The sequence below is a fragment of the Centrocercus urophasianus genome, unplaced genomic scaffold (assembly GCF_019232065.1).
Source record: "Centrocercus urophasianus isolate 14NV4802_14NV808 unplaced genomic scaffold, USGS_Curo_1.0 seq_9, whole genome shotgun sequence".
NCBI lineage: Eukaryota > Metazoa > Chordata > Aves > Galliformes > Phasianidae > Centrocercus > Centrocercus urophasianus.
In genome coordinates, this window is record NW_024885532.1 from 15,566,903 (window position 1) to 15,638,991 (window position 72,089).

Sequence of the window (72,089 nt, forward strand, 5' to 3'; positions counted from 1 at the left end):
ACAACTAGTGTGCAAAAGGATAAGATAGAATTTCAGTTAGTAGTTTCACATTGGGTGATAATCATTAAAATTTTCAATTTTTTTTTTTAAAAAGAAAGGACTCCGACTCTTCAGTTCTTAAAAAGGCTTGATCTTCAATGATATATTTCTGTAAAATTGGTATTTGATAGGTAAATCTCCAGTTTGCAGTTAAAATACGTATCAAAAAAGATAATACACCTTTCTGAAATGAATATAGTCATAGAATGGCTTGGAGTGTAAGGGACCCTGCCAACCACTAGATCAGATTGCCTCATCCAACCTGCCATTAAATTCACCAGGGATGGGGTATCCACAACTTCTCTGAGCAAGGTATTCCAGTCCCTTGTCACCCTCTGAGTGAAGAATTTTCTCCTAACAACTAATCTCCCCTCTGAGTTTAAAAACATTCCCCCTTGTCCTATCATCTGCTCATATAAAAAATCAGTCTCCCTCCTGTTTATAAGATCTCTTCAAGCACTGGAAGGTCACAATAAGGTCTCCCTAGACCTTTCTCTTGTCCAAGCTGAACAAGTCCAGCTCTCTCAACCGTTCTTCACAGTAATGGTATTCCAGCCTTTTGATCATCCTTGTGGCCCTCTTTTGGACCCGCACCAAGTGCTCTACACACTTTGTGTGTATTTCTTGTGCTGGAGGTCTGGATGCAGTATTCCAAATGGACAAGGACAGAGTATAGGGGGACAATCACCTCTCTCACCCTGCCAAACACCCCTTTTTTTGATGCAGCCCAGGATACTCTTTGCCTTCTGGGTTGTAAGTCCACATGGCTAGCTTGTGTTAAGCTTTTCATATACCAGGACCCCCAAGTCTTTCTCCATTGGGCTGATCTCACTGAGTTTTTCTTCCAACAAGCACACATCAGGGACTGCCTCAAGTCAAGTGCAACACCTTGCAATTGCCTTTGTTGTACCTCATTACGTTCTTGTGGGCCTAATTCTTAAGCCTGTTAAGGTCCTTTTAGATGTCATCCCTTCCTTCTACTGTGTCACCTGCAACACTCAGATTAGTGTAAACTGCAGACTTGCAGAGGGTGCACTAAATTCCACTATCCATGTCATTCATAAAGATGTTGAAAAGCACTGTTTCCAAGACAGAATGTGGGAGATACTACTCATCACTGGCCATGTGGACATTGAGCCACTGACCACAACTCTCTGGCTGCAAATACAACCAATTCATTATCCACTGAAGAATTCACTATTCAAATCCATATCTCTATAAAACAGAGATAAAAGTATGTTGTGGGACCATATTAAAGGCCTTGCAAAGTTGAGGTAGATGACATTGATTTCTTTTCCTTTGCCTGCTAATTCTTTCACTCAGTCATTGACGGCCACCAGATTGCTGAGACATGACCTGCCATTGGTGAAACTGTGTTTACTGTCTCAGATTACCTCTTCATCTTACACTTCCCTTAACTTCCAGAAGGATATGCTCCATGGTCTTCCCAAGCAGATGTGAAGCTCACTGGCCTGTAGTTTCCCAGAGTTATTTTTTCCCTTTCTTGAAAATTTGAGTGATGTTTTCCTTGCCACCAGGGTATTAGCCTGATAGTAATGATTTGGAGAATGGCTCAGAAGTGCATGTCACCCTGCTCCATAAACATTCAGACTCATTTGGTGGCCTTGAACTTTCTCTTTGCTTGGAGATTTTTCTTCCCCAACTCCTGCCAAGAGGTTTAGTGACACATGAGATGTGGAAAGCCTGAAGAAAATAACTCAACTACCTCAGCCTTCTCCATATCTGTTGTATCCCTTTCTCCCTTCTCATTTATCAGAGAGATATGTTGGAATATTACAGTATACAACTAACTGAAGATGCAATATAATGTAATTCCGTTAAGGCACCGGTAGCAATGAAATAATGCCAAAAGGTAAGAGACCAGTTATAGCTGGATGCTTTTTTGTTATTGCAGGTTAAATTCAGTAAGTTGGTGTATAGTAAAAAGTTAATTCAAAGTTTGTCGTTTGCTTTGTTTGCTTTGAATAATCATTAAAAGAAGTCAGGTAGTATAATAAATACTTAAACAATAATAGTTTTCCTTTACAAGTCCTTCTAATGAAAGATCAGACAGTACTAGATCCTACAAAATATTTTGTAGTGATGTCATTACTCTGAGTTCCTTTTTTCATTTGAATAATTCCACATTCTCTACTCCTCAGAATTACACACTGACTTCTCAACTTATTTTAAGATAGCCATGCTTTTTTGTTTCAATTGAAACTTGAGTACAAGTTCAATTGGAAATCTTAATTTTGTAAAACAAAATTTAAACAGATAGAAAAAGAATATAACACAGATCTAAATTACTGGTAAAAGTATTTGTCGGATCTATGAAAATATAAAATCACATCTGTGTTGTCCAGAATATGTGAGAAATTTGTGCTAGACTGTTATAGGGTTTGAAAGAAAACTAAATACATGTTGCTCAATAGCTCATATTTGAAATATGAAACATTATGTCAAAAAAGATAATTGCACCCCCACCCAAACCCCGATCCCACCCCAAAATTTCCTGTTGGTTAAACTCCCTTGATTTCCTGTGGTGGTTGTTCTGAGCTCCATTTTAGATGTCTAACACATCTCTTCAAAAGAAATTTACTTTATTGACTTGATATTGTGAAAGCATTTACTAAAGATTGCACCTCTTCCTTAGTGATGATGGAAATGAACTTTATTAAAAAAGAATCAATTTAATATGCTCTGTGTTCTTCTTGATTTATGGAAATATAAAGGTATGTTGAACACAATTCTTTCCAATACTCTGTTTCTTACTAATTATGCTAATAGATGATATTAATAAGATATTTCTGCTAATGAACTGCAATTAGTATTTCAAAGACCCAGAACCATCAGGAAACTGATTTGCATTTTCTATTAAAATATACGATATATAGAGGCTAAAATCTTAAGAGTCCCGGTAATGAGATATTGAAGAAAATAAAGTAGCTGTCTTTGTACATAAATACTTTCCATAAGAGGAAAAAAGAAAAAAAGAAAAAAAAAAAAGAAAAAGAAAGAAAAAGAAAGAAAAAAGGCAAACATGAGTGGAAGGGAGTATTTGAGTCCCACATTAATGACTACGTTAGCGAGCAGTTGTTTAGCATTCTGTTGTGATGGCAATCCTTTGAATAGGACACAAAACACGGAAAATAAATGCCATTTAAACTTAAATTTTTCTATGTGAGGTTGGTCAAACACTGGAAGAAGAAGTTGCCCAGGGAAGTTGTAGCATTTCCATCCTTGGAGATATTTGAAAGCTATTTGTAGATAACTGTATGCAACCTGTTGTCGCTGACCTTGCTTTGGGCCATTGGGGATTGAACTAGATTCCAATTCAGGCACAGAACCCTGCACTTGGCATTATTATACTTCATGTTTTGAATGTTTTGGCCTACATCTTAATTCCATCACAGTCTCTATGGGGGGTATATCTTCCTTCCAACATGTCGACTACACCACAGTTTAATGTCATGTGTAAACTTGTGAAGAGTACACTCAATCCTACTGTTCATATAATTAACTACTTAACTAGTGCTGATGTCAATATCAACCACAAAAGGAATGCCACTTGTCACTGATTTACATTTTTACTGTAGAATCATAGAATTGTTTGAGTTAAGGAACTTTCAAAGGGTATCTAGCCCAATTCCTCTTCATTGAACAGAGACATCTATAGCTATATGAGGTTGCTGAGAGTCCCATAAAGCCTGAATGTCCTTGAATGTCTCTGGGAGAGAGGGCATCCACAGCCTCTCTGGGCAGCTATTTCTAGAGTCTCACCACTCTTATTATAAAAAATTTGTTCCTTATATCCAATCTAAATTTCCTTTTCTTTAGTTAGAAACCACTGTCCTGTCACAACATGTCCTGCTAAGGAATCTGTCCCCTTCTTCCTGAAGGGCCTGAAGGGCCACAGTTAAGCCTCTCCAGAGCCTTCCCTTCTCCCTCAGCCTGCTCTCACAGGGGAGCTGTTTCAACCCTCGGAAGCATTTCTGTGACACACTCCAACAGGTCCTTGGCCCTCTTGCAGTGAGAACTCTCTCCCACCTGGACAAAGTACACCAGGTGAGGCCTCACCAGAGCAGAATAGTGGGGAAGGATCACTTCTTTCAACCTGCTGGCCATGCTTCTTTTGGGGCAGCCCTAGATATAGTTGCCTTTCTGGCCTATGAGCTGGCTCATGTCCAGCTTACCATCTATCAGTACCCTGAAAGTGCTTTTCAGCAGGGCTGTGTTCGTGTGCCCTAAGGAGAGCAGAATGTGATCTGCCAGCTCTTGTTCATACCCTTGACCTTAAGGACAGTTTCTCAGAGTGTTTGTTTACTGAGTCCCTGAATAAATGGAAGTTGTATTTTCTCAAATTCAGCATTTTGATTTTATACTTTGTCTGTCCCATATCCCTCAGGAATTTGAACTCCACCACTGCATGGCCACTACATCCCAGGCATCCTCCAATTAGTTTGCATGTGTTAGTGAGCAAATGATCTGGTATTTTATCTACCCTGGTGATGCTATGTATTACTTGGCTTGATAAGTTATTCTCAGTAACTGGATTGACTACAGCTCACTGTGATACTTCTCTAGCAGATGTAATGGTGGTTAAAGCCCCCAAGCAGGATGAGAACCTGTGAATACTCCTCCTGTAGCTGGAGGCTCTGCTTGGTCGAATGGCCTGTAGTAGGCACTAATCACAAGGATCCCTTTGTTTCCGTAGATTCCAACTCTCATTCATAAGCTTTTAACTTCTTTGTGGTCATTCTTCAGGGACAGCTCTTCACACTGTATTCCTTTTCTTGGTGGAGGGCAATCCTTCTTCTCTTCCTTCCTTATCTTTTATTTCTGAACAACTTGTTGCTGTTGATAGTCACACGCTGCTCATGGGAATCATCCCACAAGGTTTTGGTGATGGTGTCTTCAACTGTATCCACCCGGTCAAGTCCTTTTTATGGGATAATTTTAAAACTATCATGCTGTGTTTCAGGGTTTTGAATTCGCCAGATGTTAAAATAACTGATTCCCTTATATGTAAATACATAAATATGGTAATAATGATAATGTTGATCAGGAAAAAAATCATCTAAAATTGCAAATTGGCACAAAGAGATACTAGAAAATTGAATATACCACAGAATATCACAGATATTGATATCACAGAAAAAAGACCTTAAGGAGTTTGTGTAGTAATGTCACGGAGTTGAATAGATCAGTGTACGTCCGAGACAGGGGCAACAGGCCTCTGCCCTTCTCCCCCACCCCAGTCCCACAAAAATGGGAAGGAAGGAAGGAAGGGAGGAAAAGAACAGTGGCAACAATCTATGGAGGAAAACTTATTTTACTATAATATCGGAATACAAGATAACACAATATATGCAATTTAATTATAAATGAGATCAATAAATCAGATGAGATGAGAGAGTTCCCGGGACCGATTCAAACCTGAAAAGCTTGGAACGGCTAGGAAAGCACCTCCAGCACCCACTGCAAGGCAGCAAGAGAGCGCCCAACCCCACCCGGAAGGGCCAGATCCCGTGACTGCTGTAATGTACAGGGATAGGTACCTGGGATTGGGGCATTAACACTTTAATGCCCCGTACACTACATGATGTTTTGATGTGGAATACTGAAACCCAAAAAACAAAAAAACATAGAACCATGACAAGTAATAATATGTGTATTGATTTGTTTATGTCCTTGCATTCAGATTAATAATAATACTGGATTTTTGCATTTTTATTAGCTCACTAAAACAATAACTTCCCTATTCCATGTATTTGTTTCTTAAAAATATTTCAAGGATAGAATGAAGTACAGGCAAGCTACATATTACGTACTTCTAAAGGAAAAATAATACCAGATATTGTGGAAGGGCACAAATTCCATATTAAATCTAGTCTTATTAGTACCAATGGGGAACTTTTATCTGAACTAGCTGTTTAATCTAAGTTTGCTGTGTCAGATGGTGTGCCACGTTCTTTCTTTGCCTTTCTGTGGAAGAATTACTTGCATCTGTGAACGAATTACTTCCAGAGAATCTTTTGTCCTTCTGTGAAGTGGGTTGGAGTTTTATCCACAGTCTGAAAACTCCAAAAAGAGCAGGAAATGCCGTATTTTTTTGTTTGTTTTGTTTTATTTTATTTTGTTTCAGTGAATGCAATCTGTCAAACAGCTACTTCAGGAATTTTGTGTAAAATCTATTTTATGTTGCGTGTGACTGACAGCTGTGGAGAAATTCTTAGAGTGCGTAGCAAGCCAGCATGAGACACTTCAGAAGGAAGCACTATTGTTCTTTTCTCTCTCTTTCACCTGAAGTTTAGTTGGGTTTTTACAAGTAGGACCAATGCTGGGAGAGAACAGTGATCATTTCACATCCCAGGCAATGAGTAAATCCTCAGGGTAGCTGAGGAACATATGTGAAAACAATTGCTTTGACTCCTTTTGAAAAGTTACAGAATGCATTCCTCTAAAATCTTGTCATTCTCTCTTTTCTGCTGACTAACACAGACACTAGCATGGGACTCGGCTGCTGCCTTTCATACCTACCCCTCATTCTATGTCTTATGCATTCCACCATTTCTGAGGACAGCAAAGCTTTGGAATTTGTGACAGCATTTGTTTGAGACAGTTGCTGCTAGCATGCTCTCCTGCGTTCTCAGTTCAGTAGAACTATATTTGTAATGTATTTAATCGGCACAGAAAATATTTTATAGATATGATCTGATAAAAGAAAGGCTTAGATTGAGACCAAGTGAATATATGGAAAAATATTAGTCATATTGAGAAAAATATCAGTTTAAAAACTCAGAAGGCATTTTTCCAGTTTGAGTAGAAATGTTGAACAACACCAAGGAGAAATTTTTGGGCTCTCAGAGATAGCATAGTTGGCCTGTTACTGACTTGAAAGTTTCAATACTGCTCTTCCAAAAAAAAAGGTATATATTTATATATATATTAAAAATACATAAATTATATATATATATATTTATATATATATCTCCAAATTCCTAAACATATGTATATGTATATGTGTGTGTGTGTGTTTGTTTAGCAATTTGGAATACAAACCAACAAGCAAACAAAAAAAGACTATTCAAAGAGTAAAATTTATGAATATCATAATTACAATAATGCAGCATGTTAAAATTAGAAATTTTAAACACTTTCAGTATTCCCAGTTTTCAAAGCAGTTATTTGCTACCCAGTCAATGAATATTACTCCTTGAATCTGGCTGTCTTTCCGGCATCTTAGCTCAGACCACCAAAAGCCGTCAAATCAGTACTCACGGTTTAAAAGGTCAGGTAAATAGATAAATTAGACAGCTATAAAGAAAAGTCTTGCATTGTCATTTGTTTTGAACAAGACTTATCTAGGATCAGCTTACTCTTTTCTTATTTACATTAGTTAACCTTCTATCTTTTCTTTCATATTTATAAAATGTGTGATTTCAAGCACATCATTGTGGTGTGATGTTCTTTTCACAAATGTCATGGCATTTGTCCTCCAGGCTGATATTCACTCTGTGTTCTCATTAGCATTACTGCTTGGCGACTGTCCATGCTCTTCTGTTTCCTGTGCCAATTCTTGAAACCTGTCCACAATAAACTTTCAAATTATTTAAGACATGGTTTTCCATAGGCTAAGGATGATCTCTGTGTGCCATTAAATTTATGTATGTTTGGAGTGATATCAGATATTTCATGAGATTCCATTCTTATTTACAATTTTAAAAATATGAATTTATTTAAAAAAATATTCATTCAGATTTGATTATTCTAGAGACATATGCACAATTATGCAGGAGGAGATACACAGGCATGTATACCAGAGGAAAGAGATTGAAATAAACAAAAAAAGCAGGAGAAAAAGCAACCAGCTCAAGGAGGGACAGAGAAGAAGCTGAGGAAGGGGTATGACTGCAAAGGAACAGTAGCTGGTGGAGGAACTCCTACCAGTGCAAGTCAGTTGAAATCATATTATACAGTACTTTTACCTCCTGAATTACCCATACATTGCCAGAAGGATAAAGAATAACATAGGGAAAAGATGTAAAAATCAGAATTTTTTTTTTTTTGTCAGTATTTTTTTTTTATTTATTTATTCCTTTATTTTTCAGTCTGAGAATCAGTGATCAAAAGTTGTTAATTGGCAATTAATTAAATTGATTGAAATTAACTGACTTGAAAATGCCTTTTATTTTCTTTTATTTTATTTTTATGACAGTCCTTGCAATAAAGTGTATAAACTTCAGAATACGTTGCAATGCTTTCTTTTTGGTAAAAAGTTTTTGAGGAATTATGATATTATCTTTTGTACTAAACAATATCTTATTGTTGAATTCTGTGGAAATGTTTAAAATACATGAAAGTAGGATCACTACATACAAAATTATTTTTTTATCATTTATGTAATTGATATAAATAGAGCCAATGGCCATAATCCATAATTAAAAATGATTTTCATTTTTCAGCAAATTACATTTTTAATATAAAACACTCTCAATGTTTTTGTCTCATCTCCTTGGTAACATTTATTTCTGTGAATTATAAAACTGCACTTTTGATGTGAAATAATTTTTGAGCATTTAAAATTAAATCAATTACCAAATTAACAGTTCTTATTCTAAACAAAACAAAAACAACAGCAACAAAAGAACTGCTTCTAAAGATATTCAAGTATTCTGTTCACTGGAGTGTACTTTCACACAAACATTCCTTGTAGTAATTGAGTAGACTCCTCAAACATTTCTGATTTCAGAATCAGGATTCTCTTAACTCTTTTATTTTGCCCTGCATTTACACTAAAAGTCACCTCTATTTATCTCTTATTATTTGTTTCCTTTTAACTAACATATTTGGATTGATTAGTTAGTTAGTTTTGAAATGAGATGCTTTTTAAAGTATTGACTAAAATAAAAAATTGACTTATTTTTTTCCTCTATCTTTTTTACTTTTATTTTAAACATAGCCATTTTATTTGCTGACAAATCCAGAGACCTAGGTGTAAGAAGCATATTGGCATCTGTTTCCTGAAACAAAAGCAAAACTACTAACAGATTATTAAAATAACATCTATTCTGAAAGATATTGATAGATACCATGTACATCATGGGAATAAGACTTTCATAATTTTTTTCAGAGAAAGAGTGAGGAATTTCTTTATTAAAATCAATAAAGCTGATGAATGCCAAGGAAATGGCATTTAGATCAGTGGAAATAAAGCATAGATATCCAAAAGCACATTTTAACCCCAAATTTACCATGTTCTTCTATAGTAGTTCTTTCTTAGATTCTGGAGCTGATGTTGCAGACATTTCTAACAATATTTGTACTTTCATTTGTGTTCTTCTTAAGAGTGATTAGGGATGAACATCTGTGCCCTACACCAATTATAACATGTAAGTAACTTTCCAGAATGTGTAAAGAGATAGCTGCAACAGCTTGCTTATCTGTTTCAGTATGGTGATTCAGATCTCTGATGAGCTAGATTTGTTTACTTTTCTTCTTGTAATATATGTTAAATAAAATGTAAGACAGTGCATACAAAACTATGCTAAAATATTGATAGTAGACACAGTAAAACTCACATTTCCACATATGTTAAGGTTTATAAGATGGAAGAAGTACCTATTATATTACATTACATATAACATTATAACATATAACATTAACCCTAACCCTAACCTTAAACCCAACCATTTGCATAGGTCTACATGCATAAGACAAAGTATTTCATACTCTGGCCATTTTTATAATCCAAAACTTAAATTTATCGGGTGGATTAAGGCTAATGTATGTTTGGATCATTGTGCTTTTAAGGTTAACAAAATGAAATTTTGATAGTCATTTATTAACAGATTCCTATTATAATAGAACAGCTGCACTTATGAAGTATAAAACTTCCTCATGTAATAACCATCTGTATTATCTTGCATTAGGCTGATTATACAATGTTCAGTTTTTGGAGTGCTGAATTAAGAGCTATCTGAATTACTGTTGTATTAGTGTAAAAAGAGAAGACTGTCTCAAAAGTGCAGTTTTCTTGAGAGGAATAAAACTAACTGGGGAAAATAATGTTCAGGCTACCTGTAGTAACTAAACACCAAGAATTCCATCTAACTAGCAGTTGCCCTCCCTACTTGCCTAAATACACAAATCAACAATAAAATAAACAAATTTCTGATGAAGGTACTTACGTGTAAGTGACACCAGTCACTTAGTCTAGTTATTTTTAGACTTCCTAGGCTGGAAATAACCACTGAAATTATATTGTGTGCTTCTTGGACAACTGTTCTACAGTTACACGGAGGGGAAAATTCTCAGCATTTCCTCTTCTAATCACTTCACCAGAATAGAAAACTCACTTATGGTAAGAATAACTCAAGATAGTCATCTAAAAAAGCAATTTAACCAATGTTATGTTCTTGATCACATTATTCAGGAAAATCTGATGAAAGAGACTGAAGAATGTCTCATCTAGAGAACTTAAACACTATTTTTATAAAAATAAAAATTGTTTAAGAATTAATAATAATTTAAACTTTTTAGAATATAAATATCTGTTTAATAGTTATCCTGTATCTTTCACCGTCCCATCCCCACAGAAAGCAGTTTATTAGAAGCACAGATAGGAAACAGGCTCATCCTTCTCAGGGAAAATAACTTGTGGGGAAATAACCACAGCAAACGTGATTATTCTTAATGTTGTGTTATAATTCAGCAGAACTTTTAGCAGCATTTGCTAATGGAATTTTTATTAATCGAGTATAATGAAAAACTGGTCAGAGATATATGTTAGAATATTTTCATCTTTGAGACCTAACAATGGAAGCGAGAAGGAATGAAAATTGATGATAAATGTTACCATATAGCTGCAGGGGGAAAAAATATTTAAAATAAATAAATAAATAAATAAATAAATAAATTGAAAGGAAATGTGACAAACTCTGAACCAAAACACATCTTCAGATAGTGATGCAGATGTTCAGGTTCAGAGGAAAATCAAAACTTCATGATTTATTCATAAAATGTCTTCTAAAAGCTGTCAACTGAGTCATTCAAGATATGGAGGAAAAAAAAAACCAACAAATTGTGTGTGTACATTTTTTTTGCTGTTTTATATACTCAGTTAAATCCAAACACCATGCTAGGAAAATTTTCATTATGTTCTGTGTCTTAAAACTAAATTCTCTTCAATTCTCTTTAAATTTGTTGTTCCTTCTCCTTCAACTTTTCATCTTTTTATTGTTGTTGCTCTTGCTTTATTGTTATTGTTCATTTGTTTTGATCTGAATTGGCGAATAATTTTTACCTGTCACAGAACAATGTTTCGTGGTAGAAAGCCTTCCCCTGCCCCCCCCCCCCCCCCCGTTTGGAAAAATCAAAGACAAAATTGAACCATTCTTTATTATAATGCAGAATAAAACAGCATTATAAAGTAAGTCAGATCATGAATAACAAATACTATTTTTAACATCTTGATTATTTGTATGTAGTTTTTTTTTATTATTATTATTATTTTATGCAACATTCAATTTGAACATCCTTCTATAAAGAAAAGAGAAGTTATTTTTTGCTTTTCTAAACTTTTAGTTATCTGGTGCCTCCAAGTTTACTTACATAGTCTGTTTCACAAAAACAAATTGAAACAGTAACAGATTTCCTTTCCAGTCCCACATTCATCTGAGGTACAAGTGTGGATTTGCCATTTTTTACCAAGCCCGACAATTATTTTTTCCTGATTACTTGTGAGAGAGCAGTTTAAATGTGAAATATTTAGCAGCTATTTTAATCATTTGCACTTACAAAATGCGTACAGAAGTCTGCTTTCATAAAACAGTATTTTATTGTATTGTTTGGAGGATAAGATAGCCCAACATTGCAGTCTGAAAAACTCTTGAAATATTGTTAATAAAGTTTAAAGCTTCTTTAACTGTTGCTCCACTGAGTATTCATAAAGACAGAAAGATACAGCTTCTGATACAGCAACACCACTGTAACTTGAGAGTTATTGGAAATCTTCCAAAGCAATCAGTAACACAGAGTAATATGATTTCAACTGATGGCAAAAGAAGATATTTCACTGAAACCTCTCAGTGGATTATCTCACTATCTGTAGGTGCTGCCTTCTCACATTTACTGTATTAAAGTATGTTGCTTTGCCATACTTTATTGTTCTCTGCTTACAATCAAAAAATCACAGAGTTTTTTGAATTGGAAGTGACTGTTAAAAGTCATCTTGTCCAACTACCCTGCAATGAACAAGGACATCTACAGCTAGGTCAGGTTGCTCAGAGCTTGGTCCAGCCTGACTTTGACTGTCTCCAAGGACAGAGCACCCACCACATGTCTGGGCAAAATGTTCCAGTGTTTCACTGCCTTTATCACACACACACACAGAATAAATAAATATAAACATAAACATAAACATAAACATAAACATAAACATAAATACACATCTCTATATATATGTATGTATGTATATTTTCCTCTTCTACTTTGCAGCCATTTCTCTTTGTCCCATCAAAACAGACCCTGCTAAATGGCTTGTCCCCTTCTTTCTTATAGCCCCTGTTTACATACTGAAAAGCTGTTACCAGGTTTCCCCAGAATCTTTTCCATATTCAACAGCCCCAGTTCTCAGCTATTCCATTCCTTGAACGACCTTTTTGGCCCTCTTGTGGACACGCTCCAATAGATTCCATGTCTCTTGTACTGAGACTCCATAATTGGAAACATACTCCAGGTGAGGTTCACCAGTGTAGAATAGAGGGGCAGAATCACCTCTCATGACTGGCATGTAAAACTTCTTTTGATGCAGTCCAAAATATGGTTGTCACATTTGTTGTGGTTTTATGACTTTTTTTGATTGGTACTCCACATCATAACATCATGTAGCTTAACTGGAAGTTAATGCTGCAGTTCTGTGGATTGTCAATAGTTCTTGTTGCCTGCTCTCAGAGGAGAAGAGTGAACTACAGCTCCCAGAAGACTTCAATATTCTGTTTCTGTTTCTGTTTCCCAGTCAGAGAGAAAGATAAAACTGACTGGGAGTCATGAGACAGTCTTTTTTTGCACACTTTGCTCTGTGTGCTCCCTGACCATTTCATCTACAGCATTATAGACTTCAATTTTGGACACTCTCATTTTATTTGATTTGTTATCTTCAATTCCAATCATATGGTGTTATATTGTATTATCTCACATTCCTCTATTATACTTAGTAAATTCAGTTTTTCCCTTAGCTTGTTGCCCCATTTTCCTCATCTAGGCTCATCTCCCTACCTTTTCTATTTTCGCAGGGTGTGGGTTCATGGGTCTCTTCATCCCCAGTCATGGAACTAGGCTGAACTGAGCCAAACCTTAACAAATATTGCTGGCTCATACCCAGCTTACTATCCACCACAACCTGAAGAGTCCTTTACAGCAGGGCTGTGCTCTATCCTTTCTTCCTCCTGCTTGTATTAATAGATTTGTTGAATTTCACAAGGTTCACCTGGGCTCATGGTGCAAGCCTGTCTGTAGATCTTGTCCTGCCCACAAATTTCAACATCACATCACAGAGCTTGATGTCATACACAAAACTGCTGAGGTTGTACTCAATCCCACTTTTGATGTAATTGTTTATGATATTAAACTGCACCAGTCCCAGTACTTCCCCTGTGGGACATCTCCATCTGCACACTGAGCAATTGACAACCACTCTCCAGATATGATCTTGAACTTGGTCCTTGTCGATCAAACAGTTCATCAACAAATCCAGGAAGAATTGTACTCTGCCAGTCCCCACCTTACAATCCCTCCACTCGAGTGCTGTGTGAAGAGATGTTGCCAGTGAAGACCAGGGCAAAAAATGTTGCTGACTACCTGTGAGAATCCTTCTTCGTTTTTTGGCTCAAAGCTTGCTTCCTGAGGTATTTCTTGTGATAAGACTCTGAGTGACTTGTCAAGGAGGCAACTGATGGGAGCTAACTGTGTGACAATCGATATCGCTTTGGGAACATTTGAAAGCCCCTTCCCCCAGAGCTGCTTGCTCTGTAGAAGAGCAGAAGAGAGTGCTCAGGAGTGTTCACCGGCAGAAGATCTGGCCTGTGACTAAACAGCTCCAGGTTAGTATGGGAGGCTGGGGGATGATACCATTGTATCCTGTGAAGGCAAGATACAAGTTGGTGCCTCCCTGCTTCCTCTTATCTGCTGGCAAGGCCAGAAAGATAAGAACAAAAGAGGTTCCTGCTGAGATCCCAGAGCCAGAAGCTGCCACCGCAAAGAGAACTGACTCAACCACCTTGGGTTTGATCTGTCACTCAAAGGAGAGCTGATTCGACCACTTTGGATTTGAGCTGTCACTCCACAGACAGTTGACTCAACCACTTTGAAGCATTGAAAAGGGGCCATCATCGCCATGGTCGTCCTTCATCGTCGTCACCCTTCTTGTTCGTGGTCGTCAATAGAACAACAATGTCCGACGACCCACCACTACTGAAGATCAAAGACGGAACTACGAACCTTGCTGGATCCATGGTGGTGACTACGTCCCTCTCGCTGCCTATAAAGACCCCTTGCTTCTTCTCTTCTATCTTTTCTATCGCCCTCCTTCCCTTCCCCATCACCTTAATTCATAATAGTGTCCGTCCTCCCCTTCCCCATTTCCCTGATTAAGATTTGTAATAAACTGGTCAGACCAACATTTGAATCGTTGCTTCTTAATCTCATGCTGGGTATACAGATATTAAAAGAACCTTCTCTCCCTCCTATAAATTGGAGCGAGACATTTATTTAATGGCAGGATAATATTTAATGGCTATTTAATTAATAGTCGGCAGGATACCCACCATGAGAGTGTTGTCCTTCCTGATGTAGTCTGAAACTTTCTTTGTGTGTACCTCCTGGAGTTGCATGGAGCGATATTTTTCAAAACTTAAACATGAGTCCTTCTCCAGGAAGACCGCTCCGCATTCTGAAACTTTACAGTCTATGTGTGTACCTCTCGGGGACGTATGAATTAATTTTGATTACCTGTGTGCCTCCTCGGGAAGACCTCTCTGAATTTTGTCGTTTAAGTATCTTGTAACTTAAGTGTGAAATTTGGACCTTTTTGTGTGCTCCCCTCAGAGAAAGGGAAGAGTGCTTTGAGCATTTGCATTTGAAAAGTGTCTGTTTTCCTGGGGAGATAAGGAGTCACTTGAGCTTTTGAATACGTGCACCTCCACCTCCCTTAGTGTAGGTCTTTCATTGTATTGAAAAAATGAGCGACAGCATTGCCACCATGAAAAGTGAAGATGTATTATTCGATCTTTTAGAAAAACATGGTGCTCGACCCTCTTTATCAGGTATGGATTGGGCACGACAGAACTGGTATAACTTGCAGAGTGTTTCGGACCGCATTAGTATCCTGCAAAAGAATGCTCATACCTGAGCTGGAAAAGGAAAGGCGTTTATTTGTGCCGTACTCGGGGCTACTTTAAAAGCAGCCATGGAGTTCCGAAATGAAAAGCATTTGGCAGAAAACCGAACTATACAAGCACTGCAGGAATCGGTTAAAGTAACACAAGAATTGGTGAAAACGCTGCAGAATCAAATAGTGAACCTCGAGGAACAATTAGAAAGAGAGAAACGTAATTCGGCTTTGTTGCAAATGGCTTTTAAGGAGCTGCTAGCGTGTAAGCATGCCAGCCATACCGTCATCCATAGTTTGCCTCGAGAAAAAACTTTTCCTCAGGTGGAACTACCAGGAATGAAGGAAAGTCTAGATAAATTAGAAACTCTAATAGCCCCATTGCGTCTTTTCATAAAAACTGAATACACATTCAATAACAGTGAGGATCTAGATCCTCAAATGAATGTTAAAGAAATCCCTTCTCAGCCACTGAACTGGCGAAATTGAAGAAAGATTTCAGTCGCTCTCCAAAGGAATCAGAGACAGAATATGTATGGAGGGTTAGTCTCACTGGTGGCGACCAGATTCGGTTAACAGAAAAGGAAGCAGAAGATTATTGGGGACCAGGAGTATTTTTAACTACTGGTAACAATCGTGCTCCCTAGTCATTAACACAAAGGGCTGCCTATTGGGCGGGTGGTCTCAACCCTTTAGAAAGGGGAGACCCTCTTGCCATTTCTGGAACAACTGATCAGTTAGTAGAGAGTGTTCAAAAGGCTGCTTGTCTCCAAATGATGTATGATAGAAAGCTGCAGCCACACCATGAATCACCTATGATGATGCCTGTTGATCCTGAGAGAATGACTGCTTTAATTAGGGGGCTTCCAGAGTCGTTAAAACCTATAGGTATACAACTGCAAGGAAGTGGTGACTATGTCCCTCTCGCTGCCTATAAAGACCCCTTGCTTCTTCTTTTCTATCTTTTCTATCGCCCTCCTTCCCTTCCCCATCACCCTAATTCATAATAGTGTCCGTCCTCCCCTTCCCCATTTCCCTGATTAAGATTTGTAATAAACTGGTTGGACCAACATTTGAACCGTTGCTTCTTAATCTCATGCCAGGTATATGGATAATAAAAGAACCTCCTCTCCCTCCTATAAATTGGAGCGAGACAGTACCTCACCCTTCTCCTTGTCCAAATGAAGCAAAAAAAGAAGAGTTATTCTGTGGATCTGTGCTATAAGCAGCTAGCAGCTACAAATCCTTTCTTGTTGCTACAGATAAAGGAATAACTACTGTAGCTTGCAAATGATTAAACAAATAAGGCAATTTCTCTGAAAGCTCTTAAAGTATTGTTACATAAGTAGTAAAGAAAATCAAACAGGAATTTGCTTAGAAATTATTGTAACATTATCAGTAGTTAGAGTACAGCTCTTTTCATAGCACAGCATGATCCAACAGCATATTGTTCTTCCTAGCCATGTGTTATAAAATTCTCTTCAAAGCAGACAAGTTTCTGCCAGCTGTCATAAATTCCCATTTTGCAAACTGTATAAGCTTTCAGAACAGAGGTGAACAGCTTGGTCTCAAAGCTAAGAGGAAATTATTTGAATGGTTTTGAGTACTAGGGTCTATCTGCTGCAAAGAAAAGATAAGACTAACATATGATGGAAGTTCAAGATGAGCAATGAAGAAAAAGAAGTTCAGGAAGTAATGTGGAAGCTGAAAAACAATAAAACATTGCTAAACTTTATCAAGTTCCATTTTTTTTAATATCAAACTTCTCTTGATAGTTGCTTAAGACTGTAAATGTGGATAAATGATAAGCAAGCAGATTTTCTTTTTCATTTATTTTAATGTTACATTTTCATTTTATTTTTATTTTCCTCAATCTTCATTTTCATGTGCATTTTCATAAAATATCTAAAACTTTGATTAAATCTTCGTCTTCCTCATAGTATTAACACCAGATAACAGATGGAGTATAATTTAAATAATAAAGCTGTTTTCCTAAGTATTTAGATAAACTCTAGTAACATTTGAGGTGTACTTTTGCTGGGCATTTTAAGACCACATACTAAAAACATGCTTCAGTTATGGCATGCCTAGGACTATTTGAAAGCAGAAGTCACTGTCAGACTTCTGGGCAAAAAAAGTGGATTAATCAAACTGTACATTAAATAGACATTTGATGAGCTAATTAAGTAGCTGTAGAATACATATCTTAACAGATCACCATAAGATCCAAAGCAATTGTCCAAATTATTTCTAAAACCAACTGCCTGTATGCTTCTCATTAACTGTAGAAAGAAAAAGAAATATGTTTCTTAAGAAACAAGTTTGTTTGATAATGTGTCAAAATTTCTTGAAAATTCATTGTTTTATAATACAAAAAAAGTAATTCTGAAATGCCAGTTTCTATTCAACCTTCTAATATAAGACTTTGAGGACTTACACTTGAAATTTTTCTGCATTTAAGCACTTTTGGTATTTCTGAGATTAAATGAATATTTGTTCTCTGTTTGTTTATTGTCTAAGCTTAGAAGTTGCACACTGTCTTCAACTCCAGCAACAAAAAATAGAAAAATAACTGTATTTAGGTGTTTCTACACTTCCTTATATTTTGAGACTTAAATACAATGTGCTTTATTTTAGATAATATTAATCTAAATAATATTATCTAGTATGTCAATCATTAATATTAGAAAGGTTATTAATAAGTACTGGGAGCTGTTTTCACAAATAATCACTTGGTGACAGACCTGAGAAAACAATTAGTAGAATGATCTGAAAATTGTGACAAAATAATATTCATTTTTACTTCAATGCAGAATCCTTCAACAAGAAAAGACAAAGCAACAGAATTCTGGAAAAATATTCTTGAATGAATATTTTGTTTCAGATTTTTTTTTCCTTTCCTGCAACTGCTTTTATTGGTTATTGAAGCAAAGAAACTGATAGCTAACTCACATAAAACAAGTTGATGTCTTTGCACTAAACTTAAACATTTTTACCCAAAATAACAAACTTTTTTTTTTTTTTTTCGTTTTTTTTTTTTTTTTTTTTTTAACCAGTCACTAGGGGCAACAAATAAAAACAAAGAAGCAAACAACAATAAATGCAAAAACAAATACAGTAAATTAAAAAAAAAAAAAAAACCTCTTTTTTTTTTTTTTTTTTTTTTTTTCTATTTATAGAATTAATACAGATGAAATATTCTTTGTTTCCGGTCTACTTGTTGCACAGTGTAGTCAGAACAAAAAGAACAGTGTCTAAATTTGTTTTAAAGCTGCTCAAACTCAGGAATAGTTTTAATCTATTTAATAAAGAAAAAACCAAATATCTTCTTTATAATGTTGTGTGATCTGTCAAAACTTTCATTAATTTTCAATAATTTTACACAGAAAATTTTTAACATATATTTTTTATATCTATAAATATCAGTGCCTCCACACTTCATATTCATGCAAATATGTACGTGCTTCTATGTACACAAATATTTAATTTCTAGAGCAGAAGTAAAATTCATAGCAATCTAATAAAGCTGTTCATATTTACAAATACTATGAATTATACATTTGATAGATTGTGTTGTTTTTATGCAAGACAGATTATTTTTGCTGTCCATCTCCCTGCAGGTAGAATTAGGTTCACCCATTCTTTTTTTTTTTTTTTCAGTGTCCCACAAAGTTAAATCTTAATTTTAGCTTCTGTCAGAAAATGTAGTCTTCCTGTAGATATCTTGATATCCATTGTCAGTAGTAGTTTTAAATCTATGAACTTTGAATAGCTTTAGCAGTGCCACACAGAAATTCTGTATATATAATTTCTTAGGTATGTCATCAGAGAGGGCACTTTGCATCCTAAAGTAAATCAAACCTGTTAACTTCTCATAAGCAACACACTACAAAGCTTTTACATTAGAGAATATAATTTCACTTTTGTGGAATTATTTTTTAAGTAGTTTCTGTTTGCATATGTTAAAACCTTCTCCAAACTACTATAATTATCAAATAAGATGAGATGATCCACAATAATGAATAACCATAATTAAGCAGCAAAGAAGCATGACTCACTTAACTTCCTTTATACCATTATCGATGCCACTATCAGCTCTCTGCACATGGAGACTATTATTGCAGCTGTCATAGAATTAAATGAAATCTATCCAGCAACATCTGCCTCCTCAGAAGAAAATATGAATAATTTCACCAGCGTTCCCTTTTTCTGCCTGCTGTATTCTAATTATGATGTGATGGAGGACATCAGCACGCCATGGACTTGGTTATTAACCCAGGGCAGCTGAGAAATAGACCTAGTGAGATGAGCAGTGCACATGAATCAGTTCAATCAATTATCTCTTTTTTCTCAAGGCTCTTATATACAGATGTGACCTTGTGATGGGAAACAGTAGGTTACACTTGAACTCATTTAGGAGGCCAGGCTTTTCACAATACATTATAAGTACTTGATCCTTGTGTTTCAGTTCAATTATGTGAAAAATAAGTATTTATACATATATACATATACATACACATACACTTTGCAAACCTATATTTTGTTAATACAGATTTAAGACTGCACTTTTATTAGCTTCTCTTTTTATTGATTAGCATATGAAGCTTTCCTCTTTTGTTTGGGCAGTGCTCTGATTAAACATCCATTTGCAGCTCTTGAAGTAAGCCAATATAATGACAACAGAAATTAAAACAAGCTGAAAACTACCTAATATTGTTTCCAGTCTTCAGTATATGGCTTTACAAGTGTGAACATATTAACTAAATACATACACTTCAACCATACATGCATAGTTCATACACTTCTATTTGCTTTTGTTCTGAAGACCATGAAGCTTATTCAGATTGCAGAAGCATCTGATTCCTTACCTGAAATGTTCAATCAAGCAGTTATCAATACAGAGTAATTGGACTAATGATCCTGGAATTAACCTAATAGCAGTGCATGGAGACTGCATTAAACTAAGCAGTTCAATGCAGCCAGATGTGCAACCACATTGTCCTGCTTGGCATTTGCAGACACCTTATTCTATTAAAGTACTTAGAACAGAATGAGGAATCTGCATCTTCAAATAATTTCCCACACTACTTCTTTAAAGGCAAAGTACAGTTGTTGTGATCTTCAGGGAGTCATTGGTGTGGTAAGAAAGTTCATTTCTTCCTATCATAAGCAGAGATCTTTCTGATACTCGAAGACGCAATGTAATCTTTCACTCTAGCTACTGCAGAGAAATAAATGTCACAGCAATTAGAAATTTTTTTAGTGTCAGATGCTGCTGTAATCAGTTTTGTTAATTCAATTATTGAATTACAACTTCAAGTCTTTGTGAATACAGTGATTGAATTTGCTTTTTATTTATTTGTATTGACCTGACTTATGAGTCTTTTTTTTTTTTGTCTCTCTTGCTGAAATGTAACCTATCTTGGAAACAAAATTATCCCCTCAGTGTTTGGTACATGGACATATTCAACACTAACGTCATTTCTGCTAATAGTTATATAATGTTTTTAAGATAGACTAGATTCAGTCAGAGACTTAGTTACCTGCAAGTAAAGAACTACAGTGGTATTCTAAATATTTCCCTTAGCAAGGAATAAAAAATTCAGTGTAGCTTCAGCAAAACTGAAATTGAAAATTACAATCCAGTAAAGCAGTCAGATGAGTGCTTACATAGATTTATTCAACAGTGGTATTAAAAACAGGTATAGATTTTTAAATTCCCTCTTTTCCAAGAATTTAGATGATATTTAAATCAAAACTGCATTTCCACCTCAGGCTCCTTTGCTGTGTATTTTATTTGGCTATGAGTGCAATTTGGCTATGTGATCAAATTTAGATCTGGGACTCTTTAGGTTTCTTTCTCAATTGATTGTTTTTGTTTTTGTTTAAACCTAGGATTGATCCAAAAAACAATTTTTCAAATTTCATTAATTCCAGTGAGAAATTCCTTTTCAATATTAGACGCGTCTTCCAAGTAATCTGAAGTCAATTCAGAAATCTGATCAGAACAAGGTTAAGTCCTTACTGCACACTCCTGTAGCCTCTTGTCTGCAATTAGGTATGCTGACTCCAAGGATGTGAAAAAGTGTGACTATTTAAGAATTAACTTAAAGAAATCTGCCCAAGAATTATCTTGTGCAGATTTTCAGTCTGCACAAATTGCTGTTACTGAACCTGATTGCATAATCTGAACTAAGAGAGAAACTTGAGAAAGGCTATGAGAACTATTCTGTTACAGACACTGAATAACACTGTCTCAGTGCTTTTGTTTTCTGTTGACACTGTTTAAAAGTGGTGGAAAGGAATTCCTGAAGAAATTTATGAAATTGTACTATAAAAAACACAGGTTTTCTCTTCTTCCTTCGGTTTTACAACATTTTCACCAACTTGCGATGCAAAAATAAATTATAGTTTCACAAAATATGTTTTACTTTGATATTCCTTTTTACTATTTACTCATTAAAAGAGGATACCAACATTCTTTAATGTCCAACACTGTCGAAGTATGCACTCCAAAAGTAAAGCTTTCTTTTTATTTTCATGGAAACTGCAACAGATACAAAAAGCACATTACCACTATTTGGTAGAGCAAATTCTCAGCTATAAAACATTATTTGTCAACATAATGATCACTATTAACTATGTATTTTCTCCAGTGATGATCATGCATTTGCATGCTGTGATCATAAAAGTCTGCAGTGGTGGAGGTGACCCACAGTTTCACAGATGCTATGATGGTGTAATTACTAGAAAACTTCTGCGCATTTTTAATTGGCCCAAACAGATGCCAGAAAGAACCAAATCCAGACTTCATGGTCAGTGTGGTAGGACAGTACAGACAAGATGAGCAATGTGCTACATGGTCTTCAAACTGGCGTGGGACTTAGAATTATCACGTTGCAAGAGAAAGGTATCTTTTTCTCTGGCCTGTATCCAGAAGTACAAGCTTTCAAATTAGTATTTCAACATAGCAGCCAGAGTTGACTGAGTTCCAGTAAATCCAGAGAGATCAACCTTTTCCTATTCCAAATGACAGTGAACATCACTTTACCCACTGAGGACTGCATCCTCAACTTTTTCTTCAATGGAGAATTCACTTGTTACTGCTCCATAGACTGCTGCTTTGACTCTGGCAACTGCTGGGGGACCTAGGCCTGGATGTAGTGTTCCAGATGGGGCCTCACAAGAGCCTAATAAAGGCCCTGTCTTTGTACCATTACTCTTCGAAATTTGCATCAGTGACACAGTGGGATTGGGTGTATCCTCAACATGTTTGCTGATGAAGAAATGTTGAAGGAACTGAGCTTGTTTAGTCTTGAGAAGAGAAGGCTCGGAGAGATCTCACTGTCCCCATCTTTTACTTGAAGGGAACTTACAAGCAGGAAGGGGACCAACTTTTTACATGGTCTGATAGCTATAGGACAAGGGGGAAAAACCCTAAACTAAAAAAAAAAAAGTTTAATTTGGATTGAATATAAGGAGGAAATTCTTCATTCAGAGTTTGATGAGGTGTTGGAAAAGGTGTCCTGGTTTTATGACTTTTTTTATTCCACACCATCACGTCATGTAGTACACTGGAAGTCTTAGAAGAGATGTACTATATCTCCCAGAAAACTTTGGTGTTCCATTTCTGTTTTCAGACAGTGGGAAAGATAAAACTGACTGAAAGACACAAGACTATCTCTTTTTGCTCCCTGGAGGATCAGAGTAAGAAGCTTGGCTTTCAGAAACTCTCTCATTTATTTGATTTATTAGCTTCAATCCCAATTAACTTGTATTTCTGCTCTTAAAATTAAAATTAGTAAATAATTTTCCTCCTCAGATCATTGCACCTTTTTGTTTCTTCTCCCTTCCCCACATCCCTTCCTCCCCCTCCCCCCCCCCAGCCCTTTTAGGTCAACGGGCCTGAGGTCTTGCTGCTCTCCTGTCATGAATACAGATACATCTAGTGATAACCCTGATAGCTTATCTCTAGATAACTTTACTTAGAAAAGTTGTGGACATTCCACCCCTGAAGACATTCAAAGCCAAGTTGGGTGGGCCCTGGGCAGACTGATATAGTAGGTTTTGCCCATAGCAGGGGAGTTGAAACTAGATGATTTTTAAGGTTCCTTCCAACCTAAGCCATTATGTGATTCTATGATTCTCAGTTCTTGATAATAATGCAACAAAAACCAGACTCATTAATAAATGTCAAATCTTAGTTGGGAAAGGTATAGTCTCAGTTTATAGAAAAACTTTTGTATTTACATCTCATCAGCAATACAGTTTTCTGTTTTGTGATTTTGAGTTTTTCTTCATCTTATTTTTTGTAGTGAAAAGCCCTGCTGTTTTCTTCCCATATATAACCAGTCTTATGTCCCCCTAATCTATAATATTAAACATTCTGAGAGATACTTGCTTCCATTCCCTTGATGGTACCTGAGACTGAAATGACTTTATTGGATTTCTTCCAAGTTTCATTAACGTAATGTCTTTGAGATTTTTCAATGTGCTACAATTAACATCTAAATTTTTAAAAAATCAAACAAAAACCCAACAAGTAATAGATCAAAAGTGGATAGATACAATTGAAAATAATAAAACATTATTTAAGATTTAATGAAACAGTAATATTAGTGTCAACATATGCCTTATTAAGTGAACTTTGCTATTTATTCTGCTGAAGAGACTGCTATTTTAATAAAGCAGTCATCATTTCTGGAATAGCACTAATCCCTTAAAAAAATTTCAAGTGATTTTTTCATCTTTTTTTTTTTTTTTTTCTCTGCAGTGCACACTTTATTCAATACAATAAAATGTTAGTTCATTTAGAAGAAGCTTATTAAAATGTTGAAATACATAGAAATATATTTAATGGTCAGATGTCATTTTGTCACACTGCTGCTCTGCTGCCATCTGCTGCACAGCAACAAAATGCAATGGAGTATTGGTGGGAAGGTTCCTCCTCTACTAGCATTGAATTCTGATGTCATGGGCCAACATAACAAAACGGGAGATACTACTTTGAGCAATCCTCATAATTTATTATCTATTACTAATGTGGTAGAGCACTTAGAGTCAAAAAGCAAACTAGATATTTTATCCTTCATCCTCCTTTTTCTACCTTCTCCCCTTGAACAATGCAGGAGAGTAGGGTGTGTGGACTGCAGTTAATCCATAATGTTTTGTCTTTGCTGCTAATTCATACTCACTTTCTTCCACTGCTTCACTATGAAATTCCTCCCATGGGAAGCCATCCTTTCCAACCTGATCTTACAAAGGTTTCCCACAGGCTGCAGTTCTTCTCCAACATGCATCTGTAATATGGGGCCCATCCTTCAAGAGCAGATCACTTCAACATAAGTTCCTTATGGGCAGCAGCTCTCTCTAGATTATCTCTACATTGTCTTCAGCTTTGTCCCAGGACTTCCTCTTGCAGGTCCTATGCATGGGCTGTACCTCCTTCAGGCCACATCCACTGCTACACTCTGGGCTCCTCTATGGTTGCATGTGGAGACCTGCTCTGAGTGACATCCCTTGAGCTGCAGAGGGACAGCCTGCTCCTCTGTGAGCCTCTCCTTGGGCTGCAGGAAAATTTCTGCTATGTTCCTGGAACAGCTCTTGCTCTCTTTCTACATTAAGCTTGGTGTATGTAGAGATGTTTCTCTCTAGATTTTTTCTTCTCCACTGCACAACCAGCAGTACTCATTAGCTCAACTCTGGTCAGCAGCAGATCCTATTTGAAGCTTGTATTTAACATGGACTTCTGGACTCTGTTATCTCACAGAGCACACCTCTGCAGCCACCTGGTTACCAAAACATTACCATATAAAACCAATATGGTGTCAATTATTCTTTCTCTTTCTTTATCTATTTTTCTTTTCCTCTTTTTTTTTTTTCTTTTTCTTTTCTGACTTCTTTTCCCTTGATGATGCTTTGATGATACTAGAAAAGCTTAACCTGAAAAGAGAGAAGACAACATAGATTTTAGAACTTGGTAAATAATTGTTAAGACAAAAATGAATTTATTTTCACTTATCATAATTAACAAAAATCATCAAACAGAAAGATATGATGCTGTGAAAGATTATGAAAGGTGATTTGACACAAGACTTGTCTTCTTTATGTATTAGGACACTTGAAATTACTTCAAAATTCAGAAGCCATAGAACAAAACTAACATGTAAAAGTGTTCTTAGTGTTGTATTTTGAAAATAGAATATTCAGATAAATGTTACCCATATTAAATAGAATTAAAGATATGAATAAGCAAATGAGAAATTAATTCTTTTTTTTTTTTCCCCCCGGTAAGTGAATAGCTGTATCATTGAAAAATTAAGAAAATTGTAAGAAATATTAAAACAAACAAACAAACAAGGAAAAAAAAAAAAAAAAAAAAAAAAAAAAAAAGCAATTTTCTTCCAGTTTGAGGATTTCCTTTCAATTCACTAGATTCTCTGAGGACAACGTAGTTGTGCAAATGGCTTGTTTTGTTTTCTAAAGGTAGGAGGATATCTGATTGCTTAACTAAATTTAAACCAAGGGGTTTTTTTAGCGAAACCTCTTCATAGTTTCATTATGTCTGATTTGTGCTTGTTGAATTTTTATTCTGGAAGGGTGTTGCTCCAATAAATTGAGACAGATGGAGGCAATAAACCTAACATTCATTCACTGAAAGAAAATTACCTTGTTTTCAGTCTTGTTTGTTTTGTACTACAAAAAGTTATATACCATTTGATTTTCTGAAACCTGTGTAAATAATTACATTACCTTCAACATGTCAGTACAGTTTCAGGGCATTTTAAAATTAACTTTCTGATTATATTTACTGACTTCAAGATACCGTCCAAATTAAATTCTCCTAAATAGATAGTTTTCATATAAACTCATGGTTTCCAGTGCAATGCATAGAAAACCTTGAGCTTAAATAGGGTATATTTTCAAATATTAGCTGGAAGAAAGTGAGATATAGTATAAGCAATAATTCAATTTCTAGGAAAGTGAAGTATTCCATTTACTATTTATATGATTTTTTTTTCCCCAGCAAAGGCTTTAAATGCCATAACTCAAGGCTGACATCTCATTTACAGTTCTTAGCAACAAGTTTTAGTATTATTTGCCTCTAAATGAGATTAAAACAATTTTTAGTTATCAGGCTATTTTCTTCTTTTACATATGTCAAAACAAAATTTAATACTGATCTTGAATCATTTACCATTCCAAAGCATAACTTCTATAATTATAATCAGGTTCGTTTTACCATTTGTGAAAACCTTAGGAAAAAAAGATGATTATACTTCTGGATTTTTCTTGGGATATGACTCTACATAGTAGGCTCTAGAGATCTGTAGGTTTCTACTCTGTCTATTTTTCACCAAAATCATTAAGATTATCTCCAACTACTGCACTTCTCAGATTGAATTTTGCTTTTAATATTTGAGTAACTTCATGTATATTTTCACACAAAAATTATATTAAAAAACAATTTTTGAAAAGACCACATATCTTTTAGCATCAAATTAAAAGGAAACAATTTAGAAAAGTTAAATTTTGTTGCCTGTATGAGACAGATAGCAGTAGAGGAATAGCCTAACAAAATGGTGTCTGATGTGGAAGTGTGTATGAAACAAAGGTGTGTCACTAAATTTCTTCCTGCAGAAAACACTGTAACCATTGACAGTTCATCCGCACTTATTGAATGTTTATGGAGATGAAAGAGTGGATCTGAGCACAGTGAAGCAGTGAGTGGTGCATTTCAGCAGTCGTGACAGTGACAGTCTGTCACCTGTACTAGATTTTACATATGAGGCATAGATTTTACAAATGAAGCATGCACTGGAGAAACTGCATAGTTAATGGTGGTTATTATGTTGATAAATCATTTTGTAGATAGAGAATCTAATTCTCTATCATTTTTGGTAGAGAATTAGATTCTCTATCAAATTGTGTTATTGTACTCTCTGTATCTGTTTCAGTTCCTGTTTAAACAAATAGGATATTGTCAACAGTTTACAGGCTGGTTCGTCCCGGTTCTGTGACTAGTGGGGCAGAGGGATCCACGGATTCATGCCTCAAGAAAAGGGAAATGGGAGACCCCAAAATAATCAAATAAGCAGCAACAATCTGAGGAGAAAGAAAATTGATTTACTAAATATAGTATCAGAATACAAGATAACACACCATAATACAATATCATTAGAATTAAAGCTAATGAATCAAATATAATGAGAGAGAGTGTGTCCGAAAGGTGGATAGGCCTCACCATAACACTGAGGTGAGATGCACAGTTGTGCAGCAAGGAGGTTGTGCAGCAGGAGGAGAGCCTGACAAAGAACAGCACATCCGGTGACCTTGCCAGGTGTTATATCTTTCCTCCGACTGCAAAGCCCCCTGGGATATGTAGTTCTTCTTTTCTTCCAGACACGTTCCCAGGACAGGAGCATTAACTCTTTAACTCCCAGTGCACTACATGATGTTATGTTGTGGAATATTGATAGCCAAAAAATCATAAAACCATGACAGATATATTTGGATACATATAGGTTATATCCAATACTTTTGGAGCAACCTTACGCACATAGATACGCATACAAGAAAGTGACAAAAATAGAGTATGGGGAAAGCTTTGAAAAGAACCCTTGATATGAGTTAAATTGATATCAGACAATGTGTATTTGGAGAAAGTCTTGTTAAGCTATTTTTCTTGACTGATATAAACTAGATATTTAACTTGTATTCCCTTTTTTTAGTTATTATGTATACAAGCAAATTTTATCACTAATTGATCCATATGATTATATTAACATTTTATGCATTCCAATCAAATGTGAAAACTCATCTTGTTTCATCAATCGTAAATCAAAAGCTATACTGAAAAAGATAAAATTAAGTTACTGCACTGGGATTGATTAGAATTTTATAATTGATAGATCAAATATTGGACATCAGAGCTGCATTACTGTTTCTTACTGAGTATCAGGATGAGACAAGATTTTATGCTATGTCACCTATGACAGTTCCTATAAACTACTTCTTAAATATAGAGTTTATGAATTAGGATCATTGGGCTGACTGGAAAACCAAGATGCTGCAGTGCATAGAACTATGCTCGTGACTTTCAAAATACCCATAAATGAGAACTGGAACTCTAATGAAAGATTTTGTAGATTAATCCTCTTGTGATTTGGGAATTTCTAGAATTCCAATTTTTGTGTCTTTCTGATTCTTTGACTGTACTAAGTGTATACCAATAATGAGTATGCATAATAAGAAATTTTCTACGAATGTAAATACATTGATTTCTTTCAGAACTAGACTTAATCCTGAGCTCTGTGAGAAACACTGCTTCACTGGCTCATAACAGATCTGTTAAGAGAGAAGAATATGTCTTGAAGTATTGAACTGATCTGTAACTTTGGGATTTTGATTATTTTTTAATCACTATCTTACAATGATAAGATCTCATAATAAAAAATCTGTAGAATCATCTAATTATAAAACTATTTCTGTACATAAAAAAATTATGTTATAGAATCTAAAAATGAATAAATAAGAAAAAAAGAGTAAAATATTGGTTTTCATATGAAAAGTACTGTGCTTTATTTTCATGCCAGTATTCTAGCAGTGTAAAATGAAAGGTTGTAAACAAAATGTGTCAAGCAAAGTCCTCAAGAATTTCATTGTTTATTTACAGCAGATCTCCAATTGCAACTGTTCATTCTTCCTCATTCAGAACTGACTAGTTCACTCATAAAGGTAGAGACATCTTTAAGAAAATTGTAATACCGTACATGGGAAAAAAAAAAAAAACCAAACAAAAAACCCTGCAAAAATCCCCCACAACTTGAAGTAACTGTAGTATAACCTAGTCATTGCAAAAAGTTAAGTTATAGTATCCATATTTTTAAAATAGTATTCATCTACAGAAATAAAAAATGGAAACTCATCACTAAAAATAGGAAGGAAAAAGGAACTCTATCATAGTGTATCATTCTATAATATCTGAAAGCAAAATTGAAAATAATGATTCATAAAATCTAACTTGATCAAATATATCTCTAAATATTGAGATTTTCCACGCCATGTATGCTTGGTGCCCTCGGCAAGTTAAAAGTTCCTTCAGCTCCTGATATTTAAAAAAACAAACAAACAAGCAAAACAACATATACAGGGAAGTGAACAAAACTCCAGAAAACTCAGCATCTTTTTGTTTGATATCCATAAAAGAAATTTAATTTGCAGTACTGAACATTAGAAAGAATTTGACAAGTCTAGCTAACCTACCTGAGGGATATTTTGAGGAATTTTCAAATTTTGTTTAAGTACTGTCACAAATAAGCAATCTTTATAAAAGTATGAATGTATATAATTATGTATGCTGCAATAGCAACATTTAACTAAGACCATGTATACAATCATAGAATCTTACAAACGAAGAAGGCCTTGGTTTGGAAAGAACCTTGAAGACCACCTAGTTCCAACTCACCTGCCAGGAACAGAATTGCAGATTACTAAATGGGGCACCAAATCAGGTTGTCCAGGGTCTCATTCAACCTGGCTTTGAATGCTTTCAGAGTTGGGACAATCACACATCTGGGCAACTTGTTCCAGTGTTTCACCACTTTTCAAGTGAAAATCTTTCCCCTAAAATCTAATCTAGATTTCCTTTCTTTTAGTTTAAACCATTCAATCAAGTCCAATCACTATCAGGCCTATCGTCCTATCACTATCCACCCTCATAAACAGTCATTCCCCCCTCCTGTTTACACGCTCCCTTCAAATGCTGGAAGGCCAGGGAGGTCATCCAAGAGCTTTCTTTTCTCCAAGTTAAAGAAGCCCAGTTCCCTCAACCTTTCCTCACTGGACAGGTGCTCCAGCGTTCTGATCATTTTAGCGGTCCTCCTCTGGACCCATTCCAAGAGCTCTGTGTCTTTCTTCTAATGGGGGCCCCAGGCCTGGATGCAGTACTCAGATGGATCATTACATGAGCTGAGTAAAGTAGAAAAATCACCTCCCTCTCCCTGCTGGCCACCCCTTTTTTAACGCAGCTCAGAACACAGTTGGCATTCCAGTCTGCAAGCGCATACTGCTGGCTCATGTCCAGCTTCTTGTCTACCAGGACCACCAAGTCCTTCTCCACAGGACTGCTCTCAAGGGAAGTTTAGGCTTCAGATATCAAATTATAGTATTTTCATTCTATAGCCATTTTTAATAAGTGCTCCTTACTTTCTCTGGCGATGTAATTCTTGCATATTCCATATTCCTGCAGAAATCATCTACTCTAAGTTTTGTCAATTATTAAATTGAATCATAAGGTAATCAAATCATGCTATTAATATTTCTATCAATATTTTAATATTGTACATTTAAAAGCTATATCACATATCATTCATAAATGAAAAACCATTCATAAAAAGAGGCCAGAAATAAAAATGCAAGCTAAAGTTTTGGTTTAATTGTTAAAATCCAAATTATTTCTGAAAGTTTTATACTCAAGTATTAACTAAACAAGAGCAACATGATTGAAAACTTAATTCTCACGTTGTCATATATTTTCTGAAAGAATATGTTTACTTATACAAACAAACAAAAAAGCGGATTGAAACAAAACACGTAACTCAGACTTTAAATATGGTAGAATGTAATAACACAGTTATCCTGTAATTCTTGGCAGTTAAGTCTCTTCAGAAAACCATGGGGATCATTACAAATATAATAAGTCCAGCATGTGCCTACTTAAGTGAGAAGCTTAATTGGCTCTGAGCAAGGAAGAACCTGGAGGGAGATGAAGATAAAAACATATGAGGAATCCTTCTTGGAAATAGTCTCTCACGGATCTCAGCCAGAAAGCCAGAAGCAGAAGAAGGTGATCGCTCCTGTTTCAATAGAAAATTTGGCTCTAAGACTTTGGCTTCTTCATACTTTTTCTTTTTTTTAAACACATCAGTGGAAATTTTGAGGATGTTTGTAGCTAAGATGCTATCATTTTGTTAAAACATACTTATTTCCCTTAAGAGTAATGAATAAGGTGTGGTATATGCACGCCTACATAAAAGCAGTCTGATTTTTATATTTATATTGAATTTGCTTCTGAATCTGTGCTCCCCAATATTTTACAAGAATTTTAGTAATAATAATGCTTATAGTTATTTCTCTAAATGGAAAATGCTAACGTAATATATTCAAATATCTTATTTCTGTTGAATGAATGAATGTTTGAAATGAATCCTCTCAAAATAACCTTATAGGATTACATGATCATCTGGAACAGAAAGTATTTATATTCTTTATATTCCAGTGTAGAAACAGCACAGTGGAATCTGCCTTGTTAATATTTAGAAGTGATTTATTTATATATGTATTTATTTAGCCAAAGAGACTTTGTTCAATGTCGATTGTGTTTTTGACATGAAATTCACATCGCCAGTACTCGGACAAAACCACTTCCAAATATTTTAAAATCCTTCCCATTAAAAGCTGAATTGGTATATTTAAACTTTATATTCTTATTACTGTCAATACTGTGCTCCCAAAAGCTGTTGAGCCAAAAAAAAAAAAAAAAAAAAAAAAAAAAAAGTCTTTCAGTGATGCAAAAAACTCAAATTAAGTATAAATATTTATTTAAATACCATGCAAACCTTTATTAAAATAAAATCAACTACAATAACTTCAAGAAATTTACAAAGAAGTTCTACTTTTGACCAAACTCTTTCTAAAGACTGGAATTTTCCTTTGTTACCCTAACAATGCCCTTCAAAGTTCAATTGATCTTTGTACAGTTGGAAAAGTAGCATGGTAGAATAATACCTTAAAGGTGTTATAGTTAAAAAAAAAAAAAGTATTATGGTGAAAAAGAAGAAATGCTAATCCGTATCTGAGGATCTAGGCTCATGGTGGAAAACTCCAAAAAGGCAGAATCTTCAGATGTTAAACAGCCCTTAAGTGAGGTCTAGGACGAATTACCTTCACCTGTGCTCCCACTGGCTGATGCAGTCCTTGCCTCAGGTGATCAATTAGTGTTTTAGGGCATGACTTAACAGTTCCCATACAATCTTACAAAATTTTGGAAAAAAAATGAATGTATAACTTCTTGTACATACTCCTTCAAAAAAACTGAGTATTGCTCTGCTGTTTTTTCAGCATTATGAAATAACTTTTCTTTCTTTTATTTTTGTTTTAGCTATGTGTACCATTGCATAGTAGTCATATCTTCCTGTTCCCTTAAATTACTTCATTAAATATAACTGTCTTGGTCATAGAATCATAGAATGAATTAGGTTGAAAAGATATTAAATATCAGCTAGTTCTGACTCCCCTGCTCTTGGCAGAATTCCACCCACTAGATCAAACTACTCTGCGCCCCATCCAACCTCGACCTGAAGCTTCTAGGGATGGGGCATCCACAACTTCTCTAAGCAACTTGTTTCAGTACCTCAAGATCCTCTGAACAAAGAAGTTCTTCCTAACTGCCAATGTAAATTTACTCTCTTTTAGTTTAAAACCATTCCCCCTTGTCCTAGCACTATCTACCCATGTAAAATGTCTGTCTTCCTCTTGATTATAAGCATCCCTCAAGTACTAGAAGAAAACAGTGAGGTCTCCCCAGAGCTTTTTCTTCTCCAAGCTGAACAAATCCAGCTCTCTCAGCCTTTCTTCATAGGTTCTCCAGCCCTCTGATCACCTTAGTGGCCCTCCTCTGGACCTGTTTCAAGAGCTCTTGTTCTTGGGGCCCCAGGACTGGACACAGTACTGCAGGTGGGGCCTCACAAAATCTGAGTAGAGGGCGAAAATCCTCACAGCCCTCCTCTGGATCCATTCTACCAGCTCTGCATCTTTCTTGTCTGGGGACTCCAGGCCTGGATGCCTTTAACGCACATGAGGCCTCATGAAGTCAGAGTAGAGAGGGACCATCATTTCTTCTCTATGCTAGTCACCCCTATTTTGATGCAGCCCAAGATATAGTTGGCGTTCTGGATTGCAAGCTCACACCATTGGCTCATTTCAAGCAATGTCCCTCATTGTTAACTTAGTGCTCAGGGACTTGGACAATTTTTCTTGGATTTCTTCTTTGGAGTTTTTGCTTTTCCACTGTTCCCTTGTAGATGCAGAAGTCCTTCTGAGGAAACATCCTTATCCCTTAACTGTAACATATATTCTAACTCTCATACCATTCACACATTGTTGTATAATTGGTTCTGTGTTTCCAGAAGAAATAAGGATGAAAACCTCAGTTGAATGAGTATGAATATGAGTTAAGACAACAGTTCCTGTTAACTTACAGTGATATTAACAAAGAATAACAGTTGAGCATTTTAGAAAATCTTGATACTTTCCTTTTTAGTACTAAATACACACAGGATATCAATAATCCTACAGTTTCATTTTATGCAAAAACTACTGTAAGAACTATTTCTTCCTTTACTCTTACAAATCTTTCAGGAATTTAGGAGATTTCCCTGGCTTATACTGCTTTAAGTCTCTGGATAAAATATTGAAAAAGGAAGATACATTTTATGAAAGATTGAGGAAGGTTATAAAATTTCATTTACTGGAAATAATTCATGATGCTTCTTTGCAGCACTATGAAATCCTTTTTCACAGCTACAGTTTTTATTGTAAACATACACGCAGAGAAGATAGAGCAGGATTATTTTACACAGATGGGAGGATTACTAACTGATTATACATATGTACCAGTGATACAGGTGTATTAAGAGACATAAAAAACCTTCAATTTGACTATGTGAAAATGAAACAACAACAAAGTTGGGATGAAAGCAGAAAATGTCAGATTAAGTTATGTGAAAGCCATAAATTATAAATCAATTTTTAGTTCTGAAAATTCTGAACTATTTTTAATTTGGCAAGTATTTGCAAAAGTTTTAACTTTGTAACTTGCTATTTTTCATAAAAATAACCTTATACATTAATTTTAAATGTTTATTGTTTTCATTAAAGTTTTCAACTACTGTAAAATCACAAAATTATTGTTATTTTTCAGATATAATGCCTTTCTTTTGCAAGTTACCCAGCACAGAGAGTCGCTGATAAATTAGTAAATTAGTTGTACAATTGCATTAAATTTAACAAGATAATATGCTAGATTCTGCACCTGGGATGGAGCAATTCTTGTTGTAGACTGGGTACAGATCCCCGTACAGACGGGGATGAGAGTATAAAGTGCAGCACTACAAAAAGGGATACATGGATTCTGGTTGACAGCAAGTTGAATATGAGTTGACAGTCTGCCCAGGCACACAAAATGATTGACTGCACCCATAGGTGCATCAGGCACAATATTGCTATCCAGTCAAGGGAAGGAATTGTCCTGCTCTTTTGTTTGTTTGTTTATTTATTTATTTATTTATTTATTTATTTATTTTTTACTCATCTTTACTTCAAAGTCTGGTATTTCTAAAAACAAAGTTACAAAGTGAACAAAATAAGTATTTACTAACTTGAATTTAACTGAGCAATTAATAAAATTAATGAAAGCAGATTTAAACAATTACACCTAACGAAAACTATAAGAACAGTAACAGACCTCTTATACAAGTTATACAGAAACAAGGACAGAATGGATATATGCTACCATGCAAGAACACACTGAGCACAATATCTTAAAAAGTGTCCATTCTTTTAGCATCTGACACCAGTCTTTTTGTTGCTAGATGTGAAACTCCTTTTCCACTAAATCGTCAAAGACAGATCAAAGCATTATACCAAACTACCAGCTCCTGTGCTTTCTATGACTAATGTGTGATGCTGTTTATGCCTTACAGGAGCAATATGAATGGGCAAAGTGTATGCACATTAAAAAACACGGAGAAGAAATCAATGATAATGTGTAGAGATTAGTCTAAGGAAAGAAACAAACAAAACACCAGAAATGTTAAAAAGAATTTTTGCATTCCTGATCTTGTAATATAATAACAGATCTACAATGTGTACTGAATTATCAAAATATGTACATTTATATATATTTATACATTTATGTACATTGTGTACAGTATACATGACAACAATATGCTCTACAGTATCAAAGAGAAAAAAAAACCACAAACAAAACAAAACACCTGTACTAAAATTCTATTGCCAGTCCTTGAATTAATCTGTGTGTGAATTCCATTTTTTAACTTTCTTTAATCTTCTGGAAGCAGAGGCAGTGGAATGTGATTTTAATTCTTAGAACATATGTTCTCTTGGGAAATTTCTTACTAAGACAAAATATTGCCACGCTTGAAGCAAAAAATTTTCAATATAGTATTTAAAATGTTTATTTGAACAATGTCCATGTACACTAAATCTGACAGCTGAAACATCACTGGAATAAGTATCTAAAACAGTTCTGATGGAGAAAAATTACCATGTGTATGTCTTAGAACCTCACTGAGATATATAGTTGCCAGAAATTTAGATTTATCAGACAATAGAGAGCTTCACATACAAAAATCTATCAGGAATGTAATACGGATTTTAGGTTCTCACACAAGGATTTGTAAATGTAAAATTGTAAGTAGTCTCATTTGGATTCAGTAGGATATGTTCTTTTTCAATCTGCATTAGACATATTTTATTTCAATATTGTTTGAATAATAAAAATGTATATATCTTAAAGAATCACACTACATCTGCAAGGAAAATGTATATCTCTAAGTGGGAATAAATTATGAAGCTGTGGCAATCCTCACCATCTTTCAAAACTTTTTTCTGAGATAAACAATGAGGACATTGCTTCAATTTTAATGTCGCAAATGGATATGAAAGAACAGAAAACTGTTTATCCAACTTTCCAGAGGTATTGTGAGTTTTTGTATATGTCTTTCAGTTAATCTATACTTTGTGATATTTGTTTGTATTGAAGTTGAAAGAAATTAACCTTTTTCTTCATGAGCGATCAAAAGACAATTTTTGAGTGAATCTAGAGAGGACTATCTTGAGCATAGGTTTTATTTTTTGTTTCAAGTTTTTGAAAGTATCCCAGAAGGATCAAAAAATGTGGTTAGGGCCTAGGGAATAGACCTAATTTCTATGGTTGGTAATTTTTTTTTAAGATAATATGAATAGAAGCACAAAAACCATGAGAAAGCCTTTGAAATATAATTGAAAGCAAAGATAACAATAATCCAGATATACTTTGAAATGCACTAGGGATTTTATAAATTAGAGCAAAAAAAAAAAAAAAAAAAAAAAAAAAAAAAAGGTTTTTAAATGTTTTAAATGTTTTTAAATGAGTTGTTTATGGTCGTTTTTTTGTTTTTTTTGTTTTTTTTTTTGGGCATGGATGTAATGTGTGTGAAGTAAAGCGGTGTCAAAGTTATCAATGAAGTTTTTGATTCACTTGTCAGGAGTAAGAATAGGGCTACTCTGAGAATCCTTCTTCGTTTTTTTTTTTTTTTTTTGGCTCAAAGCTTGCTTCCTGAGGTATTTCTTGTGATAAGACTCTGAGTGACTTTTCAAGGAGGCAACTAATGGGTGCTAACTGTGTGACAATCGATATCGCTTTGGGAACATTTGAAAGCCCCTACCCCCAGAGCTGCTTTCTCTGTAGAAGAGCGGATGAGAGTGCTCAGCAGTGTTCACTGGCGGAAGATCTGGCCTGTGGCCAAACCGCTCCAGCTTAGTATGGGTGGCTGGGGGATGATACCATTGTATCCTGTGAAGGCAAGATACAAGTTGGTGCCTCCCTGCTTCCTCTTATCTGCTGGCAAGGCCAGAAAGATAAGAACAAAGGAGGTTCCTGCTGAGATCCCAGAGCCAGAAGCTGCCACCGCAAGGAGAACTGACTCAACCACCTTGGGTTTGAGCTGCCACTCAAAGGAGAACTGACTCGACCACTTTGGATTTGAGCTGTCACTCCAAAGACAGCCAACTCAACCACTCTGAAGCATTGAAAAGGAGCCACCATCGCCATGGTCGTCATTGTCGTTGTCAACAGAACAACAATGCCTGACGACATTCCACTACTGAAGATCAAAGACTGAACTACGAACCTCGCTGGATCCATGGTGGTGACTATCTCTCTCTTGCTGCCTATAAAGACCCCTTGCTTCTTCTTTCTTATCTTTTCTATTGCCCTCCTTCCCTTCCCCCCATTACCCTAATCATAATAGTGTCCGCCCTCCCCTTCCCCATTTCCCTGATTAAGATTTGTAATAAACTGGTCAGACCAACATTTGAACCGTTGCTTCTTAATCTCATGCCGGGTATATAGATAATAAAAGAACCTCCTCTCCCTCTTATAAATTGGAGAGAGACATAGGGTAAGTCATTTGACATAGGCAAAAAACTGGAAAAGTCTTGAAGACTATAAATGCATCCTCAAGTAGATGAATATATTGTTTTTCAGGTATAAATACAGAACCTTCACAATTCCAGCTGATGTATAGAAAACATTCTTCCCCTTTGATTATTTCCTTCATTAAAATTAAGAAAGCCAACTAAAAATATTTACTGCCATTTTTGAATCTCAGACTAAAATTAAATAATAAAAGAGTGAAATACGTGGCCACAATTTAATTTGAAATTGGTCATATGGAAGTAAAAGAAGCTGCACATCTCAGTGTTGACTCCTTTCCAAACACTATGAAGTCCACCCAGTGGAGGAAAATAATGAAAAAGGTATTTATATTTAATGCTTGTTTATTTCGGCAAATGCTCTGAATCATCCTTTAGAGGATCCTATGATATTCTGTTGTCTGTTTAGTTATGAGTTCTTTTCAAATTCTCAAATAAATTTCTCAGATACATGATAATAGCAAGAGAGTATCTGATATGGATGGAAAATTAGGATACTGATCTGTAAAATTTTTCAGAATGTTTTCTTCGCCTTAGACTTCCCTAGATCCATCCCAGTTTTAGGAACTAATTCAGAGCAGCGACACACAATCTAATAGATGCATTGTGATAAAATCTTACATAGGAATCCTTCATAAATTGGAAAATGGACCTCATTTTGTCCTACTACTACTTCTTATTTGCACAAGAGAGAAAATTGTCTATAAGAAAGTTCAATTTTTCTTTGAGGGATTACTATTTAGCATAAATATCTATTTTGCATAACTTCCTACTCTGCGTGAATACAAACATGCATATATAGGAACATATGACGGATCTTATGTTCTCTGTTTCCTGGACACCAGAGTAGCCCTCTCTCTGCAACAAGTGTTATAATTTCTCTGCCTCTGAGTCACCTCAGTCAGAGAGTGCAAGGCTGATCTTGGATACAGCTCAGCAACATAACTTTGATCTGATTTTTGAGAAAATTGTAATGTTCTCAGCAAAAAATGTGGAAAGGAGTGGAGAAGAATAAGAAAAGTGAAATTATGGACAGGGATAGGACTGTTGATATAGGGACTGTCATTAGCTCAAGATTTCGAGATGAAGAAGCACTCATGTAGATAAGTATATAACCCAAAAGGAAACAAAACAAAACAAGGGTGCTACCTGGAATCCAGCAGGGTTTCCAAGCCAAGTCATCAGTATCATCACAGTTGATACAGATGGAGGAGGATGACAAATCAAGAAGAATGAGAAATTATTCTGGCAACTGTGGCCTGACCATTTCTTGTCTTTGAAGTACCTTGTAAGGGAAGGTGAGTACACTAATGCATACTCAATCAAATCCTAGCTATGTCTTGTGCACAGTTGCCTACTAGTTATTGTTTTATATTCTTATGTTCTGGATGTTCTGGTAGCAGTCTCTTTCTATGTGGCTAATTATAACCTGACAAACTGAACGAGAAAAGGTGTTAAAATATCAATGTAGCAAAAATGAAATAAGAAAGAAACTAATTTATGGTCGTGTAAGATTTGTTTTTCCTCTGCATTGGTTATCACTCTTCAAAATCAGAAGGAAAAAAAAAAAAAAAGAGAAGACATGGGTAAGGGAGCAGGACCCAGGATAATTTCACTTTTCAGAACTGCCATCTAAACAAGAATCTTCTTTTCCCTTCTCCCAGCTTTTGTGACTTTTTCCACTTCTTTCTAAATATGTTTCTATCTTCTAAATTCCAAGCATCTGAAAGTTTAGGATTATAAAATCTTATATGTGTGCAATAAAATGCATGAGAAAAATTATTGTGCTGCAACAGAATAATAATCTTTCTAACTTAGCTGATTGCAATTTCACATTCTCAAAGTACTACACATAGAACTGGCATACAAATCTTGTCTACTTCCAGATCTCATTTAGAACTCATGCTTATGTGTCATTGTTTTTCCTCTTCTTTATAAGAAAAAAAAAAAAAAAAAAAAGAGAAAAGAAAAAGAATATGTGCCGGTGAAATTATTATTATTTTTTTTAAACATATCAAAGCCATTTATTTCCATTTTGGAGAGAAGGAAGTTGTGGAATACCATGTCAAAGGCCTTACTGAAGTTGAGATAGATGATACCAGCGATACTTGGCAGCCCTGCCAATGACGGGACTGTTGTTTAGTTTAGCTTCCTAATTTTAGTCTTCACCTGTCTCTTCTCCCCTCCAGAATGTGAACTTAACCATAGCATGGTCACTACAACCCAGGCAGCCTTCAACCCTGATGTCATCAATCAGTTTACTTACATCTGTGAGCAATAGATCCAGAATTGCATCCCCCCAGTCAAAGGTTATCAACGGTTCTGACCTGGTGCAGTCTGAATCTGTGACTAAATGGGTCAGGGGGGCCCATGGACCAACAGACCCATGTCCCAGTGTGGGCCTGAAAATCGGCAACAAGTTAAGGAAGAATACTACTTTATTAAATATGATAGCAGAATTCAAGATTACACAATATAATGTGATGCAATTAGAACTGAAGTTAATCAATCCAGTAAAATGAGAGTGTCCAAAACTGAAGGTCTTACTCCAATGTTGAAGGTGAGATGACTAGGGAGCATACACTGCGGAGATGAGCAGAAAAAGAGTCTTGTGACTCCCAGCCAGTTTTATCTTTCCCCCTAAACAGAAAATGGAAGAACAGTGAAGTCTTCTGAGATTTGTAGTTCTTCTTTTCTGATAAAGATATAGCAGGAACTATTGACAATCTACAGAACCGGATCATTAACTCCCAGTACACTACATGATATTACAATGTGGAATGTTAATAACAAAAATTGTAAAACCATTACATGTATACATATTTTGTAAGTAATGAGCAAACAAAGACCTCTTCAGGTTTTCTGACTTTGAAATTCAAGATCAGGTTTGTACTATTCTTAAACACAATAAGGACATCAGGCTGTTGGAGAAGGTCCAAAGGAAGGATATGAAGATTATCAGAGGGCAGGAGTACCTCCCCAATGAGGACAGGCTGAGAGCTGTGGCTTTTCAGCCTGGAGAAGACAAGGCTCCAAGGTGACCTTATAGCAGCCTTCCAATACCTGGAAGGGGCCAACAGGAAAGCTGGGGAGGGACTTTTTGTAAGGGTAAGTAGCAACAGGATGAGAGGAAGTGGTTTTAAACTGGAAGAGGAAAGATTTAGACTAGATGTTATTTACTGTGAGGATGGTAAGACATTGGAACAGGTTTTCCAGTGAGGTTGTGAATGCCTCCTCCCTAGAAGCATTCAAAGCCAGGCTGGGAAGGTCTTTGAGCAACCTGGTCTAGTGGGAGGTATCCCTGCCTATAGCAGGGGATTTGGGACTAGATGATATTACAGGTCCCTACAATCCAAACAGTTCTGTGATTCTATGATTCATCTTCCAAGCCAATTTGTACAGTTTTTAATAATTTGATTTATAATCAATTTAAAAATATGCACCTGGGGAGAAATAGTCCTTCACATCACTAAAAGCTAGGGGCCAAATGGTTTGGAAGGATCTCTGCAGAGAAAGACCTGGGGATCCTTGTCTTTCTCAAGCTCACCATATGCCAGCTCTCTGTCCTAGTGGTTCAGAAATCCACCAGCCTCCTGGAGTGCAGGGGGAGCGTTGTCAGCAAGATGAAGGAGGTCACATTTCCCCTCTTCCCCTTTATTCAGCACTGGTAGCCATGTCTAGTTCTGGGTTTCCTGATATAAGAATATATGAGAAATGGCTCTGATTAACATATTGATTATTTGGATGAGGGAATTGAGTGCACCCTCAGAAAGTTTGTAGATCCAAGGTTCTGCATTTTGGTCACAACAACCCCATGTAACACTACATAATTGCTGCAGAGTGGCTGGAAGGCTACATGAAGAAAAAGGATCTGGGGATGTTAGTTTACAGCCAGCTGAACATATGTCAGCAGTGTAGCCAGGTGGACAAAAAGGCAACGGCATCTTGGCATGTATCAGAAATAGTGTAATCAGAAGAACTAGGGAGGAGACTGCTCCTCTGCTCAGCATTTGTGAGTCTGCAGCTCAAGTATGGTATCCAGTTTTGGGCCCCTCACTATAAGGAAGACACTGAGGCCCTGAAACATGTCCAAAAAAAAAAAAAAAAAAAAAAAAAAAACAAGCCAAAAAACAGTGAAGGATCTATAAGGAGCAGCTGAGGGAACTGAGATTGCTTAGCCTGGAGAAGATGAGGCTCAGGAAAGACCTTATCACTCATTACAACTATCTGAAAGAAGGTTGTAGTGAGGTGGGGTCAGCCTTTTCTCCCCAGTAACTAGTGATAGGATGAGAAGTAATGGTCACGTGTTGTGTCAGGAAAGACTCAGGTTGAACATTACGAAAATTTTACTCTCAGAAAGAGTAGTGATATAGTGGAACAAGATGTGCAGGGAAATGGTGGAGTCATTGTCCCTGGAGATTTTCAAGAAAACAGCAGGGATGTGGTTTATTGGTCATGTTGATGATGAGATGATGGTTGGACTAGATGATCTCAGTGATCTTTTTAAAGCTTAATGATACTATAACTCTAAACTGAAGAGCGAGTAACAAAGGGCCACTGAATTGATCACACTGAAGAATATCTTCTAAAAAGAAAGCTTTGAAGACATAAGACTATTTAGCCTACAGACAAGAAGAATCAGAAAGATCTTACCAATGTGCATGAATATCTGAAGGAAAATGAAAAAGGCTGTTCTGCTTGTTTGTTTGCCTTATTTATTATAGTTAACTGTGGGGATGATCAGACACTGCCACATGGTGCTCAGAAGGCTGTGGAACTTTCAGCACCAAACCTGGACAAGTGGACCTGACTGTTTCATTCCGGAATGGGTTGAACTAGACAATCTGTAGCAATCTCTTACAGCATTACTAACTCTTGCTACTTTGTTGTTCTGTTAATGTTAGATCAGGTATTGCTAAACAATGTTCCATGTTTATTTTTAAACCTTGGTCACCGAAGTAGGACTTTTTATTTGTTTGACTCCTAAAAGACAGTGTTGAACTTTAAATGTTCTTTCCACATCTAAAGTTAACAAGAATTTACTAGTCTATTAACATTTTTGACGTAGCTTAATTATAGCAATTAAGAGATTACCTACACTGAAGCACTGTAGCTGATTTAGCCTAGAGGTGAAAATGGATAAGAGTGGGAAAAAGATGATTTATTTATTCTTGATTAAATTTGACACTAGACTTTCAGGCATATTTCTCATTTCTCATCTTTTTTCTTTCTCTTTTTTTTTTAATTATTATTATTTTTTTTTAAGTGAACTCTATAAGTCATTGAAATTTTTGGAGCAGAAAAATACGATTAGTCTCATGGAGCTTTAAGTCTATTTAATTTTTTTTTTTTTCTTCTTCCAATTCTGGTGAAAAATATAATCCATGAGTTTTCTAAATCACTCCTTGAATTTTGTTCATATGTTGTTGCTGGATTTGAACATCCTGGAGAGGGTGATGTTTACTCTCATGTAAATACGATTTGAGGTGCATAAACATATATACATATATATATATATATATATATATATATATACGCACAGATATATGTATGAGAGATTGTGTGTGTTTTTTTTTTTTTTTTTTTTTTTACCTTTTTTTTTTTTATTTTTTATTTTTTTTTTTTTTTTTTTTTTTTTCTTTAATTACGGTTTGTATATTGTCCATTTATATTAATTTTTGTTACCTGTTTTTCCACTGAAATATCAAATCATAGAATGGTTTGGGTTGGAAAGGACCCAGAAAACATCTTCTAGCCCAATTCACCTGCTCTGAGTAAGAACATCCCTCAGTAGGTCAGGCTGATACTGCCTCTTAACTTCTAAAGAACACTTTTTGCTCTAAATGAAAAAATATTTTACATCTAAAAATGAACTGATGAAGATATAGTTCTATAGGAATTTAAAGGGACAATTAAAGTAGGGAAACTATATGTCACATAATTCTGAGATAATTTTGAGATTTCATCTTTTCATACTGACTAGATCAGGCAGCAAGAACTGTGCCCTTTCCGTCACCTGAAAGGAAAGTTGGTAATAGTAACTGTGTAGTCTTTTGGAAAAATAACTCCTTCTGAAAATCACTACAGCGTTTCAAAGAAACAGCTATTTAGCCGATGTAAAGAAATAAAGTCATAGCTATTCAGATTTTGTGATGGAAATAAAATGGGTGCTGCATTAAATGAAAGGTCATCCATCTGTCTTAGAGTACTTTGATCTACTGCTTTGGCATTTTGTTACTAACTCATCAACCAATTCTGAATCGAAGTTCAAAGGGAGATATCATCTTTCACAATGATATAGTGGTGTATCTTATACTTACACAAACTGTGAATCACTTGTACTGTATGTATGCCAGTATGAATGTCTGGTGCAAATGAACTTCAAAACCCTGAGAACTGAAAAAGTAAATAAAAAAACACGTTTGTTTGAAGAATCACTTTTTCTTTCTTGGTCTCCAAGACCTAAGTCATTACCATGACAAGGACTGTACTCCTCAAATATTTGTTTCAAGAACTCTCATCTGTTATTCTGAATAGATTCTATGAACATTTCTATAGAATTAAGGTATGTAATCATATATGCATGTGAATGTTGAGTTGCTGAATGTTTTCTTAAGCAAAGAATTTTCTTCTTGTCTTCTAGGCAAAATCAGAATTAAGCACCATGATTTCTTTAATGATTAGAAAAATGGATTTGTGGTTACTTTGGGATACTAAACAAATGATTCAGTCACATTTTGTGAGGATATTTAGTCCAGAAAGATTTTCATTTTCATATAAGGATGGCAGATAATTATAGTATTGTGTGGTTCATGTTAGCATAATTTTTGTTCTTCATTCTTAATGTAATAACATAAGAATCAACACCATCACTGACAATATTTAAAAGGAAAATGAAATTCAGATCTCTGAAATAAACACTATGAAAATAACAGGAAAAAAAATGTTAAATATCACAGTCTTAAAAAAAAATCCAAAGGTATTCAACTATATAGGACTAGATGATTATTAGGTAACAGTTATGAGTTTTTTGAAGTCTGATTTATGTTAAGATCAGAATTCATTTAATAAGATTCATCACAGAATAACAGAGTCACTGAATCATGGAGCAACATAAAATCACCGAGGTTTGAAGGGATCACTGGAAGTATCACCAAATGTAGGCCAGGTAGAACAGGTTGTCCAGTTCTGTGTCCAGTCAGATTTAGAATATCACCAACGTTAGAGACTTCAAAGATTTCTGGCACCCTGTGTCAATGTCTGAATCTGGAGTTTCAACTGATTCCCAAAAGAACAAATCCAGATCAAAATGCGTAGGAACAAATGATACATTTTAAACCAGAAGAGTGCAAGAATAGTTCAAGACATGAAAAGGGAAACCAGGTAAAAACATTCTTCTGATCTTTATTTGATAGAAGAGCTCTTTTGAAGCTGAGAAGCAAAATCTGCATTTAACAAAAAATTAAGCAACGTGGGTGAATCATTCTTTAGTTCTAGTACAACTTCTCTAAACTGGATTTATAAGGCAACACTGAAGTGTATAAGTGTCCATAACAACAATGCATCAATTCTTATATAAAAATGTATATGATATTAGCTAATTAATTTTAATTAACTAATTTAATTTACTTGCAAACTATTGCTAACCATGGTCATCCAATTAGAGGACGGACTAACAGAACACTGTTTAAGCATGAAGTACTTGCTTGCAGAAAATGCTCTTTAAATGATTTCTTCAAGCACTGCTTGTTGAAGGATTGGGTATTGTTTGAGATTGTTCAGAACTGGATATTACAATACAAACTGGAATGAAGAAAAGGAAACAAATAAAAAGAGATGGGGAATATAATATAAAATATTTGGAATCAACAACGGAGGACTTAGAATGCTTCCTAGTCACCCTCTGATATTAATTTGGTTGAAAAATTAAGCTATTGAAATTTCAGCTGCATAAGTAAAAAGCAATAACAATTTATATTCAAGGTTGGATAATTATTTTGGTTTTGCATTCTTGTCCATTTTATTATTTTCAGAGTATGAACTGCATCATTGTTAAGGCAGCAATGTTGAAAATAAGTAATAGTGACTTTACTGTTAAAATTTTTAGATTGTACAAGACAGTATAACTTGAGTTAAAGTCTCAGAAACAAATGAAATGTGCTTTGTTTCTATGTCTTATCCTGAACTAGTAAAAACTGACTAGTGCCTAGCCTGCGAATATATTTGATTCACACCAGGTAAAATCTCAGCTGATCTCAACAGTATTTTAAATATTTAGTGTATTTGTACAATTTCAGTGCTACAGGACTGGGGCAGAGTGGCTGGATGACTGTGAAGTGGAAAGGGACCTGGGGGTGTTGGTTGATGCTCGACTGAACTTGAGTCAACAGTGTGCTCAGGTGGCAAAGAGGGCCAATGGCATCCTAGTCTGCATTAGAAATAGTGTGGCCAGCAGGAGCAGGGAGGAGATTGTCCCTCTGTACTCAGCAATGGTGAGGAGGCACCTCAAGTACTGTGTTCAGTTTTGGGTCCCTTTTTGGGCCTACAAAAAAAAGACACTGAGGCCCTGGAACGTGTCCAGAGAAGGGCAACAAAACTGATGAGGAGTCTGGAACACAAGTCCTATGAGGAGTGGCTGAGGGAGCTGGGATTGTTTAGTCTGGAGAAGAGGAGGCTCAGAGGAGACCTTATTGCACTCTACAACGTCCTGACAGGAGGTTCTGATGAGGAGGGTTTTGGCCTCTTCTCGCAGGCAACAAACAGGACCCAAGGAAATGGCCACAAGTTGTGCCGGAGGAGAAATTAGAGGAGGAGATTAGACACAAGGAAAAACTTTTTCTTTCAGAGAGTGGTCAGGCACTGGAATGGCCTGCCCAGTGTGGTGGTGGAGTCACCATTCCTGGCAGTGTTCAAGAAGCATCTGGATGAAGAGCTATGAGATATGGTTTAGTAGCTTGTGGTAGTAATGGTGATGGCAGGACAGTTGGACTAGATGATCTTGTAGGTCCTTTCCAATCATTTCAGTGCTATGATAGATTAACTCCTGAAGCATAGGTCGCCTTGTGACAGATGAAGATGGTAGATTTACCATAACTGAAACTACCAACAAGATTATAGAACTATTTACATGTTCACTTTTGTCATGAGTTCTTATTTTATGTCAGTATTTTATAATTACAAAGGCCATATTAGCATTTCATCCCAAAGACAAGACCTCACAACTGTAATTCTTGAATCTTCCTTGACTCTTTCCAACTCTGTGGAGCATTCATGAACTAAAAAACACACTTTCTCATATTGACATGTTGTTTTTTTTTTTTCCATATCTGATTCAAAAACTCAAGAAGTTGCTTTATCCTCTTGATCTGTTTTTTCAGGAATTTCATTCATACTTGTCTTCAGGTCTTTCACAGATTTTAGCCCACCGTCATTTGGTATTATAGAAGACTTAAAACACACAGGCTGCTTTATAGAAAATAGAAATTATAAACTTCCTCTGTGCTGTTTATATCTTAAAGGTATGGTCAAATAAAGATTTTTGCAAGAGAGTTAGTCTACAAACTATGAATATTACACTTCTCATAAATCCACAGTAAATAAAGGGTATTTTACCCATCTTTCCTTTAATACCCTAGCTTAATTTACAGCAGCTTTTTCAGTCTACCCTTACTAAGAAAGTACAAATTAGATTGAAAAAAAATATTTTTTTCTATGTAAGAGTGTATCATATACTGCATATACATTTTCCTCAAATGTGTATACACATTTTTCTCAAAAGAAATGGGATTAATCATAGAATCATAGAATGGCCTGGGTTGAAGAGAAGCATAATGATTATCTAGTTTCAACCCCCTGCTATGTGCAGGATCACCAACTACCAGACCACGCTGCCCAGAGCCACTTCCAGCTCGGTCTTGTATGCTCCAGAGATAGGGCATCCGTAACCTCCTTGGGCAACCTATTCCAGTGTATCACCCTCTGGTGACCTCTGGGTGAAAAACTTCCTCCTAATATCTAACCTAAACTTCCCCATCTCAGCTTAAGACCATTCCCTCTTGTTCTATCACTATCCACTCTTGTAAACAGCCATTCCTCTTCCTGTTTATATGCTCCCTGCAAGTACTGGAAGGCCACAGTGAGGTCTCCCAGGAGCCTTCTCTTCTCCAAGCTAAACAAGCCCAGTTCCCTCACCTTTTCCTCATGGGACAGGGGCTCCAGCCCTCTGATCATCTTAGCGGCCCTCCTCTGGACCTGCTCTAAGAGCTACACATCCTTCTTGTACTGGAGGCCCCAGGCCTGGATGCAGTACTCCAGATGGGGCCTCACAAGAGCCAAGTAGACAATCACCTCCCTCTCCCTGCTGGCTACCCCTTTTTTAATGTAGCCCAGAACACAGTTGACCTTCTGGGCTGCTTCCAAGTAATATCAAGAAGCTTAGTAGCAGTTAATTTATTGACATTTCTCTGACAGGCCTTCTTCTATTATAAGAGTAAGCTGAACAGGATAGATGTTCATATATTGACAGTTTGGTGCTTAATACAGTTATTTCAAAATTCCTAATACAACAAGATTGTAAAAATACAGTTATTTTAACTACATGTAACTGATTTGTTAAGCCTAAACTTCTAATTGAAAGGCAAATACTTTAAGGTTCCAGAAAATTCTAGAATAATGCTGGAAACTATCAATGTCTTATTCATTTACTGAAGTAATGTCCTGTTTAAGAAATATGGATACAGAGGAGTGAGTCACAAGACAGGGAAATAAATATTTCTTTGAACATTTTAGCAGAAAGATTGACAGTTCCACCACGAGTCAGAGGGAGAGAAGTGTTTCTATTTATGCAGAATATGTGAATTCAGTCTAAATTCAATTTTTATCTATTTAGATTGAAATAATACAAATGATTGAACAACCCATAAAAAATTATGCTAATTTAAAGGTCTTAAAAAGAATTACTTTTTTGTTTCCACACCTGATTCAAGTTTAGATGAACTAAGCACAGAAAGATCTATCCTATTGATAACATCCTGCCACAGAAAAAAAAAAAAAAAAACTATCAGATCTGTAAAAAGAAGAAATAATAATCAAATACTGTGTGCTTTTCTTTTTTTTTTTTTTAATATTGAATACATCATGAAACTAGAAGTTTTGAAAAATTACATCTTTCAGAAGAAGAAATATTTATTCCCGTAAGATGTTTAAATAAATAAACTCTTACAAATGAACAGCACAAAACAGAATAGAAACATATGTATCTTATTTTTAAATGCCCTTCTACAGTTAGACATCAGATATATTGAAAATGAACATATGCCTTTGTTTGTCTTCAAAGCATCTCTCAAAAAACAATCAATATCAATTTGAGTTTGATTTAATACCATTTCAGAAACTGTAATGGTAAGGTGATATTTTGTTTGTCTTCTTTCTTTTATTGCTGTCTTTTTCCTTATCTTGCTTGTCTTTTTCTTTTATTTCTCCTTTTTTTTAATTTTTGCCTTCCTTTTCCTAAGCTCTTCAGACAAGAAACTAGGTGTCCTGAGTTGACCATAAGCCAGCAGTGTACCTTTGTGGCCAAGAAGGCCAATGGTATTCTGAGCATGGTCAGCAGGCAGAGGGATGTAACACTCTGGTGAGGCCCCATCTGGTATACTGTGTCCAGTTCTAGGCTCCCCAGTTCAAGAAAGGTAGGAAATTTCTAGAAACAGTCTGGAGCATCTTCCTTATGATGATATATATACATATATTTATATATAGTAATGACTGAGAAGGGGAGGTAGTGAACAAACAACTGTGTGGTGCTCGGCCACCTGCCAGGTTAAACCACAAAAATACTTAAGTTTGTAAGTGTCAATTCTGGACTGTTTTCAGTATTTCATGTGCTGATGAAATTGAAATGCATCTGCATAGGCAGGAAAACTGAGAAATTACAAGGTTTTTCAGTTCCATCTAGTGGCATTAATGTGTATATATTTCAAAGCAATACATGTACAGTGATAATGTTGATGATAGAGAAAACAATAAAAATAATATTAAATTGTTGTTAAACATACTAATTAGAAATGAAAAGATGCAATGGTATGGAAACCTGTCTCAAGAAATATCCTTCAAAACAAGTAAGCTCCTTCTAATGCCCCCTCTTATGTTAATAAATCTACATTTGAGAAAAATAGTTTCTGATGCCTGGACTCTAAATGTCCTGCAAGTATGAGGTAGCAGACATTTAAAAGCTATGGAAGCCACTATATTGTATTTTATAATCATGTAAGATGCTAGTTTTAGATTAATTTTTCTAAAATTAAAAAAGAAAAAAAAAAAAAAGAAAAAAAAAAGGAAAAAAAAAAAAAGAAACAAGTAACATGATGAATCCTTATTTCTGTATTCACTGGCCTTAATAACAGTGATGCTGTTTCTATATATATTCTAATTCCATGTTATCACCCTGTAGAGCATACAGACTGATCATAATTACAGAGACATTAAACTACAGAGTTTTTCGTTGTGCTTTATAAGTATTTGCATAGATTTTGCAGTGAATTATTTTTGTTTCCCGCAATATTGACCTGAAAATAAGTATTTATTTTATCAATAAAGTCACCTTTTTCTAATTAGCATTCATTAATTAAACTTTAGAAATTAAGAGCAAACAGATGAAAAAACGTCAGCTTTTATGTTTGCTTAACGAGTGAGATAAGAGCAAAGTAAGGAGCATGTCAAAGCATATATTATGAGATTAAGCATAAAGTGACCGTGTACTGTCAGAAAAAAAATTAAAAATTGGTGCTATAGTGCTTCGAATCACTTTATTCTTGGTGAACAATAGAATAACATACTGTTCTTTACATTGTGAATCTGACAAAAATGCACTCACCTGTTTTCTAAATAATTCTGTACTGTTTAAAATTAGTTTTCTAACTGAAAAGCATTGAGTCATGAACGGAATAATGATATTAAACTAAATTTGATGATGATATTGAACTAAATAATGATATTAAATATATTTAAATTTATATGTATTTATTTTCATAAATACATAGCATGTGGTTTTTATTTTTGTTTTCTTTTTAATTTAGTGATGCAAAGTGCAAAAACAAACAGAAAAACAACCAGTCAGGAAATATGATATAGAATGAAATAAGTGAGTTGCAGACTTTTAGTAATGCACAGTCAAACTGATTTTAAAAGATCTTTCACATTTTCTTATCACTGTATATATGAGCTTTTTCAAATATATATTCAGTTACAAAAGCAGAGCATTCCTGAAACAAAGAAGAAAAAAAAAGAGAGAGATGGAGAGAGAAAGAGAGATATGGACATACTGGAAAGAGTGCCATGAAGAGCCATGAAGACAATGAAGGGGCTGGTGCATCTCCTCTGTGAGGAATGGCTGTGAGAGGGCAAAAGTTCAGCTGTGGTCTCATCAATGTCTTTCAACACCTGAATGGACCATGCAAAAAGGAGAGTCAACAGTGCCCACAGAAAGGCTGTCAAACAATAAACACAAACTGGAACAAAAGAGGGTTTTTAAGCATCAAGAAACATTTTTTTTTTTTTTTTTTTTAATAGTAATGGTGCCCTAGTACTGGAAAAGGCTGCCCAAAGATGTTGCAGAATTTCTCTCTCAGGAGACATTTGAAATCTCTTTGAGTATGGTCTTGGACAAGTAACTCTAGGATAAGAAGTGATGTCAGTGTAATGTTGGGGATTCCTGTATTTATTTATTTATTTATTTATTTATTTTGGTTTTTTGGTTTTTTGGTTTTTTTTTCCAAAATATTTTGGCTACACATGAGAGAAAGAATGAAGTTTACCAACTGTAGCATTTAAATAAATGTTTTGTTAAATCTAAGTACTTTTTCTATTGTCTTTTCATAGCCTAGCTTTAAAGATTAAATGTCTAAAAAGTATATTAATTAACTTTTTTTCTGCCTTAATTTGTCTTCCAAAAGCCAGATTTTGAAAAGTACTGAAATTCCCATTTTGTCAGCTACATGAAGTAGTTTAACTTTTCCAAAGTATGAACGAGTTGGTTTCATTGTGCCACATGTATACTGAGACACATGGTTATTGGCTTTACTGCTGCTCTGATACAGTCACTGCCTGTTAAATGTCCAGGCACCTAAATGGGAACTGTAAATAATGCATTCTTTCAGAAGTCTAGTCCATGATTCTTTACAGATGGGTTGATGCTTACGTGCTGCACTCTTCAATGCACTGCCTATGCTTATATCTCCAGTCTTCACTGTACTAAATCTTCATGGTGTTGCTAATCATATAATCATTTCTCTTTTAGTTCAACTGCAGAAGACAAGTTATTTAAAAAACAAAACAAACAAACAAAAAAAAATCGGCATCTAGGCTATTTTTAAATTCGGCATTAATTTCAGCTCCTTCATTTATTAACTGATCTATTTCCCTTTTTTTTTTCTCTCTGAGATATAATTTTGTTCTCATTGTCAAGTTATCTGAAATTAATTCATTCTTTCTTTTCATTGAATTAAATATAATAAATATACAAAGATTCTTCTTTAAAAGTCAGTATTTTTAAAAAGTCAGTAGTGTTAAATAATATTGTTTATTAAATTCCACTAGTTTATCGAGGAATTTAGTACATACAAGAAATCCCTGGCTCCACACTGCTTGTTACTTCCTCCTAATTGGAGTCTAATGACTCCATGAAGACTTCCCTGTTATTTGAAGCGTAGCATTGAGTTGTAGATTTGGTGCTCTGTGGGGCTAGTGGGGGGAAATATGCAGACGAATCTAATGTTCTGTTTAGTGGTGAAAGTACCTGGAACATCACAGAACTTGTTTAGCAGTCTCTGAGGACTGACTGAAGCAGATCCAACAATTTACTACACATGAGGAAAAAATATATATATCAAAACTGATATATTTCTGTGTTAAATTATGCAATAACAGCACAGACTTACATTCTGAACATCTTTATTTCCAGAGAATACAGAACAGTCTAATATGGACATAAAAGCACAAATAACACTGCAACTAATGGGCTCCAGACAAAAAGGACAAACAAATCTATCTGAGGAAGAATTCTTGATTATTCCAATGCCAGATCTGTCAGGAGATTATAACATTTCCATTGGTTTTCAAGAAAGCTGATTCTCAGAACCACTTTGTCCTAAAAGAGTATACTTTAAAGATAATTTATATGGGAGGAAAATTCAGAAAAGTCAGACAATAAATTCTAGGATTTCTTTTCTTTTCTTTTCTTTTCTTTTCTTTTCTTTTCTTTTCTTTCTTTTCTTTTTTTTTTCTTATTTGTGCTGAAAAACTGCATGGTTAAAGATTAGCTGAGTAATAGCAAGAATGAGCTCTTACCAAGCCTCATGAACATCCCATCCACTAATAGATAACAGATGCTGGAAAACATAATAGCAGACCAATGTAACGACAGTGTGAGCCAAAGGGCTTTGAAATTGCTATTACCTCAATGTGCTCAGATAAGGCCTCTAAAGATGCCAGTAAGGCAGATAACAAATGCTGAACGCCTGATCAGTTCCTTCCTATCCTGTTAGTCACCTTGTAACCATATCACCCAGCTGTGAGAATTAGACTCTGCTCTCTCAAGTATCTTCAGTCTCTTTCTAAACAATTAGGGACCAATGAAAAAAAAAAACCAAAAAAATATACTCTTGTTCATACAGAGAACATTATTTACTATTATTTTCCACAGTTAATCACTTCTAGATGGATGCAAGAGGGTAAAAAGGCATAACTGACTGTGGTGAAATTATGCGCTCCATGCACCTTCTCCTTAGATGAGCCACAGATGTTCTTCTCTTGCGGTGTTCTCTGGAAAAACTTATTCTTGGAGCAAAGCATGCTGATTTTATAGCCTGTCCCAATGTTCTCCAAATAAAGGTCGTTTTAACTGAATGTCACTGCATATTAATTTAAAATGATACTTGTTCATATGAAATAGTACTATCAGATTTATTTTTCCTAATACAGCAGTTATTGTTATAACTATATTATATTCACTTGATGGAATTCATCACTACTAGCTAATATGTTTGATTCAATTTACTTAAGAAATAATAGAGATCATATATGTAGGATATTACTATGGGAAAGTTATGACTTCAACACAAAAAAATACATCACATGCAATAGCAAATCAGAAGAAATCTGGTTCATATGTACTGTTGCACACTGTCCCACAGCATACTGTTTTCAAAATAAAAAAATTCCAGTCAGAAACAAACAAAAAAAACAAAACAACAACAACAAAAAAAAAAAAAAAAAAGAAAGAAAGAAAAGAGATTTCATGAAAATTGAGCCAAAATATGAGATTTTTGACATTTGTATGCTCATTCTTTGCAAATGCATACCCAGTGCATTATCATTATCCACTGTTATTCCAGAATATTTTTTTCAGAATGTTCAGTTTTACCTTATATTTGTTCTGTTTCATTTTCCAGCATGTTTCATAACAGATGTGAAACTTTGCCTTTTTCTAGTTACTTTTAAATATCTGTTTTCCACCATATAAAAACAATAGGAAAAGAAAGCAATAAAAATGTTCCCAGAGAATGTGATAGTTTAGATTTTAAGACCAATGCATTATTTAAAATATTATTGATTTTCTAATATCATCTGTGGATTGGCAGTTTGGCTATTTGGAAATATCTTTTATTACTAAAATAGTAATGTTTGAGATCTGAGGAAACACTGAACTCTATTTCTCTTAGCACGCTCTTGTGTTGCAATACTGGCTACGGACAGTACAGGTTCAGAATATGATGAAATTATTTTCATCACATGATGACAACGATGAGAAGCTACAGAACATTTATGAAGACTAAATGATATGATGTTCTAGAAATATTAAATTCAAAATAAATAATATTAAGTCCATTTGTTTGAGTTTCAGCTGAGATAGAATTGCTTTCTTCACAGTGTCTGGTACAAAGCTATGTGTTTTGTTCTAGGATAAAAACATACCAAGGTTTATAGCTGCTTCTAAGCAGTGTTGTACAGAACCAAGGCCATTCTCAGTGAAGGGCCCAAGGAGCCATGATGAACAAAATTAGGACATCTGGCTTATACTGGCCAGCGGGTTATTCCATACCATATGACATCATGCAGGAGTTTTGGAGGGAGTAGAAATTCACCTGGCTCTTTTCCACTTCTTGGGGGCTAGCTAGGCATTGGCAAGTGCATGATGAGCAATGGCTTGTGCATCATTTGCTATACGTATCCATACATGGAGTCATAGCTATGATCCTTTTCTTAGTAAATAGTTTAATCTGCTTTTTTTTTTTTTTTTATTTCAATTAATAATTATTATCTCCCCCATCCAATTGGGAAGAGTGAGGAAATGACTGTGTGGTGCTCTACCACCTGCTGGGCTAAACTACAACAGTATTGTACTTCAGTAATCCTACTTCTGCTAAAATGAATAAAAAATAGAGAGTATATCAATTTTTACAGACTAATAGAAAACAATTAACTTTGATGTTTTCTTGCTATAATATATTTAGATAGCAACACCTTACTTTCCCATGGTTTCTATTGTTGAACTAGACTGTCACTGTTGTGGAATATAAAAGAGTTTTAGACATGTATTAAGAAATAATTATTGTTTTAGGTGATTTGACAAAATACTCTTCATTCTTTTTAATGAACTTCTGTATGTCTACAAACGGAACTACAGGGATTTATGTCTCCAAAACTTAGGATTTTAAACACATTCAGTTGCATCAATTGGAGAGAAGTAAACATTAAATGGGAAAAGTCAACTTCGATATCTGCTTCATGGTATAATAACTCACATAATGAAAACATCTATTTCTTTCCAGCAGGTCTAAAGGCTAATTTTTTTTAAGTATTCTATATAGATAAACACATTTGGGTAAAATTAATTGCACTGAGAAGGCTTTTTTTTTATTTGCTTGCTTTTGTCAGAAAGCCTATGTGTAACTGAAATCCTTAGTGTGAGGAATACATTCATAGTCCTGTAGAAGTCCATCCTAAGTCAATAACCAGTTACAAGAGCTTATTTGAATAATTAACTATTTATAGTTTGTGGTTACAGCTTTTCACCGCATATTGTCACTTCTAATCAAATACGTGGCACTTGTTTAAAGTCTGGATTAGGGACTGTACCCAAATTCTATAGGTTTCAAGGCATGCACACAATTATGCCAATGAGATGCTTTTTGTCTGAAGAATCATTTCTCAAACTGATACTGCAGTGCCCTACAGTGTTTGATAAACAAGAGAGAATTGTGAAGACTTCAGTGAACTGAATGACAGAAAAGAGAAGAAATGAAAATAGTTTTTTGTGTTGTTCTTGTTTTAAAGGTCACATATTATCAGGATATCAAAGATTCCAGCAGAATTAGTTATTATCAAATGAAATAGAGCTCTTTCTTTTTCTTTCTCTTTAAGAGTAGAACTTCAATTTTGCCGAATTTTATTTCAAAAAGATGTTAAAACCTTCTTCCCTTTTATTTAATATCAGTCTTCAGGGGAATATCCAAAAGCACTGTTCATTTTAGAAGCAGAAGCCTTTATCATCTTCTGTGCTGTTTTAATATGAATAATTTTCTACGGATTTTGTATGCTCCCAAATCACACAGACACCTTCAAAAATACCTTGCTAACTAAATCATAACATAGTATTACAATGAATTTTCTAAAGCATGGTTGTGAAGAGTCTAGTGTAAGGAGGGACCACTAACTACTGTCCTACAGAGGCTTCTAGATTGATTTTTCATTTTTGAAATCTCCACAGAATTTTCCAACAGTATTGGCTGAAAAGTCTGTAGAATCATAGAATCACAAAAGGGACCTTGAAGATTGTGTAGTTTCAATACCCCTGCCATGGGTAGGGTTGTCAAGCCCCATCCAATCTGGCCTTGAATGCCTCCAGACATGGGGCATTCACTGCTTCTCTGGGCAACCTGTCCCATAACCCTCCAAGTGATTTTTTTTCTCCTGACTTCTAATCTGTATCTCACCACTTTTAATTTATAATCATTCCCCCTTGTTCTATCACTATCAGATCATGTAAAAATTCTGTCTCCCTCTCGATTATAAGCTTTTGTGTATTGGAAGTCTACAGCGAGATCTCACTGGAGTCTTTTCAAGGCTGAAAAAGCCCAGACTCCAAACTCAGACACAGAGCTTTACTACTCTTAAAACAGGTAGGTGAAAGGATTCCTTATCCATCAGGGAATCCCAACTATGGGTGAATGCAGAATTTCCAAAGTCTGGCAGCTTCTGCTGACAATTTATTGATGAAACCCATCTCCCTGCTTAACCAGCTTTTCCTGCATCTGAACTGATTTGATTGCTGTAACTCCTGCCCAGTCTCAAAAATATGTGAACAGTGGAAGGGAATGGTATACATAAGTCTACCATCTCACAGCCAAGAGATTTAATAAATGACTAAGAAAACAAGAAGTAGGCAACTCTTCTCTGATGTGGAATATGGGGTTAACCTAAATCCTTTCAGGTACCTACTGAGCTTTATTTTTATCCCTGTTTTCCAAATCAGAAATTAAAATTACCTTTATATTTCTTGAGTAGATGGTGGTGCAATGAATTAAATTCTATTAATATTGAAGAGTAGTACAGAAAGGGAGGAAAACATAAAGTACTTTTTTTAAATTCTATTTTTTTCTCAGTGTTTTTTTTTTTAATTATTATTTCTATTTTTTTTTCCCAGTGATATGCACATGACTAGTAAGTTCAGAGTAAAAAATAATAGTGAGAGAGCAAGAGCAAAGGAAAAAAAGAGATTGACCAACGGCAAGAGAAAAGGAGAGAAGGTTGGAAAACGGTTATAAATTAAATGAAGAACGATTTGGAGATGCAGTGCTCAAAATATAAAGTCTGTAATGACTATAAAGAGAGGGTTAATAAGCTAGCTTTGGCTATGGAAGGGATGCTTTTCAAAATATTCTTCAGTCGATAAAGAAAGTAATTATCTTGCTAATGAGTAAAAAAGCTCAGCAGTAACTTGAGCCAGACTTAAACGCATACAAGGCTCCCGGCTCCTACATGTGACCAGTTGCGCAGGCATAAAAGGTTATAAACACCTAACAATAAACGTCCTTCATTCTGCACCAGCAAGGGAGTCCGTGCCTCTCTCGCTGCATCAGTAAGGATGCCCTCAGCTCTCTTGCCACAAATGGCGCCCGAACAGGGACAAGTAAGGTAGAGCGGTCAGAAGTGGGCTGAGAGAAGCATCGGTCAGAAGTCCTATCTAAAGAGAGCTGAAAAAAGCTTTAGCAAGAGAAGGCTGAAAGAAGCTCTAGCGAAAAAGAAAGAGCTGAAAGAAACTCTAGAGAAAAAGGTCTGAAAGAAGTCCTATAGATAAAAGGACTGAGAAAAGTCCTATAAAGAAACGGGCTGAAGGAAGTCCTACAGAGAAGCGTCGGGCTGAAAGAGGCCCTATCCTGCTGAAAAAAGCGCAAGACAGAGAAGTCTTACCTCCCCAGACAATTGCCCTTCGCTGTACAAAGCTAGCAATTGAAAATACAAACAATGACTGCAAAAAGGTACTGCTTGCTCTAAAGAATCCCATTACAAAGGAATTTGCAAAACAAAAGGCGCTGCAGTGGAAGCTATTGGAGCTCAGCAACTTGAAGCAAAGCTTGCAGACCCTGAGCCTCGTTCACCACCGCAAGAGAAGGAGGATCAAACCTCCAGGTCTGGTGGTTTTCAGCTTGTGGGAGCAGGAGCTGCTAAACGTCCTTCATTTTACACCAGCAGAGGAGCCCGCAGCTCGCTTGCCACATTCTTCTTCCTTGATATGAAAAGAAATTGAAAAGTGGCAATTCTCTTTGTCTTTTCTGCTTTTCTTTTCACCGTTTATGAGGCGGGAGAAACATATACCATCGTAACAAACCTGTGAGACATAGAATTTTAGTATGCATGAGAAACCCTGACACAAGGTCACTGCCTGAAAAGGCTATTGGGACAGTGATGCCTCTTGCATCTCGCCTTGGGGCAGTTTTATCACTGAGTAATATCAAACTGATCATTGATGCTTTTATTGCGGACGTAAAGCCGAAATGAGAGACATAAGAGGAAAAAAAATGAGAAACTTGACAGTCCTTCAAAATTGGTAAACAGAATCTTTTCCTGGTAAAATAATGTGACAGAAACAAAATTAAATCTCCCTGAAGCAACTTCCATCTGCATGGGGTTTTGTAAAAATACCTTTTCCAAGAGAGAAAATATTTATTTGATTATTCATTTATTTATTTCAATTTGCCATGTTTTTAATTTCCAAATAGATAGCTTACTACTTCTCTCAAATATGTTCTACTATTCCATTGCTTTTTTTCTCTCTATTTTTTCCTATCCAGCACCCAGTATGTTAAAGCCTATTTGAGTATGTTTTCAAATTCTGATGGTCTGTATTTCTTATGTGATCTGTAAGTATATTCATATTTCTGTTTTTTTAATGTTCATTTCTGAATTAGCTTCACTAAACTGAAACATGTAACATAGTTTTCTTGAAGGGTTTGTAAAGGCATATAATTGCCTTTGTGGAGATACTGAAGTTGTTGAAGGGAGTAAGTCAGTTAACAGTCTTAAAATTAGGAAAAAAAAAAAAAAAAGAACCCATGTTGACAAAATTCCAAAAGGTAAAAAGCTCTTTCTGATCAAGGTAACAAATTCAGCTCCATTTTGCCATAATTTCTGCAGGGCTTTTTTTTTTTTTTTCTTTTTTTCCAAATTATTTTTTATTTATTAGAGTTGTAAATATGCACATTGCATTCTTAAACACCAGAAGATAAAAAAGGAAAGTAAATTAGAATATTAATGTAGTACTTCTTCATATATATTGAGTTGTTCCTTATTAGAGTAAATATTATATACTGGAATACAATAGTTATTTACTTAGGATCATAATATCTCTTCTCTGTAGGAATTCATGAAAGACTGTTCAGAGCAGAAGCTGTGTAGCAAGATAAACAACATGAGAAAGCAACCCTGAGAACCTCAGGAACGTTCCTCTGGAAGAGGATAAAAGCAAAGTCAAGTAAGCTGTATGATGGCCACATGGTGATGACTCTGATTGGAAGAAGAGAGCATGGCCAGAAATGACTAATGGCTGTGATTGGACAGAGTGCCTGTGTGCACAGTTATGGAGTATTTGAGGAATGTTTTGTTGATGTGTAAAGGGGAGGGAGGAAAGTTAAAAGAGAAAACTTGTAAATGTATAAAAGGGATTACAGATATAACCTGTAATAAACGATTTGCACCTTTCCTATCCGAGTCTGTCCTCAGATGCTGCACTTGCACATGTATTTTTTTTTTCTTTTTTACTTCACAATTTTTTTTCTCTTGATATTCAGTCATACGTACATTTTATTGTATATTAATCTGTTTTTATTCTCTCTCTGAGCAATACTTTCCTGAAATGTGGTAACTTAACCAGTTACTGATAAATACATAAGCACAACCTAAATAAATACATTCAGTTGCACACATCAACATGCAAGATAGAATGGAGTTAGTGAACCTTATTTGAGTGAAATTGAGCAACACCTTTAATTCTAGTACATTTAGTACTACTGTTTTATTTTCATCTAGTTTTAAAGAGGGTAAACATTTTCAGAAGAAAATGAACAGGTGAAGTTGATTTTCGAATGCTTCCGTGTGTTTTGCTTCCTGATCTGAACAAAATCCATTCACAGTGTGAATATTTACAACAGAGCGATTAGGATCTCTTAACTCTTACTGATTTATATACGTGCCTATTTGGATGGTATGCATCGCTACTGTCAGTCTCTTGTTGCAAACTATAACACAGTAAAGGTCATATCTGCTAGGATATTCCATCAGTATTCCTTTTTATTGGCAGAACACTTGGAAATGTACATTAGTCACAATTTATTCATAACATTTCAGACTATGATCAGAAGGTTTTCAACTTGAAATTCACTCCTGATTATATGACAGTAAAATGTTTTGTTTTGTTTTTAATTTGAGACAGCCTATATTATTAACAGTAAAATAAATATATCCAAACTTCCCTGCAAAGAGAATATATAGCTAAGACAGCCAATTTCAATATTACCATGCCAGAGATTAAGTTAACATTCATACGAAGTATTTTTTCCCTGTACTGACCACAGCCACAATGTTAGGACAAAATAAAAGAAAATTGATGAAAAAAGATAGCATGTACTTGATGTTGATGAAATGAATGTTTGTGCCTAATACACTAGAGAAACTCTGCAATAACAGTTCACCCAAGTGAAAAAATGATTCCCATTTTGCTCCCAAGGTCAATGTCAGTTGAGGTTATTGACTATATAAATGCTAAGTACGAAGTTTGAATTGTCCAAGGCTACATTAACTTGTACACTACACTTTTCAAGGTTTCCCAGTTACATTAACAATTTACTTTCTTTACTAACTTACTCCATTTCTATATTTCTGTCCTTTTTTGTTTCTTGTTTTTTTTTTTTTTTTTTTTTTTTTTTTTTCTCTCAGTAGTCATCTCAGCCTGTATTTCCTAAATCTTAGAGTATGGCTCACTATTGAGATAAGAATATTATATCCTATAAGCAGTTGTTAGGTTATCTTTACAATACCTAACAATTGGTAGGTATTGTTAAGAAGCTCATCTGCACACATACAATGAAACATAGAGGGATAGGGGTAAGAGGGATAGCCCAAGCATTATCCTACCTCCTATCAGCTACTACCAAACCTGTTACAGGAAACATAAGTCCATCACAGGCCCATCTGTCAAAGGGGGGATAAATGCAAGTGCAATACATTAAAACTCAGAGAAATTCCTTTCTAAGTCATTTGTGGGTGAGGGACTCTATTCTTTGTGAGGGGGAGAAGCAGTGGCTTAATCTGGGAACAGTAACTGGAGTCAGAGGCACATGGTCTGAGTACATAGAGATTAGATGTGCAAGTGAGCATGTGAGCACTAGCCAGGAACAAGTCAAACTTGTCAGTGAGTTTTCACCACTTCTGAAACACACCACTGTGCTCACATCCACTGTTTCATCTCCATAAACATTCAGCAAGTGTTGATGTATGTTAATGAGGGCATTTATTTATTTATTTATTTATTATATAGAGGAATTCAATAGCACACTGTTACTTCATACACACTTCCACGTCAGACATCATTTTGTCCCTCTGGTGTCATCTGTCACATGGGAACAAAATGCAACAAAATATGGGCAGAAAGGTTCAACCTCTACTGCCGTACTATCAACATCTGCCTCTCATTTTGTGGGTGAGCATAATAAAATAGCAGGCATTACTTTTGGAGCAGATCTTGTAAACTATATACTATAGAGAAAGCAGAAATAACATAGAAGAAGTGGGATATTTGCCCTTGTTTTTGTGAAAACAATCCATCATTATGATTCGATGACAGTGGTTGAAATTCTGAGTAAGTTCTCAAGGTGATCATAATTTTTAAATGAAATTTTACTCTTCCTGTATTTCATTCTTGACAACAGTTGCTCACAAATGTACATACTGCCAAAAATGATGACATGAATAAGACATGAATCTGAAGAGAGGGATATTTTTCTCCACTAAGAGAGGTCTAAAGAGACATGATCAAATTTTTGAGTTGAATGTCGATTGCAACTGTATACATCTCATTTGAAATTTTTCAAGTAATATATTTGTGTCAACTGAAAATGGATTTGCACACATAAATTAATGATTTTTTTTGTCGATCTTGAAGCCTTTCCTCAAATTTCTGTATCAGTGTGAAAAGCGTGGCTGCATATTTTTCACTGTTCACAGAACTATGTTTGGCCAGTGTATTGAAATTCATAAAATTATTTGCCACAAGTTGAGTAAAAACTGAACTGCACCCTCTCCATACTTTGGTTTCAGCCCAGACAGTGCTGATTGCAGACCTTTGTTTGGCTGCTGGGAGAAATGAATGCACACTTAATGGATAAGAGCCCCCTGCAAAGAAACAGGCCACACTGCAAGCCATGTCAGGCTGCATGCGGCCTTTGGGTTGCAATTTGGACATGCCTGAATATGATATATATCTGTGTTCTTTGTATATGTACCTATGGACAGTACATGCCTTGATGCAGATCAGATGTGGGAATGGGACTGCAGCAGCTTTAACTCTTAGGTTTCTGTATTCAAGTCCCCTACACAAATTATGTTCTTCATATAGTAACGTATCAGGCTGTAATTTTTTACAAATTTTTAAAAATAATTTACAAATATTTTAAGTCAAATGCCAGTATTGGCATTTTTGGACAGAGAGTTAATTTTGGACCTGCCCGTCAGAATATAAAATAAATAACAGATTTATTCAGCTGCCATTCCAGTTCTATACACAGAGCTTTTTAAGGATTAGGAGGAAGTCAGTAGATACACTTCACACTAAGAGGGATCAATTTTTGAGTAGTTTCAGCCTTCTGCTATACGTGAAAGATTCATTGTACTTCCCAAGAAAAAGTTCCCAAATAATTACTTCCCAAAGAATTAATCACTGTGGCTAAAGTTGACAGAATTAGGCCTTAATTAATCTGGCTGAGATCATAGGAGTCAGTCAGCGTCAGAACAGAAATAGATTGTTACCATGGTTCATACTGCAACACATAATGCTGCCAAATAGGCTGCCTTTTATTTTGATTAAAATCTGTGTCTTTTCCTTTAGACATTTCCCTTTCTTACTTCTTGGTCTCTTTAATTGGAAGTTCTTACAGACAGTGTTTAATATTAAAGGACTGCATTCCACAAGATCTAATGTCTTGAAAATTTAAAATCTGTATCTGCTACTCTTTTAATTTCTGAATTTGTCTATATTTGAGAACTGGAAATGTTTGTATTGCTCTAAATAGATTTCTGTTGCACCCTAAAGCCACTGCATCCATTTCCTTTCTACTGCAGGTATCCTGAGAATTCCTCAGACAAAGGTTGCCAGTGTGCTATATTATGTAGGATTTTTTTGTTCAATTCACACAGACACTATATGTTGAAGTTTGTACAAAATGTAAAATTAAAATTTTGCTTAGCTTAATAAAATGAATAATACTTCCTAAGACTATATTTATTGTGGAAGATTTAATTTGTAAAGTTAATTTAGACTTTTAGCACTTAGTTGTCAAATGTGAAACCTATTATAGGGTACCTACTTTGGCTGGGGGGGTGTTGGATTTGATGATCTCTTGAGGTCCCTCGTCAACCCTGCAATTCTATGATTCTATGACTCCCTCACTTACTTAAGAGCATTAAGTGTAACTAAAATGCAACTTAGGGCCTGATCTAGTAAACTAAACTCAGACATATATAAATGATAAAAATTTCAGTTCATGGTTGATACCAAGCAGTTCTTAAAATACTTCATGAATTTCACTTATTTCCCGTAGTTTTGTGGAAAGTGGCTATTTGAAGAAGTTAACACTATCTGGTTTTATTTATAAAATAAAGTAAAATAAAATAAAATCACTCCTAGATCAACATGTCAAGTTAAATTCAGTGACTGTTCACATGGGTTTTGCTATAGATCACACATTTATCACATAGCCAAATCAGTGTAACATTTTTCTTGAATAGCTAAGCTGATTATTTCATTGTTAAGAATATTGAATGAATCTTTAAACTTGTTTAAAACAAAAGCAAACAAAAATAAAACAATTGAACATCTTTATTCTGTACTACGTAGATCTTTTTCATGCTGGTAGATAATGTAAATTTCTGTTTCTCTACCTACGTAGCATTTGATCTTTGCCGTGCAGTAGAGAATGTGATCATCAAACAGTTGTACAAATTTAGACACCACTTTCTGAAACCAAGAAATCAAGTTACGTTCAAACTCATGTATTATCTAAAAGGTAATTTCCAGAGATTTGTATACATATGCAGATTTAACCCTATGTGCCAAACTGTCAGAACTGGCATTTTGTGACATTAGTACAGTCAAGTTTACAGACATTTTAGGGGCTCCGTCTTTTCCTGGTATTACGCTGGCAGGTTTACAGTGATCACAAGATGCAGATCTCTACCAAGGAATTTGTCACTACTCTTAACTGATCTAAAGGTTCCATTAGGCTCCAGATAGATTATATTACTGTTTAAAACCCAAATAAGATGTAGCACTCAATCTTCATATTTATAGCATGAGAAAAAATATACAGTATACAGAGAAGTACTGGAAAACAAGTTAGTACAAGGTAAAAACAGTATTAAACTGCTTCATTGCTCTATTTTCTTCAGCTCAAACAGTCTTTACTCCTGGGAAAGCATGATCAAGGGAAAATGAAACAATTTTTTAGCTTTTTCAGTAGCAGACTGATTGAGGTTGTATGATCAGGGTTTCTAATCTTTTATTTGTTTGTTTGTTTGTTTGTTTGTTTTCAGTTCTTCTCCTAGGAACTCCGTCCAAGAAAACTCATAAGGACACACAAATTCATTGACTAATAACATGATAGATAAATAAATAAATAGGTAGAAAAATAAAAGTCTCCAAGGTATTCTATTTGTGTTGACCTTTTTAATCAACAATTCTCACTGTATTTTGAACAACAACTGTGAAGCTGTGGGACTAATTAGATGGTCCACATGCTCTGATTATAATAAACATTATGTACAACTTTTAGAAAGAGCAAGGTCACTGTGATTACCTGTGTGAAATGTAGTCCAGGTTTGGAGAAACTCATCACTGTAAATTATTTATTTTATTTTGCTTTGTTTTTAAATATAACTTGAGGAGTAATATAACTCTATGCAATGGTTCTTACTAAGCCATAAATTTTCAATCGTAACTCAAAAAGTATTTTAAAAGAGATTTTTTTTCTGCATTGTCACAGAACTATCTTGAAAAAAGCCTAAAGAAGATTACTCACATGAATATGTTTTACATTTTATTTGCTTTCAGATATATTACAAAGCTTAAAAAGCAATTAAAAATTGTAAAATAAGTATACCAGCTTCACTTATTTTATCTTTCCTTTTCTTTCTTTGAATGTATGGATGAATAGTCCTTTACAAACATTTGGATGTTGTATTTCTATTTTCTTTTTAACATTGTAAATATCACTTACAGCACTTCTCAAGTATCTGCCAAAAGTCACTATGTCTCTACATTGACAAAATGACATTAATTAGCTATCCCTTTTAAACAGTTGAAAAGTCATCTTCTTTAATTAATAATGTGTTTTAAAGAAAGCAGAAACTGCATAGGGTGTGCTTCTATTTTCCATTTTCTAGATTAAGTTGCAGATGTTTCCTGACAGAAGTGTCTGGAACATTTCTGTCGTTATTAAAGGTGGAATATTATCCACTTGTATTTGGTATTAAAAGGTATTACTCCCAGATAAATCCTAGTCTGGGTTAATTTCCTCAGTAGCACTATGTGAATTTCTTCTTTTTCAAACACATGGTGTTATGTGAGATATCATTAACTGACAGTTATACTGCTGAGGAGTGGGGACTTCTGTGTACAAAGGGAATCGTGTAAAAGTACAGTAAAGATTTAGTACTTTTCTTTATGTGTCAAGAGAATACATGAGACAGGTGAAGTAGAATTGAGGACCTTAAAACACCAGCATCATTTGAAAAGGAAGCTATAAACACAGGATTAGTTATAAACACAGGATTAGCTATAAACACAGGAGTAAGTAAGCATAATCTTGCAGTGCTGGGAAAAAAAGAAAAAAAAAGTCTTTGGAGTTTGCACTACACCTAATCATAGAATCATACAATGGTTTGTGTTGGAAGAGACTTCAAGGATCCTCAAGTTCCAACTCCCCTGCCGCAGGCAGAGTTGCAAGCTGCTTGATCATGTACTGGATCACATTGCCCAGGGCCCAGGGTCCCATGCAGCCTGGCCTTGAACAGCTCCAGAGACACAATCTCTCTGGGCAATCTGTTCCAGCACCTCATCACCCTCCCAGTGTAAGAATTCCCCCTGGCATCTAATCTAAATCTTCCCTCCTTTAGTTTAAAATCATTCCCCCTTGTCCTATCACTATCTGCACATCTAAAAAGTTTATTTCCCTTTGTAAAAAGCTGATTTCCCTCCTGCCTTGCAGAATTACTCCCTTGCATCTAATTCTCCTGAAATATTACCCAAGACAATGCAAAGTTGCCTACAGAGTATGTTGGAGACAGCAAGTGTGAAAAAGTCATATATAACAAAAGAATAATGTATTACGTGAAGAACCTTTCAGGCATGTGAAGGAAATAGCAACTGTCCTTTGTTCTTGTTCTCCTGGTTGTTTCAGTATGTTTGTTCTAGTAACTAATCTAAATAAACTAGAAAAAATACATATGTATAATCAAAGATTCAAAATTGTGCATCTCTTCTTTTCAAAACCTTAATTAAATGACATAAAATTTACAAATAGTATGTGTACTGCCTTTTATTTTTTCTTCTGATGGCTTTGGTCTTATTTTAGGTACTGTTTTAGTTTGCTCAGTAGATTACTTTTTCAAGATTCCTTTTCCCTTTGCATTTCTCCACTTATAATTGCTTTATATGCCAACAAGATTAAGAAAATGGAAAGTATCTCTTCAAAGGATAAATGCATATTTTTGTTACCATGAGATAGAGGTGAATGAAAAGTTCTGTAGATAAAGTCAGTTCACATAATGTGATGATTTAAGAGACTGTGATTTTGTTTAGACAGAAGATTTCTGCTGAAAGTAGCTTTTAGACAATTATATTGTTAAAAATAATAGGTAAAAACTGATGAAGTCATTAAATTTTCAAAAGTTACAAATTATCCTGTAAAGCTTCAATGACTGCAAATTAGCCTTTGCTATAGCCCTCTGATAACAATCTATAGATCATTTTATTACTCATGAATTTTAGTAATTTCAGGACACCACAGGTCATCTTATGCTCATTTATTTGCTAAACACCTTGTACTGGTATGCCTCTGCTGAAAAATTGCTACTATTTACTTCTCATGAGACAGGCAAGCAACAAAGTGGTGGATTTGGCCCCAGACATCCACTGTGCCAGGCAGCATATATATCTTGCTGTCAGTGAAATAAATGAGCCCTTAAATTGGCTGCAAAGCTTAAGAACTGAAATTTATATGTCTAGTTATCAAACAGAAAGTTCAGAACACCTGCCAATATGAAGTATAATTGTGACAAACTGTTACATTTTACCTTTAACTTTTTGGCATTAACACCTCAACTTCATTACAAGAGCCTTATTCTCCCCACCCCTCCTTTCTTCCTTTCTCCAGACCAGTTCTCCACCTGAAGAACTCTCTACGTTCATTTGCAAAAGTTGAGCTACTATTTCTACATTTGGTCATCTATCAGGAGATTAAAAAAAAAAATGGAACTTGTAAAAAATACTAGGACTGACATGACATTTTTCCCCAGATTACTACAGAAAGTATATGTTTGTTGATTTTATTTTATATATTTTTATTATTTATTTTAAATTTGATATTTATATACCAGTTACTTATAAACTGCTTTGAAAACTTTATCTGCAACCATGAACAAAACGTATGATTTTACGTTGTTGGGGTTTTCTTTTGTTTATTTTGTTGAGGGGTAGATTTTGTTTTTGCATTAAAAATACAGTTACTTCTATCTTCTTTTAGTGACTAACTTTGGTACATTTTCTTCTCTCTCCTAGAACTTTCCTATCTAAAACAGAAGTTTTTTGCTGCTAAATACTCAGTAACTGCCTTGCTATTTAATCTTTATCCAAATGTTTCATAAAAAGAAAAAAAATAAAATTCACTCTTCTGGATATTGTAATTCATCTTTATTCAAATGATAGTTTGACATATTAACAGAGTTTTAGCCAGTTTATTAGCAAAAAAACCCACTACCTTCTCCAATTACCGGCATAGAAATTGTAGGTATATTTTGGGTGAAACAAGACTGCAGCAGCTCCTCTATATTTCCAGCAGGGCTTCTTGGTGGCTGAAACACTTCGCAGGATTCTATGTATTCTCACTCAATTTTCTATATTCTGCATGCTGATAATGAACTAAACTATTTGAAATGTATACATTATTTAATCTCAGTAAACCTAATTTTGTTTTAATGTGGTTTGAAGCTTTTCAATCTGGAACTGTAAACAAGTATCTTTAATACATCTATACACATTCAATTTTCATTGTTTTCACTTTTCATTTTCTAATTAAAAACACTTTATTAAAAAATGTATTAAATCCTAAGATAATTTAAATTTATTTAGTGATGGTTGTTTTCTATGTCCACTGTTTGAACGTAAAGATGACACAAGGAGATCTTTCTATCCGATATTCCACTTCAAGGTTATGTCAACTGGGTCTTTTTTGCACCGATGCACCATTTAGCACCAGCTGCCTGTATGGAAATTTAGAAGTAGCATATGCCTCTGTTCACTGAAATCTGGGCCAGATTCCTATCATTCCTCATACAATCATTACTGCAGTCACCACTGTTCAGCTAATCCACCTCTTTCAGAAAACTGCAGCTGCTGCTATCACTGCAGCTCTTCATCAAAGAAGCATACTTTGCTTTTGAGGTTAAATCTCCTTATACAATTCTACGTTTTGAGTTTTGCATTGAAAACATGCTATGCTTGCAAAAGAAATCAGATGAAAAATAAACTGGAATATTTTGAGATTACTGAGTGGATTATTAATCCACTCAAATCCTTTGAAAAATATTGTAGGAGAAATTTTCATTGGAAATAAACTGTGGACAAATCAGTTCCTTCTGTCTTTACAAATAATTATGTGTGTTTAATTTTATTTATGACAGTTATTATTAACATGTTTATACGTATTTCAGTGATGTGATGACAGTATTCTGCTCTTTTCTTGACTGATTCACCTCAAAGTTTTATAAATTGGTAGGAAATATGTATAATATATCTAAGATTTTTACTCAGTGTTTATCCTTTTGGGCCTCATCTTTGTAATACAACCATCTCCATTTGCTGACTCTAAGTTGGCCATCTGTTTGATTTGTCTCTTTTTTAATTATTATTTCCTATTACTGGACTGTTTTTAACTGTTGTACCTTTAACAATGAGCACATTTAGAATCTTCACCTTATATGTGAAGATATCTCTAAATAACACTTCTTCATGCCATGTTATTTTCTTAAGCAGGAGATGTTACTAAGGCACTTGTACAAATAAGAAACAATTATAATGACATATTGTTTTAGTAGGAGAAAACATAATTAAAGTGTATATTTAACCTAATTAAAATGTGATTTTAGCAATGTTTCATTAGTGATGGTCTCTATGAATCATAGATAGCCAGGGTTTTTAGTGAACTTGTTCTGATTTAGCTCTGTTTAATTGTACCCTGTAAAATATATCAAAATGTTATTAATTCTACATGCATTATTCATATTTACTCCATATATATTCACAGCTGCTTACATCAGTAAAGACTGTTTATCACAATGCCTGCTGACACTGTATAGTAAACTATTCTTGAATGTAGTTCCTGGATACTTTTGGCAGCTGCAATTTTGATGTACTGTTACTTAAATATGTAAAATCATATACATTCCATCGCTTTATCTGAAATTGGCTTTAATTTGCTTCTTAGAGAACATATTGTAAGATGAAAAAGAAACATGCTAAGAAAATTCTTATCACTTCTTTTTTTTCATAAAAAATATGATTGACATAGCAATCACAGAATTCTAGGAGTTGCAAGGGACCTCTAAGTATCAAGTCCAACCCTCTTCCTAAAGAAGGTTGTTTAGAGTAACTGACACAAGAAAGTGTCCAGGCAGGTCTTGAATTTCTCCAGAGAAGGATACTCTACAGCCCCTCTGGATAGCTTCTTCTAGTGCTGGGTCTCCCTCACAGTAAAGAAGGTTTTCCTCATATTTGAAATGAACTGTCTAGAAGACTTTGCCAGATATACCTTGTGTTGTCACTATGCACCACTGAAAAGAGCCTGGCCCCATCCGTTTGACTCCAGTGGTAAGATCCCCTGTGAGTCTTCTTCTCCCCAGGTTGAAGAGTCCCATGTCTTTCAGCTTTTCCAGATACAGGAGATGCTCAATGCCCCTAGTCTTCATGGCCCTCAACTGGACTCTCCTTGAGAGGAACTGAGGAGCCCAGAATTCGCCACAGATTTGGGCCTCATCAAGGCAGAGTAGAGGGGGAGGATAGCCCCCACTGACCTGTTGGATAGTTTGTTTCTAATGCATCCCAGGACATGATTAGTTTTCTTGACAATAAAGGCACACTGTTGACTCACGGTCAACCTGTTGTCCACCAGAGCCTGCATGCCAAGCTAGTATAAGTCTGTACCAGATTTATATGTGACTCCCTGTCAGGTCATGTGATCCCATGTCACTGTCGCCACCGTTGAAATACACGACTCATTACTTCTCTATGCTCACACTGGTTTCCATAAACGTTCATCATGCATCAATGAATGTCAGTGGGTGCAATTTTTTCTGCTGGGAGGAGTTCAACATCATATGTTTTGCTTCATATACACTTCCTTGTCAGATAACATTTTGTCATACTGCCCCTTTATAGCTATCTGTCATATGGCAACAAAATTTAATGGAATATTTGTGGGAAGATTCAAACTCTACTGTCATAAACCAACATAATAAAAGAAGAAGCATTACTTTTGGAACAGCATTCATATTTTATGTAGAAAAAAAAGACTTCTCAGAAAATCTAACAATCTTATAAGCTTGTACTTTTATCTTTACTACCCTCATATGAAAATTACAATTGTATAATACAGTAATACATTACTTGATGTTATTAAAACCTGGTGTGTAATGCTCTGTCTCGGAATTACTGTATATTTTGAGAATGACCCAATATACTAATACAGGTACTTATAAGCCTGCTTTTTAAGTTTGTAGATCCAGTTCAGTTCTGAGATTCCCCTATGTGTAAAATTTTGTTGAAATGTATGGATGTAAGCTGCTACATTTCTTTATTGCAGAGTGAAAGCTAACAAAAAATATGCAACATTACTCAATCATCATTTTAATAACTTAAGATAGGAGCCCAAGCCAAGAGTTGAAGTATTTTGAATATTTACTATTTTGAGTGAGAGTGAGGTAATCCTGTGTATGTGTCCATTAACTGCTTACAAACACTTACTAAATGATATATCAGTTTCTGTTTTAAAATGTTTGCATTATGCCTACATAAATAGGTTGAGAAGATCTCAAAATCCATAACATGAACTATAAAGTCTCACAAACAATACTGAGTATTCTTTATTGTGCTTGATAATGCATGAATGTGAAAGATGAAAAGAAAGGCAATTATCCTTTTCTTCATTAGCATGAATATGTCAGTGATTTGGCAGGGCTTGAATGCATGGAGGTAGTGCACTCTTCAAGGAAAGAAAGGTGACAAAAATCTTTGCAAAAGCTGGATTCCATTTTCAGACTGTAGAACACAATGTTGCATACTAAA

General features: G+C 35.2%; 1 pseudogene; it reads left to right on the top strand.

Annotated features, from left to right (window-relative positions):
• Positions 1-15,280: 15,280 nt before the first annotated feature.
• LOC122171503 lies at positions 15,281-58,511 on the top strand (annotated as a pseudogene).
• Positions 58,512-72,089: the final 13,578 nt, after the last annotated feature.